A 72,089-nucleotide genomic window follows, 5' to 3' on the forward strand; every position below is an offset into this window, starting at 1 on the left:
TTGCTAATCTAGTCTGGTGTTTGCAAAAGCTAGGGTGGCTCCCTTGAAAAAGTAAACTCTACCCACCTTAGAACTTATGGCCGTGTTTTTGCCTCTCCGGTGCCTGCCTACTTTGTTGAGGAATTTTGGAGGATTCTCTCCTTCTGAGATTTATGTAGCCACAGATTCGCAGGTGGTCCTCTCTTGGCTGATTTCCAGAACAATTGTAAGCAGAAACCTCTGTGCCTGGAATAGACTGAAGGACATCCAACAGATGAGTGCCGAGTTGGAAGCCACGCTAGGTTTCTCGCCCTCATTTCGTTATGTCCCAACGACTGAGAATCCTACCGATTTGATCACAAGGAGGTTAACTTTGAAAAGGTTTAAGGCTTGCCTTCAATTCTGCTGTTTTGGTCTGGATTGGTTAAGTAGCGGGATCAGTCCATGGGCTGCACAGCAGTTGCCATGCCTCAGCCAGCACATCCAAGTGGTGGCCTGTTCTTCTTGGAATGCTGCCATCCTACAGGGAGAGGAACCACCTACCGTTCTTCTCCTCGAAAGATTTTCTTCCTTCACCAAGCTATTGAGAGTGACTTCCTTGGTCCTCAGATTCATCCATCGGCTGTGTCGGTTAGAAGTTGATGCGGAAAGGCTTGCAACCATTCTGCTGATGAAAATGATGCAGCGCCAGACATATGCTGAGGAACTAGCATTCCTGCTGGATTCCTCAGGTAGGACAGTTCCGGGTTTGGTGCGTGACCTCGACCTGTTCATTGATAGTGAGGGTCTTATCAGGTCAGGTGGCAGAATTGCAAGGTCACTCCACTTCGACATGGAAGTTAAACACCCTGTTCTGTTAGCAAAATATCACCCAGTAACTTGGCTAATAATAATGGATGCACATACAAGGTGTCAATACTTGGGGGTTGCATCCACTCTGGCAAAGTTAAGACGGTGTACAGGGATTACTGGGCACTCAATAACTGCACTACTCCAAATAATTACCCTATTCCCTACCTCTAAGACTTTTTAAACTCTCTCCATGGAAAATCGATATTTTCTAAAATCGATCTTGTATGTGCATACAACCAGATTTCTTTAGACTCTGAAGATATCCCCAAAACTGCAATCACAACCCCATTCGGACTTCTCGAGATTTTATGAATGCTTTTTGGATTGAGAAATGCTGGCCAGTCTTTCCAGCGGTTTATAGATGCAGTTATTTGCGAATTGCCATTAGTCTGTGCTTACATCGACGACTTACTAGTAGCGAGTTTATTGAAAAACGAACACATTCAAGACTTTCAACAATTTTTCCACAGACTGTTGGAATACAGTGTCATAATCAACCCCAGCAAATGTGAGTTTGGGGTTCCCTCACTATCCTTCCTTGGTTATGTGATTGATTCGGAGGATATCTATCCCCTGGTGGACAAGGTTCGATTCATTGTTGATTACCCACCCGCCATTTCTCTGCGTAAACTCCAAAAATTTCTTTGGGTTGATCAATTTCTACAGATGTTTCGTGCCTCACCATGCTGAAATCACACAATCTTTAACTGATTTACTCAGAAATAAAAAGGAGAAAGAAAACTCTGGAGCTAAACTTAGGGGAGGGAGACCTCTTCAGTCCTGGACACCAACCTTCTTAGAGCTGGTGACTCAAACAAATCACCGGTTGACAAACCTAAGCTGCTTAAGGAGGAGATAGGCTCTGTCTATCGCCCGGCTTTCATACTTTTTCTTTGTCTATTGGCCAGACGTAGAGGTACTATCACAGGGATTCATCTGAATCACCCAGTGGTCAACCTTGTTTCCTGACTAGGGCAATGAACGCCACTTTTCCCCGCTCTCGCCACATCCCATCCCTCTAAACTGGACACAGTGGGGTGCTTCAGTGCCATATATGTCGGTGCAGTTGGACTGGGCTGGCTTTGCCTAATGGATTGAGTGTACCGGATTGACAGTTCCTGGCTGCTGTTTCCGACTGATAGTACAGGAGCCCTAACTCTTTGGTAGCGCTTAGAGCAGCTGCTCCATCAACAGTTGTATAATATCGGGATGTTTGTAGTGCCATGTCGTGCATGGAAAGGGACCCTGCACTCATCTCCGGTGGGCTTTCCTGAGGCCACAATCCTGTGGGTGAGGACAGCTGATGGTCTACTTGCATTGCATGTCTGGTATTCTGCACAACTACTTGTTCAGCACCCCCTCACCCTAACTGAAACTTTTAAATAAAATGAAATGACAGCTCAAGCAAAAGTTACATTTAAACCAGGACCAAACTCAAAGAAAACCAACCTGCCTCCTCCATTGAGGCTTGCATTTACAAATATCCGCAGGCTTAGAACTAACTTAGATGATGTTGAGTCATTTCTCCTTGTAAACACCCCGGATATCTTAGCATTAAATAAAACTTCCCTCTAACCACTTTAACATGCCTGGTTATCTCCCACTCTACCGTAAGGACTCGGACACACATATGCATGGGCTTGGAGTCTATATTCATAACACCCTCCCCCTGACTAGAGAAATAAAACTAGAATCAGACGACCAGTCCTTTATGTGCTTCAGACTAAATATGCAACACAATATTAGCTACTTGTATTTTCTCTACCGGTCTCCCTCAACCGAAGACTGTACCCTAATAAACAAAGTCTCAGACAGCATAGATATAGCACTCTCCCTCGATACTAGCGCACAAGTACATGTATTTGGTGACTTCAATGTCCACCAAAGTAACTGGCTAGGATTCTCTAATCACACAGACGTAGCTAGTAGCACAACACATAGCTTCTCTATATCCCATTCCCTATCTCAGATGGTTACATTTCCGACACGTTTCCCAGACCAGCAAGATCAACATGCCTCACTTCTAGATCTCTTTCTGACAACGGGAATGCTGATCACGCTGTGATAATGGTAGAAATCAGCCTAAATTCTCGCCCTAAAACTGAAGACCCACTACTCAAAACAACGAGGTATTACAAAAAGGCTGATTGGGAAGCCATCAGGGAACTCATCAGAGATGCCCCATGGCAAAATATCTTTACTCTTCCAGTGGAACAGTGTGCAATTGAGACCACTGAATGGTTCAAAACTGCAATTGAAGCACATGTTCCCGCACGGAAATTTTATAGCAAGCCCCACTCTCCCCAATGGTTTACTTCTGCTTGTGCAGCTGCCATTTGTCAAAGGCAGCATGCATTCCACAGATTCAACCGACATAAGTCCAGCTCAAATAAACAGAAGTATATAGAAGCTAGAAATAATTGTAAGAGAGAGATAGAGACAGCTAAGACAGATTACTCTGAAACCACCAGAAAACGCATCGAAGCACAGAAATTAGGAACCCGGGATTTTTAAAAAATCTACAACAGCGTAGTAAATAATGGACAGTCAACTATTCCCCCACTATCAAACAATCATGAGGCTGCTTGCATGGCAACTGACAAGGCTAATCTGCTTGCCAGTTGGTTTACCTCAAACTCCACACTGAACCCGGTACACCACTCCCTCCCTGATTTTCCTCTGCGAACAGACGCCACACTAGACGATTTGAAAATCACCCCTTCTCAGGTACATGCTATTATAAAAAACCTAGACACCTCAAAAGCATGTGGACCAGATCTCATCCCGGGTATGCTATTAAAAAAATGCTATGCCGAGGTTTCTCCAGTTCTCTCCAAACTTAACAATAAATGCCTTAACGAATCTTGTTTTCCCGCTTGCTGGAAAACCGCTTCTGTGGTACCAGTCTTCAAGAATTCTGGTGAAAGAACTGACCCACTAAATTATCACCCCATTAGCTTCCTCGTGCTTTTCGCCAAAATATTTGAGTCCTTAGTTAATCCCGCCCTAGTCCAGCACCTAACAACTGCTAAACTCCTGACTGACAAACAATATGGATTCAGGCAAGCCCGTTCAACCGCAGATATCTTAACTGTAGTTTCTGAATGTATATACCGTTCATTGGATAAAACAGGGTAGGGTAGAGCGGTAGTCCTTGATATATCTAAGGCTTTTGATAGGGTATGGCACGATGGTCTTCTAAGGAAAATTAGATCATATGGAATCACTGGAAGAATTCATAATGTAATTAAATCCTTCTTAAGTAAGAGAAAAATCCAAGTTGTCCTTGACGGTCGTACATCTAAACAATATGGCATAAATGCGCGAGTACCTCAGGGGTCTATCCTTGAACCTCTATTATTCCTGATATTCATAAATGATCTCCCTGATAAAATTGTTTCGGAGATGGATATATTTGCCGATGACACCACTCTCTATAACAGATATGAGGGGAAAATAAATGAACACATATCCCAGGAAATGGCAGAAACACTAGAGGATGATCTCCAATCTGTAGTGGAATGGGGACAAAAATGGATGGTCACATTCAATGCTGCTAAGACTAAGCTTGTTTCCTTCAATAACTACAAGAAACCTTCTCCACCACCAATAGCAATAGCCGAGAACACATTGCCTGAAAGTACTTCTTTTAAACTCCTCGGCCTAACGTTTACAGGGAATATGAACTGGAATAGATACATTGAGAGCATTGCCAAGGCTACTGCAAGGAAGGTTGGCTCCCTCTACCGTGCTAGAAAACTACTTACGCCTGACAGTATCCTGTACCTCCATAAGGCCACCATTCGCCCATGTATGGAGTACTGTTGTCACATCTGGGCTGGGGCATCTGCTGCTTGTCTCTCGCTCCTGGACAGGGTTCAAAAGAGAGTCGCCAATCTGATAGGTCCTGAACTGTCATCTAGGCTTCAGCCTCTGTCCCATCGATGAGATATTGCATCCCTCTGCCTGTTCTACAAATACTTTAATGGTCAATGTTCTGACGAACTGCAAACACTTGTACCTCCTCGACGTAACTACCCCCGACAAACCCCACAAGCTACTAAGTCTCATCCCTTTACAGTAGAGATCCCTAGGTGCAAGAAAGCCTTTTACTCCAATAGTTTCTTCCTCAGAAATTAGGTCTTTGGAACTCCCTTCCGGGATTCTGCTTTCCCAACTGTACTGATATGCAGAAGTTCAAGTGTAATGTGAACAAACATCTTTCTACTCATCTCCTTTCATAATGACCCTGCTAATTAAGTCCCTGATAGTAGCTCCCTGCTTCAAAGTGGCACTGTGCCTTGTTTGGGGTGAAAATTGAATAAAAAAAAAATAAAAAAAGATTACGTTGAATGAATCTGAATTGCGCTCCTTCACCAAAGTAAAAGATTTGTCAGACATGACAATATTGGTTTTCCCCACCCAGGCGCACCATTAGCCCTGTCAGTAGACACATCTGATATCAGAGCAACAGTTTGTCAATAACATGTGGCAACCACTACCCTTCTTCTCCAGACGACTTCAGAACACTGAGACCAAATACAGCACTTTTGGCAGAGAGCTTCTAGCTGCCTATTGCGTGGTCAAACATTTTCGTTACATCCTAGAAGACTCTGATTTCACTTTTTATATGGACCATAAGCCATTGTCTTACACTTTACTCGCCATGTCTGGCAAACATTCGCCCAGAGAAGCTCGTCATTTGGATCATATATTCACTTCGGATATCTAGCACATCAAAGGCATTGAGAACATAGTCGCTGACACATTATCGTGCCATCATGACACATTGATGCCATTCAAACCACCAATAATATTGATCTACACCAGATCACAGTCAACCAGAGGAATGATTAAGAATTGAATCGCTTACTACATTCCGAAAATATAATGTTCAAGCTAGTTCCTTTACCTTTCTCGAGTGAAGTTATTTGGTCCGATACCTCAACTGGTCACAAGCGCCCATATGTACCCTTCTGTAATGAAAAACTTCAATACAGAGTGAACTTTAAGAAGCTTTATTTTATTTAGAACAGACCCGGGAATGAGACCTGTTACTTCGAGGAAAGGAAGAGAAAAGAAAGAAAAACTCAAGGGAAGTAACTCACTTCCGGAGAGTAGAAAGGAAGTTAAAAGAAGTTAGAGAGTTCTTTTCTGTTAGCATATTCTCTGCCGCTCAGTTAAATTTGGGGCCACATAACTTTCAGGGGCACAAGGCTTCAAGGAATCTCAGGAAAGGGGGGTTCTGTTTAGGCTGAAAAAAAGAGAAAAGAAACAGAAGTTTAAAGCTCATAGTTTTCAGCTAAATATGGAAGACTGCGACGGACTCTGGTAGAACGTCGAAGACCCAGCACCTTGTCTTCCTCTGATGATCTTTTCTGTTGATTATCGGAGAGGGGGGGCACTAGGAACCGAATCCACTAGGATGGAGTTTTCGATCCTGCTAGGCTGAGGATCTGAAAAGTTAGATTCCAGGGGTGCATTCTGCAGCTGTTGATTCTCCATCTCCGGATCTGATTCTGCCTCCAAGCTGCTCAACCTATCACCCAATGGCGATAAGTGGCGTAAGGATACTGTCATCTCTCATCCATTATCAAAACGAACATGAGCATAGTTCGGATTGACTGAGTAGATCTACGGTCTCGACCAGGGGCTCATATTTGCTTCCACGCACATGCCGCTTTAAAAGGACAGACTTAGCGTTTGTAAGCCAGGTGGACATAGAATTTCCAGTGGCCGATTTCCTTTGGAAATTGAAGAGACATTCATGGGGAGTACAATAAGCGGAGGTGGAAAGCAGTGAGCGAATGCTGTGGAGGGCTACATCTAGTACTCTTTCCCAATTTGTAACGTGAAGGTTTCTCGACCGCAGAGCCAGACTTACCGTCAGCCAGATGATACTGTTATATCTTTCCATTTACCTTGTTACCTTGAGGGTTGAAAGCAGTTGTTCGACTAGTAGCAATGCCTTGAGAAAGCAAGAATTCCTTTAGTTCCTCCGACATGAAAGCAGTACCGCGATCAGAATATATAAAAGAAGGAATTCCAAATATGGAGAATAAGTTAGTTAAGTGTTTCCGGACAGTTGCAGCTGAAACATCGGCACAGGGGAAAGCGAAAGGAAAGCGCAAGTATTCATCAATGACAGTCAGTATGTATCTGTTGTGGGAATTTGAAGGTAACGGTCCTTTGAAATCCACACTGATTGCCTTTACGAGAGTCTGAGGAGCCGTCTTGAGAAACCTGGGTTTTATTTTGGAACAGACCCGACAGGCTTTTGTAACTGCTCTCATCTTCCACAGAGTATGGGAGATTTTTGGTTCTGACAAAGTGTACCATCCTAGTAACCCCCGGATGGCATAAATCTGTGTGCAAAGAGTGTAATTTGTCAGCAGAGGTTGTAGAAGAACAAAGTCAAGAAAAAGCGTCTGCAGCGGCATTCTGTTTCCCTGGACGATAAGCGATATTGTAGCTAAAACAGGCAAGCTCTAGCTTCCATCTTGTAATCTTCTCATTTTTTATTTTATTCTTTCCTTTGGGGTCGAACAGAAAAGAGACAGATTTTTGGTCAGTGATCAATTTGAAATGCTTCCCCAGCAGTAAATGTCGCTATTTTCGGATCGCTTCTACAATTGCATAGGCCTCCTTTTCAACCGCAGAATGCTTCTGCTCAGCGGAGATTAAAGTTCTTGAAAAGAAAGCCACTGATCGAGAGTTCTGGGTTAGGGAGGCAGCGATAGCATGCTCTGAAGCATCGGTTTCAACCTCAAGGGGAAGAGAAAAGTCTATGGCTACTAGGGATGATTTTGCAATTTCTTTCTTCAGTTCTCTAAAGGCGTTGGTTTGCTCCTTAGTGAGAGGAAACTTGGTAACTTTGGTAAGGGGGTGCAATTTCTCAGAGAAGTTGGATATCCATTTTGAATAATGAGAAAACGTTCCCATCGCTCGACGAAGAGAAGGAAGGTCTGGAGGAACAGGCAAGTCCATCAAACCTGTGAGCCTGTCAGAGTCTAGTTTTACTGAACCTTTGCTTTGGATCAGTGTACCCAAGCAGGTCTACAGAAGCAAGAGAGTAGTGACACTTGTTTTCGTTCACGGTTAGTCCATACTTCACCACTGCCTTCATAAAGCTTTGTAAATTGGTATCATGCTCAGCCTGATTTTCTCCACAAACTGTAACATTGTCGATGTAGGCGAAGGTTCCTGGGAGGTCCTCTCATTTGATGATATCATCGATGACTCATTGGAAACTGGCTACTCTATTGGTTACTGCGAACAGAATCTGACAAAACTGGTAGAGGGATCCAGAAGCTTCGAAGGCGGTATACTTTCGTTCTTCCAGTTTGATAGCAACTTGATGATAGGCACTGGTTAAATCAAGAGTGCTAAACACTTGGTAAGTGGCAATCTCATTTACCATATCCTCTATTCGAGGAAGAGGATAAGCGTCTAGGAGAGTGAAACGATTTATCGTTTGGGAGTAATCCACAACAAGCCTCTTCTTATGATTCTCAGGAGTCACTACAAGAGTTTGAGCTCACCACAGAGAGTGAGAGGGTTCTATAATACCTTCCTTTAGCATACGAGTTATTTCTGATTTAATAAATTCGGCATCAGGTAGGGTATGCCTCCAGAATTTAACGGCTATTTGGCGACAGTCGGCGGTTAGGTTTGTAAAGAGAGAGGGGTAAGGAACATTTTTAATGGCGGTTAGCCCACAAACAGAGAGAGGGGGGAGGGTCCTCTGAAAGGTATTTCTACTGATGAATGTCGGTTTAAAAATTTATGCCCGAGAATAATGTCACTGCATAAGTCTGCCATAATTGACACTTTGATATTATTGTACACCCTTCCTCTCAGACTGAGAGATACAACACAATATCCAAGAGTAGTAGATGTATGAGAACTACTAGCCATTAAGGTTCTCTCCAAACTTGGCAAGACTGCTAACCCAAGCTTCTTAACTTTATCAGGGTGGATGAAATGGATATATGAGTATACTCATAGGTTCACCTCTGATTTTTCCCCATAAGGACGAACGAGATAGACATTTTAAGGAATTTAAACAAGGAACCAAAGAAGCACGAAGAGACTCACTGTAATTCGTAGCAGCCACCGTTGGAGATCTACAGACACATGCGATATGTCCCTTCTTCTTGCTGTTTTTGCATATCAAGTTTCTGGTGGCACAACTCGCCCTGTTATGCTTTGGTTTTCCACAGAAGAAGCATTTCTGCCCCGGGAGTGCCACTGCTGTGGGTTGCTCCTCATGTTCTTGTCCTCTTAGTTTTTAGCAGCAGATATGGATGCAGTCAAAGAGTCTGACTGGGCGTAAGTAGATAGTTGTTTTTAAATGGACTCCAATGTGAGCGCTTGGTTATACGCCGTGTGTAAGTCGAGTCTCTTGTTTTCCAAAAGTCTTGGTCTTATGTGTGGGATGATGAAATCCCATTTATGAACGCGTCCCTTATGTATTCGTCCCTCACCTGTATGGCCGTTACGGCTTGGAATTCACAGTCCTTGGCAAGTTCTTTCAATGACTAGATACTGGTCCACACTTTCATTTGTCTGTTGACGATGAATAGCCAATAAATGCCGACAGAGGATGATGTTTTTGGGTTGAACAAAAACCTCCTTGAGGGCGTTCATGGCTGTCTGATAGTCGTTGATATCCGAGATATATTGATAAATTGTCGGAGACACCAAGTTGATCAACAGGTTTAATTTTGACTCGTCTGTAAGTGGTGAACCGTTAACCACTTCTAGGAATATCGTGAACGACCACTTCCAGTGTATCCATGTGTCAGCAGCGTCCATTTTTGTGGGATCCAAATCCAGCCGTTCGAGTTTCAGCAACTTCTCCATAGTTTGTGTTTTAGTTGTTCTAAGTAAAATAAATTGTAATGAAAAACTTTGATACGGAGTGAACTTTAAGAAGCTTTATTTTACTTAGAACAGACCCAGGAACGAGATCTGTTACTTGGAGGAAAGGAAGAGAAAAGAAAGAAAAACTAAAGGGAAGTAACTCACTCCCGGAGAGTAGAAACGGAAGTTAAAAGAAGTTAGAGAGTTCTTTTCTGTCAGCACACCTTCAAATATTGGTGAGACGTTTTTTTGACAGATTATCACATCCTGTCATCTGTTGGACCCAGAAGTTGGTGATGTCACGTTTTATATGGATTATCATCAATAGAGATATACATGAATGGACACGGGGTTGTATCCCTTGCCAGAAGTCCATGATTCATCAGCATATCAAGTCCTCCTGCGACATTCTCAACCCCCATAGCTCATTTCAACATGTCCACATAGATATAGTGGGTCTACTTACACTTTCGAAGTGCTAACCTGCATTGACAGATTTTCGAGATGGCCTGAAGCCATTCCCATCAGAGATATCTCTGCTGAAACTGTTGCTAAAGTACTTATTAGACATTGGATATCTCATTATGGCATGCTTAATACCATTACAACTGACAGAGGTAGACAGTTTGATTAATCTTTTTTCTGAACTTTCTCATGTGCTTGGATGTAGACACATACATACTACCTCTTATCACCCTGCAGCGAACGACATGATTGAGTGCTTGCACCAGCAATTAAAAGTCTTAACAGATGGACAGAATGCCTTCCGTTCGTGCTCCTCAATATTAGATCCTCAACAGATGGACAGAATGCCTTCCGACCTCAACAGATAGACAGAATGCCTTCCCTTCATGCTCCTCGGTATTAGATCCAGTTAAAATGGACATCAGCTTGTCTCCCACTAAAATGATTTATGGACCCTCCCTGACCTTGCACAGATGGTTGTACCGATCACCTCTGAGAACATACCAGACTCAATAAGCTACACCTCGTGTGAAGGAATACATGTCAAAACCTCTGAATGTTAAACCAAGAGCACAAAATGTCACTACTCACGTTTCCCAGAATATTAATGTATGGACTCACATATTCATCCGGAATAACAGAGTGCCTGGTAGGTTTCAGACATCTTACTCCGGCTCTTACAAGGTACTGAAGAAATACTCAAAATTCTTTGTGATCTAGATCAATGGCAGATGCGATTAAGTTGGAGTTGATCACCTGAAGAGAGCGATTTTTGATGAATCTCACAACGATGTGATCACACAGAAACCAGTGTATTCTCCGCCTACAGTTTGTGTTAGTGATGCTGAGTCACTCAGCGTGACAATTTCCACCAGATCAGGTAGACACATCAGGCTTCCACACCGATTCATTACCTATACACAATAACATTCTTTTGGCTCCTTATCAACATTCTGTTTAGTAGACGGGAGGGTACTTATAGCGATATGCCAGAGACATTAAAATAAATAAATAAATAATATTTCAGTTATGTGCACATTTGCTGAATCCAGCCATGCAAATTCTGTGAAAATAAAAAGTAAAACTTTGTCTTTTCGTGTGGACATAAGACAGAGCATGCTACGTGACAGGGTATCCACTTTCTGTCCAACCAATGCTCAAAGAAAAACACATTTTTCCAATCTTTTTCTGACAGCTTTGCTGGAGCCACCCAAGAGCGTATAAAAACAGTGTGCAAAGATCAACTCTCTCTTTATGGCCTCTTTTTGCCTCGCTTTCTCTATTTCAGCTAGTTGTCACGCCGCAAACACAAGTGACGCCTCATGGAAGACAGAAATGCATTGCCGCTAATATTAATGTTCTAATCTTACTGGATTAATTCCTAAAAAAATAATCTTTTGTTATCTCAGACAAATTTATGGAGCAAAAATTACCACACCACTGGAACTAACCAGTTTAACAAATGTTTAATTCTTTTTGTAAAAATAAAGATATTTGTTTCTATAAAAAACATGATTGTCTCAGTCGTAGAAGGGTTTCCTTTTTCCTCTTTTGGTACAGTTGTTACTCAAGTTCTATCTGACTCTATTTAAGAAATATATAAAGTCCTCATGACTACACATGATTCTAAAAATCCAAAGACCTATTTTCAAGAACTATGAATATTTTGTAAATAATTTGATGACTTATTTTTCTCTCGCGTGTCAACAAAGCACATGCATATAAAAGACAACAAAAAATGATTTATCTTTATAGTTAAATAAAACCTTATTATAAATGTTAAAGTTCGTTTTACCATTATGCTGATTCTGATACTTTTATTTTTTGTTTATATTGAGATGTGAGCGATTTTTATCTGTGTTCACTCGATGTGTTGCTGACATCGATGAGGATAAACCATTCATTGTTATCACACTGCCCATACTTATACACACACCCCAACCCTAACAACACATTACATATATACACATAAATATATATATACACATGTATACCCACACCCAAGCTCACACATATAGTTAATTTTATTAATTTTCTTTTATTATATTTTTGTTTGTTAGTATCTGTTTTATTCTTTTCCTCTTTATTTAATATATATTTTATTTATTCTATTTTTTACATTCTCCTTTCATCTCTATTTTATATGCATTTTGTTTTGTCATATATTAATCCTTTTTTCTCTGTGTTAAATGTACTAGTTGCGTGAGCACTTTTAAAATTAAGCATATGTAACTGTGCTAATGTTATTAATAATATATTGGTTCTGGTTTGTATGTTGCCTTGTCTTGAATTTATTTTATTTCATTTATTTATTTGCTTATGTATTTAGTCCTATTTATTCATCTATTTTAAATTATTTCTTTTGTTTATCTCATTGTAATTCCTTCTAATTATTTGTTTTATATCATTTTAATTATAAATTCTCTGCATTGTTATAGCCTTCTCATACTCCTCCATATCTATTTACCAGCAAGACTTCAAGCAAACTACCTTTCTCTATTATATACGACTAAATTTGTTTATGAGAAGCTAAATTTCTCACAATGTTTATAGGAATACATCTTTTCCCAAGTGTAGTACAGAAAACTTGATTACATAATTTATAAAAATTATAGATATTCCTAAGTATGAGTTTTCATATGCATCAATAAGCTTGCTTTCTGGGCGCTAGAATATTCACAAAATTCACATGAATATGGCTTTTCTCCAGTATGAGTTCTTATATGTGACTCTAAATTTGATTTTGTAGTAAATGATGAGCTACATAATTCACAAGAATATGGTTTTTCCCCAGTGTGAGTTCTCATATGGATCACTAGAGCTGATTTATCAGAAAAAGCATGTTGGCATATTTTACAAGAATATGGCTTTTCTCCATTATGAATTCTCATATGGCGAACTAAATTTGATTTCATGGCAAATGAAGATTCACAGATTTCGCAAGAATATGGTCTTTCTCCAGTGTGCTTTCTCAAATGAAGAACTAAACTTAATTTCTGAGTACAAGAATATTCACATAATTCACAAGAATATGGTTTTTCCCCAGTATGAGTCCTTATATGTGACTTTAAATTTGATTTCATGGCAAAACAAGAGCCACATATGTCACAAGAATATGGTTTCTCTCCAGTGTGAGTTCGTATATGTGTCTCTAAATTCGATTTCATTGTAAAAGAAGAATGACATGTTTCACAGGAATAGGGTTTTTTACCAGTATGCGTCCTCATATGCTTTGCTAAATTTGATTGATTAGCACAAGAATATTGACATAATTTACAAGAATATGGCTTTTCGCCAGTATGAGTTCTCATATGTATTACTAAATGGGATTTCTTGGAACAAGAATGTTTACATATTTTACAAGAATATGGCTTTTCTCCAGTATCCTTTTCAAAGTTACTCTCAAAATATGTTTCCATGGTAAAAGAGAAAATTTGCTTCATCAAGCGTGAACATTTAGTAATTTTCAGGCATATGGCTTTTCTCTAATGAAATTTTTTGTGTTATTCAAAATTTTAATACTTCATGAGAACAAGATTTATTCAGTGTGTATTCTCACAAGTTCAAATCAATAGTTGTTTTCCAGTAAAAACCAGACTATCCATTTCACAGCAATTTCTTCAATGTGCAATCGCATTTATCATTTAAATTCATGGTAAAAAGTCACAAAAAAGTTATGGTTTGTATTGATTGCATGACTTTCCAAATATATATATATATGGACTGTTAATTAGTATATAATCACTACATAACTAATTATAATGCCGTCAATATTCACATAATTCACAAGGATATTCTTCCATAAAATGAGGTTCTTCTTTTTATGGTAAGAAAAAGAAGCCAAAGCAGAATTATTCTAGAATAGAGATTTTTCCTTTGTGTGTTGGCACTTATTATTCAGCATAAGATGAGCATATATATTAAATAAATACATGATCCTGTCGTAAGGTGTTATCAACCTCATGTCCACAAGAAGAGTAAAAAATTATTCTGCATATGGCTTTTTTGTACATTTTCATCTGTTTGCAGTCACATATTTCATTCCAGTTAATTTCTGAAAAAGAGCCAAACACTTCACTAGGATGTTGTTTCATTTTAACGTGTAATTGCATGTATTTTTAAAGGCCTGATAATATGGTGAATACCTCTGATTTAGTTTTGAGTTTTCGTGTCTTAAGATACCTGTAATTGCTGAATTTTACTTTTTATTTCTTATATATTTTTTTCTCATGGATGATAATTACAATAGTCTCTCAATTGAAGTTGTATTTACTTCCAGATGCATTCAACCAATAATTTTAAATCTAAGAATCTCTGTTTCTTTACTTAGTGAGTCTTTTCATTGATATGGTTTCCTTCATATATCTAACCAAACCTTACTTTACTAAAATAAGCAATCCACTAATATACATGTTATTAGTTTGTTTTTACAAATGATCCAACAAATTTAGATTTGTTTAGCAGAAAGTTCCCACATTCGTAATGTGTAAGATTTCTCTTGTATTTAGAATCGATAAATGCTTTTTATCACAGCAAATGTCAGTTTTGTTTTCTACAAATTTCTTCATACTCTCAAAATGATCCTTTTAAATTTAATGAACAGCTATATCTGTAAATAAAAAAGAAATACAATTCAATTTGTTTTATTTGAATAAAAATAAAACATAATATACAACGTTCAGATTATTATTGATATTCAAGAATTAATTCTCCTTAGCATTATTAGTTTACATTCACAACTTCTTGTACAATTCATATCAATTAGAAAATGTTAGATTGACTTAAATGGCTTTTAATCAATCTTACTGGCCAAATTTGTTGTTCCATGAGGTTGTTTTCATCTTGTTTCATAAGGTTGTTTAACCATATAGTAAGGAGAAAAGTATTTGGGCCCATAAGTGATACTGGAGTTAGAATATAAAAGAGATCCCAAGTGTTATAAGTTATAACGAGTAGGTGTCTTCATAGGTAGTTGATAGTATGGAAGAGATCCACAGTGAGATCAGGAATCTGACAGAAAAACTCAAATAATAGACAGCCTGAGAGACTTAAGAAAACGCTGTCATTCAGAAACAAGATAATTTTCTATCATGCTAATGAAGAATAGTTCTATTGACCTTTGCAGAAGCAAAATAATATGCTGCCAAATGTATTGAAATCTTGTGCTGAGCTTGGACAGAGGATAAATGGTTAATGGCCTTGATATTCCCTAACATATATATCTGCTGGCCATTCTCATTAATGAGTTCACCAATGGACTATGTAAAATAAAGATATGTAGAACGGTATTAGAGGACTGACCATAAACTTTGCTCAGGATTTGCATTGGACAATGTGGTGCTGGAAATTTACCAGGAGGAAAAAGGAGAGATTATGGCCCTAAGAGAAAGTAGAAAAGGTAAGAAGTGACAAAGGCAGCAGCAGTTCTAGCCCCAGGGTTAAAGTGGAATGAAAAGATTGTGAAACAAAGATAGATATTAGTCTTGTAATAGACAGATCATAACCCAATGTGAACACTTTCCCAGGACACTTATAGGCTCTAAGGAGTTGTGTGTTGGTCATGCTGATGTGAAGGGTACAGAGCAACACATAACTTGCATTGCCTTGATCGTATGTCCGAGCTCTGGTCAATGTGATCAGTTCAGACACAAAGATCGGTGGTATTAAATTGCAGAAAATGTCTCAGAATTGGTAGGCTAATCCTTAGCAGGATTCTTGGTCCAAATAATAAGGCACTGGTGACGCCTATGGGTTACTGAGTGTGAACTTCAAAGATGTGTAGTCCAACTGAAAACAATTGTTGAACTGCACAGAGAAAGGCTATTTTTCTGTGAATTAAGGATCATAAGTTATAACTTCTGTTGAATAGCAAACCATGTGAGAAGATGCTGCTCTTGAAAAGGACTCTCAAGATAGGCAAATATCAGATCATTCCCTCTAGAGAAGGACTCTTGATATAAGTCAAAATAGGGGAAAAGGTGTGGTCTCAGAGCAGACTAATGTAGCACAACTCGTGTTCACTGTAGCAGGTTATGGCGCAATTAATACATGATGAGGGAAGCATAACTGAGAAATAAAAGAAAGGAAAAGAACAAAAATGTTCTCACTATTGACAGAAGAGGATAAGCATACCTACAATGTTTCACCACAGAACAACTAGCTTGATCAATTTAGTGTTCCTTATATGGTTAGAGATATATTGATAGTTGCCGGCTTTTACATGATTCAAGTGCTGATAAGATTAGCTGTGTAAGAACTTTGAATTTTGATTGGGTAAAGCAAATAGAGATGGCAAAAGAAGTTCTAAGAAAAACGACCAGTGGTTGATGAGATCTTATGATCCACGATAAAGTAGATGCATACAATATCTCCTGGTTTGTGATGGAGATTGGAGTGCTGTGTTATCCATCCAACAAAGCTATGTGAGGAAGTCTCAGATTGTGCTTAAAAATGAAGCCAAAGGTCCTGGAACAGTGTTACATAATGATCGATCATATGGGGATCGATAAGACATACTAATTAGAATGGATTACTATTGTAATTATTCTTAGGTTGTACAGTGATGTAGTCAGTAATGTGATGACACATGTGATCAGCCAAGAACAGAGCTAAAGACAGTGAATGCTTCCACTGATGGAATCAGATATCCTTGATTATCTATTCCAAAAAGTGAGTATTGATGTTCTGGGACTAGATAGGAAGATTGTTCAACCTTAGAAATATATCTTGAGTTTTTTTAACTGGTTAACAAACTAGATGAAGACTTTAGCCACATCAAAAATGAAGAAAAAACAATGACTCACCTTATATTGAAAAGATTTTCTCATTAACAGCTGGTCACAGACAATGGGCTGGGAAATATGAACTAAATGGTGAGAGATACTAGAAGTGTTGAACTTCTATTTATTATATTTAAAATAATGTAAAGGTGAAATTAGGTGTGTTGGATAAACCGGTCCAAAGAAGCTAGGAAAATTGTGATACTCATTTGCACTGGCAATGGTGAAGTGCATAATGAATGATCCCTCAGAATTCACCAAGCATTTTTTGCTCTCCAACAAACTGTTCAAACCTTAACAAAGATACACGAGAGAGGATAAACAAAAATTATTTTTAAAAAGCAAAATTTGGGCTTAGATGGGATAAAAACAAAAAGGGCATAGAAGATAAAGTATGCAAACGAAAACTACAAAATGGGAGATCCTGTGTACTCTAATCCTTGAGTGGCCTCTTGGCCTTGATAATGTGTTGATACCTATGAAAAAAAAAAAAAAAGAAAAAGTCCAATGTGAACAAGTTCTAATTGAATCGTCCCCCTAAGTAATCCAAGTTACAAAATTCCCACTGTTTACTATGCTAAAATCACAATGACTAATGTATACCTATTAACCCTTATCCTCAAGTGGCCTCTGGGCCTTGATAAGTGGTGGTACCCATGTAAAAAAAAACAAAAAAAAAACTCCCTTTTGAAAAAACATGTTTCATCAAAATTGATCTCCATTTTATCTGATGATATAAAAACCCAGTTTTTCTGATGATATAAAAACCCAGTTTTTCTGATGATATAAAAACCCAGTTTTTCTGATGATATAAAAACCCAGTTAAGTTCCATCAGTGGAAGCATTCACTGTCTTTAGCTCTGTTCTTGGCTGATCACATGTGTCATCACATGACTGACTACATCACTGTACAACCTAAGAATAATTACAAATTATGTCAGGAAATGTCAAAAGGGTGCATGTTAATAACCTAGTTAACCCAGCAAAAGCACTAGGAAGAACCCAACAAGCCAAGTAAAGGTTAAATATCAATAATGGTAATTTTATTGATTTGGAAGAAGTGGAAATGAGTAGTGGATTTGAAGACAAAAACAGGTCTTAACTAACTTTATGATGTTTCCAAACCCGGTGTAGTTAGATATGTATCAATTTGCATATCAATGAGTCAATAGACCTAAAGGGACATTGTAAAGAGGCTTAGTTAACAAGAAAAAGGGGACATAGTTGGCATGAAAGAGGAGACATTGCTGCATGAAAGAGGAGACGTAGTTGGAATGAAAGAGGAGACGTGGTTGGAATGAAAGAGGAAGTGTGGCTGGCATGAAAGAAGTGAGACGTGGATGGCACAAAAAAGGCTAGACATGGTTGGCAGGAAAAAGGCAAAACATGGTTCTAACTGGAAGAAAACCTGGGCTGGATTCTTGGCAACATTCTCCGCTCTAACACGTTCACTCCAATTCTCGAGAACTCAACTCGACTCAACTCCATCCAAACCTCTTCACTACCGGCCTTATATTGTCTCATTCATGCAAATTAAGACGCACTCGAACCTGATGATTTGTCACCTTTCTGTGTCCCATCAGTCGGGTTTCGAGTTTGCACATGCCACCCTTAACAGTCCGCCTCCATGACTGCAGTCACATCAAAATTTTCCCTACTGATCTCATGATCATAAATTGGATAGGGAAGTAGTATCTGTCTTTGTCGGATACTCCTTAGCAAAAAGTGGGGCTACTCAGCTAGCTGGCCCTCCATACTTGGCTAGACACAGCGAACCCTACCTACTCGGCTAGACACAACTAGCCCTACATACTCGGCTAGACACAGCTAGCCCACGATACTCTGCCAGACACAGCTAGCCACATAGAAATTAATTTTTAAATTTCTCATTTAAAAACGACTTTACATACAAGTCGACTGAATCGCATTGTAAGTTCTTTTAACAGCGACGACTTTTTTTTCAAAAACAAAACAAAAATAAAATTCGACTCGAATTGTACTTTCATAAAATGAATCTATCGTTTAAAAAGAACTGTTTTTTTTTCAGCACAACAGGATTTCAGTTTAAATTCTGTATTGAAAAATAATTTTTAAATACATACAAGTCGTCCGAATCAGATTTTAAGTTCTTTTAACAGCGACCACTTTTTTTTTCAAACAATGAAATCTGACTCGAATTGTACTTTTGTCAAATAATTTTCGTTTAAAAACAACTTTTTTCTTTTCAACACAGCAGAATTTCATTTTAAATTCCTCGTTTAAAAACGACGACTTTAATGCATACAAGTCCAAATCGCATTTTTAGTTCTTTAAATAGCGACGACTTTTCCCTCAAAGACAAATCTGACCTGAATTGTACTTTCATTAAAATTGATCTTTCTTTTAAAAACGACACCCTTTTTCCTTGTCAGCAAAACAGGATTTCATTTTAAATTGTGCATTGAAATATGACTTTAATACATACAAGTAGACTGAATCGCATTCCAACACATTCATTTGACAACGATAGTTAAAGAAATCTAACAAATCCCACTGGGAATAACAAACAGACAAAAAAACAAAAAATGTCCGACTCACATCATTATATCTTCAATCTTTGCAGGTTGACACAACTCATTCAATTTTCTCTTTGAGAACGCTTTTCAATTTTCAATGCGACTTTTAATTTTCCAGGTTCGATGGGAATCATCTAAAAATTCCCATTTCATCTCAGTCGCATCAGACCCATATTTAAAGCCGAAATAGCTTCTAACCAAAAGACAAACCTGCACTGGATTCTTGGCAACATTTCTCTGCTCTAACACGTTCACTCCGGTTCTCAAAAACTCAACTCGACTCAACTCCATCCCGACCTCTTCACTGCTGGCCTTATATTGTCTCATTCACGCAAATTAAGACACGATCGAACCTGGTGATTTGTTGCCTTTCTGTGTCCCGTTGGTTGGGTTTCGAGTTCGCACATACCACCCTTAGCAGTCCATAAATTTTGAATAATAAAAACAAAAATTAGAATTAAAATTTTTTACAGGCTAAACTACACTAGTAATGTATATAAAGTAATACGCTTTATTTCAATCTTTAGAATTGAGATTGCAATGCCATATAACAAATTTATTGAAAAAAAATGAATCTTTGATTAAAAAATCTAAAAAATAAATGGGGGGGGTCCAAAATTCGAGCCTTGCTTTTAGTTTGGGAAAAGGTAGGTCAGGTGGTACTCAACCAACGATGTCGCAGCAAATATAGTCTCCTTTATTTTGATCCGTGCGACTTTTCAGTCCCCCCTATTAAAAGTCTAAAAACGCAAGCCTGCCACCAATATTTTTCTTTGCAAGCAAATCAAAAACGAGGTAAAATTCCTTATTTTATGGAATTGCCCCTTTTCTTTATTGAATAATAATTACAGTTATTAATAAAATATAAGAAGATCATTTGAATGAACTAGTTTATTTTAATAATTACATATTTTCAGTTTTTATTTCATTTCAATTCTTTTTTTTTATTTCAATTTCACCCCAAACAAGGCACACTGCCACTTTCATGTAGGGGCTACTATCTGAGAGATAATTGTTGGGATACTATGTAGGGAGTTGAACAGTAAGATGTCTGTTTACGTTATACATGAAATTCTGCATGTCACTACAGTAGGGGAAGCAGGAACCCGGTAGGGAATTACAAAGTTTAGCAGTTCTGAGAAAGAAACTATTAGGATAAAAAGCTTTCTGGCATTTGTGGATCTCTACTGTGTAGGGGTGGGATTTTGCTGCTTGTTGGGTTTGTCCAAGGTATTTACATTGAGGGAGTACAAGGGCTTGTAGTTTGTTGGAGCATCTACCATTAAAATACTTGTAAAACAGGCAGATGGATGCAAAATTTCATCGATGGAAAAGAGGTTGAAGCCTAGCTGACAGTTTTGGACCTATTAGGTTGGCGACTCTCTTTTGAACCCCATCCAGTAGTGAGAGACTAGTAGCAGATTCACCAGCCCAAATGTAACAACAATACTTCATACATGGGCGAATTCTGGCCTTGTAGAGTTACAGGATATTTTCAGACGTAAATAACTTTCTAGCACAGTAAAGAGAGCCCACCTTCCTCACAGCAGCCACAGCAATGCTCTCAATGTATCTATTCTATCAAACGTTCCCTGTGAACATTAAGGTGAAGAGTTTGAACAAAGTACTTTCAGGTAATGTATCATTAGCTATAGCTATTGGTGGTTAAGAAGGTTTCTTGTAATTATTAAAGACAGAAGCTTAGTCTTGGTGGAATTTAATGTTACCATTCATTTTTGTCCCCATTCAAGGATCGACCCTTGAGGTACACTCATTTATATTATATTGTTTTGATGTACGACCATCGAGGACAACCTGAATTCTCTTATTTAAGAAGAAGTTAATTATGTTTAGTATTCATCTAGTAATACTATATGATCTGATTTTCCTATGAAGATCATCATGCCATACCCTGTCAAAAGCCTTAGATATATCTAAGCTTATTGCCCTACCATACCCTGCTTTATCCAGTGCATGGTATATACGTCCAGAGATTACAGTTAGAATATCTGCAGTAGAACGGGCTTGCATAAATCTATATTGCTTGTTGGACAGAACTTTTGCAATTGTAAGGTGGTGGGCTAGAGCTTGGTTAATTATAGACTCAACTATTTATGCAAAAAGAGGAAGGAGGCAAATGGGGTGATAATTTAATGGGTAAGTTCTTTTGCCAGAATTCTTGTAAACTGGTACCACAGAAGCAGTTTTCCAGCAGTCAGGAAAGCAAGATTTGTTAAGGCATTTGTTGATAAGTTTGTAGGGAACTGGAGCAACCTCAGCAGACCATGTTTTTTAATAGTACAGCAGAGATGGGATCAGGTCAACATGCTTTTGAAGTGTCTAGGATTTTTATATCATGCATTTGAGAAGGGGTGATTTTCAGATCGTCTAGTGTGGTTTCTGTCTCCAAGTCAGGGAGGGAGTGATTTGCTGGGTCCAATATAGAGTTTGTAGCAAATCGACTGGCAAGCATGTTAGCCTCCTCGGTTACCATGCAAGCAACCCCATGATTGTAAGAGGATTGTTGATTGCCCATTATTTACTACACTGTTGTAGATTTTCCAGAAATCACGAGTTCCAAATTTCTGTGCTTCAATGCATTTTGTAGTGGTTTCAGTGTATTCTCTTTTAACTGTTGCTATGTCATTCTTACAATTACTTCTAGCTTCTATATACTTTTGTCTGTCTGTACTCGATTTATGTCGGATAAATCTGTGGTATGCATGCTGCCTTTGAGCAATGGCAGCTGTACAAGTAGAAGTGAACTACTGAGGAGTGTGGGGTTTGCTATAGAACTTATGTGTGAGTACATGTGCTTCAATAGCCAGTTTGAAGCATTCAGTGTTCTCATTTGTGCACTGTTCTGCAGGAAGAGAAAAGATATTTTCTCCATGGGGCATCTCTCCTGAGACCCCTGATAGCTTCCTAGTCAGCCTTCTTATAGTACCTTGTCGTTTTGAGCAATAGCTCTCCATCTTTGGGTTGAGAGTTGAGGGTGATTTTCACCATTATCGACATGATCAGCATTCCCAAGTAGGCTATGGGCATTTGTTACACAATCATTGTGAACTGTGGTCAGAAATAGATCCAGAAGTGAGGCTTGTGACCCTGGGAGACAAATCGGGTAACTGTCTGTGATAGGGAATGAGATATAGAGAAGCTATGTGCTATGCTATCAGCTGCATCTGTGTAAGTAGAGAAATCAAGCTAATTACTGTGGTGGAGATTAAAGTCGCCAAATACATGTACTTGCGTGCTTGTATCAAGGGAGAGTGCTGTATCTATGCTGTCAAAGACTTGCTTGATTAAGATACATTCCTGGGTCAAGGGAGACCAGTTTTCAAGAATTCTGGCGAAAGAACTGGCCCATTAAATTATCGCCCCATTAGCTTTCTCCCACTTTTTGCCAAAATATTTGAGTCCTAAATTAATCAAGCTCTAGTCAATCACCTTACAGCTGCTAAACTCCTGACCGACAATCGGTATGGATTTAGGCAAGCCCGTTCCACAGCAGATATCTTAACTGTAATCTCTGAATGTAGTGTTCACAGGACAAAACAGGGGAGGCTAGAAGTGGTAGCCCTCGATATATCTAAGGATTTTTACAGGATGTGGCACGATGGTCTTCTAAGGAAAATTAGATCATATGGTATCACTGGAAGAATACATAAATTAAATCCTTCTTAAATAAGAGAAAAATCCAGGTTGTCCTCAATGGTCGTACATCTAAACAATATAATATAAATGCGAGAGTACCTCAGGGTTCTATCCTCGGACCTTTATTATTCTTGATATTCATAAATGACCTCCCTGATAAAATTGTTTCAGAGATGGGTATATTTGCTGATGACACCACTCTCTATAACAGGCACGAGGGGAAAACAAATGAACTAAGGAAATAGCAGAAACACTAGAGGATGACCTCCAATCTGTAGTCGAATGGGAACAAAAATGGATAGTCACATTCAATGCTGCAAAGACTAAGCTTATTTCCTTCAATAATTACAAGAAACCTTCTCTACCACCAATAGCAATAGCCAAGAACACATTACCCGAAAGTACTTCCTTTAAACTCCTTGGCCTAACGTTTACAGAGAATATGAACTAGAATAGATACATTGAGAGCATTGCCTATACTGTTGTGGAGAAGGTGGGCTCCCTCTATCATGCTAGAAAACTACTTACATTTAAAAATGGACCTGAGGTAATCTCGTCAGCATCAGACAAAGCCAAACTCTTTATCAAGAACTTCGCAGCTAATTCTACCCTTTGCGATCAAGGCTGCCAACCCCCAATATTTCCTCCTGTATCAGAAAACACGCTATGTGATATACGTATATCTGTACGTGATGTTGCCAAGCTAATCAAAAACCTTAATTCCAGTAAAGCAACTGGCCGTGACGGTATTCCAATTATAGTACTCAAAAAACTTCAACCTGAACTAGCGCCCATACTTACAAAACTGTTTAAACGTTGTCTTAAGGAGAATAGTTTCCCATCACCCTGGAAAATTTCATCAGTATGCCCTGTATTTAAGAATTCAGGTGATCGCTCATCACCCTCTCAGTACAGGCCAATAAGTCTCCTGTGCGTCATGAGTAAGTTGCTAGAATCTGTGTTAAATACAGAAGTAATCAACCATCTCAACAAAAATAACCTTCTTAGTGACACTCAATATGGTTTCCGTTCTGCTAGATCTACAGCAGATGTGCTTACAGTTATATCTCATAGGATTAGCAAATCTCTCGACGGAGGCAACCTTTCTAGGGCAATTGCTCTTGACATATCTAAGGCCTTTGATAGAGTATGGCATAAAGGTTTACTTCATAAGATCTCTCGCTATGGTATTGCTGGAAATGTCTTCTCAATTATTAAATCATTTCTTTCTGACAGGTTCATAAGAGTAGTAGTTGAGGGGCAAAAATCAGAAGCCCACAGTATTAATGCCGGTGTCCCTCAGGGGTCCATCCTGGGCCCAACTCTTTTCCTGATCTACATTAATGATCTTCCAAATCACATCCTTACATCATTTGTAGACATCTATGCTGACAACACTACCATTTATGGTAGCACATCTAAGAAAGTAAACGACCAAGTTCTCTCCAATTCTCTCTCCTCTGATCTTGAGCACGTAGTACAATGGGGTAAAGAATGGCTGGTTACTTTTAATGCATCTGAAACCAAGCTTCTCTCTTTACATCATCAACATTCTGATCCACATCTGACATCAATTGAAATGAATGGCTCTCGTTTTCAGGAGGCCTCAAGTTTTGACAAACTTCTTGGCTTGACCATTACTCCTGATCTTAAATGGAACACGTACATCAAATCTGTTGCCAAGGCCGCTGGAAAAATGGTGGGATCTTTCTATCGATCCGGTAGATATCTCACTGCTGATGCTATTCTCTATCTATATAAGAGCCAGGTACGTCCAAGGATGGAATACTGTTGCCACATCTGGGCAGGAGCTGCTAGAAAGGACTTGGCCTGCCTTGATAGAGTTCAAAATAGACTTTGTAGCCTCGTAGGAGATGTCCTTTTCTCTTCCTTGCAACCTTTATCTCACAGAAGAGATGTTGCGAGTTTGTCTCTGATGTATCGTTATTTTCATGGAAAGTGTTCGAATGAGCTTCAATCTATGGTCCCCCCTCGCCAAACTTTCACAAGAAACACTCGTCTAGCTGTAAACACTATCAATTATTCCCCCCACTCTTTATCTGTGCCTAAACCTAAACGTAGATTCCATGAACAAAGCTTTTTTCTTAGAACTGCACGCCTGTGGAATTGTCTTCCGTTTTCCTGCTTTCCGGCTGACTACAATATGGTTGTCTTCAAGTCTAACGTAAATAAGTTCTTGATGAGCCGTTCCATATAAGTTATCAACTTTACCAAATTTTCATTACTAATGATTACTATAATGTCCAATTTCTACTGTACACTCTTTAACCCTTATCCTTGAGTGGCCTCTTGGCCTTGATAATGTGGTGATGCCTATGTAAAAAAAAAAAAAAGTATTGTGTACCTCTATAAGGCTACCATTCGCCCATGTATAGAGTACTGTTGTCACATTTGGGCTGGTGCATCTGCTACTAATCTCTCACTCCTTGACAGGGTTCAAAAGAGAGTCGCCAACTTGATAGGTCCTGAACTGTCATCTTATCGACGAAATGTTGCATCCCTCTGCCTGTTTTACAAGTACTTTATTGGTTAATGCTCTGACGAACTATAAGCCCTTGTACCCCCTTGATGTGAATAAACCCGACAAGCAGTTAAATCCCACCCCTTTATAGTAGAGATCCCTAGGTGTAAGAAAGCATTCTACTACAATAGTTTCTTCCCCCGAACTGCTAGAATTTGGAACTCCCTTCTGGGATTCTGCTTTCCCAACTGTACTGGTATGCAGAAGTTCAAGTGTAATGTGAACAGACATCTTGCTACTCATCTCCCTTCATAATACCCCTGCAACTTATGCCCCGATAATAGTCCCCTACTTCAAAGTGGCATTGTGCCTCGTTTGGGGTGTAAATTGAATTAAAACAAAAAAAGATAAGTAGTTAACGCTATGTTGTAGGTTAAGTCTAAAGCACATCAAGGCCAGGTCGTCTGACTTTTTTGATTCTCTAGTCAAGGGAAAGGTGTTTTTAATATAGACTCAAAGTCCATGCATATGTCTGTCTGAGTCCTTACAGGAAGGTGGGAGAAAACCAGGTATTTTAAAGTGGTTAGAGAAGATGGAGGAGTATAGGTTAGTTTCACTTAGTGCCAAGATATCCGGGGAGTTTGTTAGGAAAATGGTTCAAGATCATTTAAATGTGTTCTAGGCCCACACATATTCATGAATGCAAGCCTCAAAGAAAGAGGCAAATTGATTTTGTTTGAGTTACATCTTTGATTGAACTGTCATTTTATTTGATTTTAAAATTTTAGTTTCGGGTGAGAGGTACTGGACAAAGAGGTTGTGTAGAATACTAAACATGCAACACAAGTAGATTACCAGCCGACTCTTCAACTACATTATTTCTATTCAGTTTATCATTAGTGTGTTGGTTTGTTTCGTTTCAGTTCTATTTCAGTTTATTGTTTAGTGTGCTGGGTTCATATTTTTTTATACTTTCAGTCAGTTTTTGTTTTTACATAAAACTCTATTGGAACTTCCATTTTGCTTCTATCGACATTACATGCTAATATTACCATAAAATGTATTGCTTTCTTAAGCATCATATATGTTATACGAACAAATTTTTACAGCCAAATCTACATGTCTGATTTAATAGTGTATTTAATAGAGGTATTTTTTTTAAATCATAGATTCATATTGGTTTTGTTTTAGCTTTAATGAAGCTAATATTAATCACTATTTCATAGAGAATTTATTCCTATTGAATCGAAATGAAAATAATTTAAAAAAAATATTTTTTTAGTTTGTTGTATTGAATTTCGTGAAATAAAAGGTAAAAACCTTGAATTTCATTTTCCTATTGTTTAATAGGAAAATGGAATTCAAGAAGGTTTTACCTTTTATTCCAGGAAATTCATTATGAAAAACAAAAATGTAAAAAACGGGAGGATTTGTTTTTGTCTTGTGTTCAAAACAAAAAATAAAATCAGTTTGTTAGAATTTCTTTTAAAATCGATACAATTTATGCCTGAGGCATCCACTTTATTAATTAGCTATACTATGATAAACACATTTCAAAAAATTAAATCTAAGTACAGATTGAATCGTTTATTGGTTTTTGTCATGTGATGAAATCCCAAATTCGAGCCTAGCTTTAAGTTTGGAAAAAGATAGGTCATGTGGTACTCATCCAATGATGCTCGGCTAATAATATTGGATTAACCCTTTCAATAGAGATGTATATAGACAAAATGAGCCAATTCGGGAAAACATGACAAGGCGAAAGCATTTGTAAGGTAAAAAAATGTTAAGAACTGAAAGTACACTGTGTATATTTTGTCAAAAACAAATGACAAAGACAAAACAGTCAAAAATCAATTTTTGTTGGAAATGCCCTACATATAAGAAAAGGGGCAATTTCATAAAACAAGGAATTTTACCTCTTTTTTGATTTGTTTGCAAAGAAAAATATTGGTGGCAGGCTTGCATTTTTAGACTTTTAATAGGGGGACTGAAAAGTCGCACGGATCAAAACAAAGGAGACTATATTTGCTGCGACATCGTTGGTTGAGTACCACCTGACCTACCTTTTCCCAAACTGAAAGCATTTTGGACCCCCCATTTATTTTTTAGATTTTTTAATCAAAGATTCATTTTTTTTCAATAAATTTGTTATATGGCATTGCAAAATCAATTCTAATGATCGAAAAATAATAAAGCATATTACTTAATATACATTCCTAGTGTAGTTTAGCCTGTAAAAAATTCTAATTCTAATTGTTTTTTTTGTTTTTTTTTTTGTTTTGTTTTTTTTGCCAATACATCTAAACAGAGGGAAAGAGGACTCGCTAAGAAGGAATTACAAAAATATATAAAATATTTACGATTTTAGCATAGGGATCACTTTCTTATATAAATTTAACCTAAAAAGAGCACCCACTTTCTGGCCAGATTATGGTAAATGGGTCATGCAATTACTAGAGAGTTCCGGTTTGGAGGTGAGGAGGAAGGATTGTTTTTTTTTTACTAATCCATTTAATTTTTTCTGTTAAAAATAAAAGAAGCCTAATTTTTTAGAAAAATAAAAATTTTATAGAGAGATTCTACAGTTTATGGGCCATGCTGAAACAATAACATTTCAATTATGTAGAAACAATTATAGCATTTTTCGAGTATTTTATGAATTAATGATATATTTCCATTAATTCAAATTTTTCCAGGAGCAAGAGCTTTCTTTTTAGTGGTGAAGAAACCTGAATTTTTTAATATTTTTTTTAGAAACCCATAGAAAGTTTTTTACTTACTTTAATCAGGTGGACACTTTTTCTTCTTTATCGGTAGGTGAAGAGAGAGCTTTCTTGTAATTTTGCAGTTTATGGGGCAGACTAAAATAACAAAATTATTTAGAAACCCGTTCTCAACATGGTGGGGGCTTTGTTAACTATTCTGTACTTTCATCTGACAATTTAATAAACAAAATATACTGTAAAAATTGAATTTAACTTGAAAATCCTATCAGAAATAGTATTACATGTAAACTGCAGAAGTACCAAACATATACAAACTTGCAGAAACGCTTCAAACATTTTTAATACACTGAAAACATGGAAAAGTTATCCAATATAGTTTTTTCCTGCTTTATAAATAAATTTAAACAATTATTATATTGTTTTATAAATAAATTAAATCAGTTATTATATTGCTTTATAAATAAATTACAACAATTATTAAATTGCTTTATAAATAAATTTAAACAATTATTATATTGCTTTATAAATAAATTCTAAACAATTATTATATTGTTTTATAAATAGATTGAAACAATTATTATATTGTTTTATAAATAAATTAAATCAGTTATTATATTGCTTTATAAATAAATTACAACAATTATTAAATTGCTTTATAAATAAATTTAAACAATTATTATATTGCTTTATAAATAAATTAAAACAGTTATTATATTGTTTTATAAATAAATTGAAACATCGCTTCATAAATAGAAATCATTATATTGCTTTATAAATAGAAACAATTATTTATTGCTTTATAAATAAATTTAGACAATTATTATATTGCTTTATAAATAAATTAAAACAATTATTATATTGCTTTATAAATTAAAACAATTATTATATTGCTTTATAAATTAAAACAATTATTATATTGCTTTATAAATTAAAACAATTATTATATTGCTTTATAAATTAAAACAATTATTATATTGCTTTATAAATTAAAACAATTATTATATTGCTTTATAAATAGAAACAATTATTATATTGCTTTATAAATAAATTTAGACAATTATTATATTGCTTTATAAATAAATTAAAACAAATATTATATTGCTTTATAAATTAAAACAATTATTATATTGTTTTATAAATAAATTTTAACTATTATTATGTTGTTTAATAAATAAATTTAAACAATTATTATATTGTTTTATAAATAAATTCAAACAATTATTATATTGTTTTATAAATAAATTGAAACAATTATTATATTGTTTTATCAATAAATTTAAACAATTATATCGTTTTATAAATAAATATAAACAATTATTACATTTCTTTATAAATAAATTTAAACAATTATTATATTGCTTTATAAATAAATTTAAACAATTATTATATTGCTTTATAAATAAATTGAAACAATTATTGGATTGCTTTTTAAATAAAAACACATAAATAATTAGGAGATTTTTACTTTTATAAGTAAATTAAAATATGCAAATCATTAAAACATAAATAAATTAAAACATGTAAATAATTAGGGGATTTTCAGTGAAGTCAACAAAATGAAAAAGTTGAATTTACTGCAAAATGTCTAATAATTAAAGGGAGGTGGGGGGACTTTTTAAATGGCAGAGAAATTTGGTTTTTCTATCTTTTTTCGAAATATGTTGAGACTTTTTCAGTCTTAAGTCTTTGTTACTTCTATATCCGGTTAGTGGGGTCATAAAAGGTGTTCCTTCAATTTTCTTATGAGTTTTCTTTGATCATCAAAGGGTCATCATTGAAATCGACGCAACATTAATTGTACATAGGAAGTACAACTGGGACCACATATTGAAACAATTGTAGTTGTTTGGTGGTAGTTAGAGGGTAATCAAACAGAAGTTTGCTATCATCTTAATGGGTTCCACTGGTAGCAAAAGAAATGGAGAGACACTTCTTCCTCTCATACTAAAATATATTAAACCGGGGTCAACAATGTGCAGTGATTATTTTTTGTATTATTTTGACTATCATTCTCATTTTGGTTGTTTTTGTTCCACATTTCGGCTGATGTAACCCTGATCATCCTCAAGTGTATTCACACTGGATGTTATTGGTGAATAGTGAAAAATCTTTGGGTTTTTTTTGCTTTCCAAATGTGTGTAGCCATTAGAAATTTAAGAAAAACACAAATAGCGCTAAGTCTATTTCGTTTTTTTTTTAATTTATTTATTAAATCCGGGTCCATTCGGTAATGGCTATGCTCGTTGTGAAAAAAAAAACAAAACATTTTTTTCCTATTTACCAATAACATCCAGTGTGAATACAACTGAAGATGGCCGGAGGTTACATCGGCTGAAACGTTGTGGAAAAAATAACTAAGATTAGAATAGTCCAAATAATACAAAATACAATTATCAATCTTCATCTCAAAAATAAATATTCACAATATATAGTGACGTTTGGCCGTTTTACAACAAAATTATTTTTAAACTAGGTTTAGATTACGAGTATTTTGTAATTAATCGTTAAAAATAAATTGTAGAAGCTGAAATTCACATACAAATTATTGAAATATTTTGGCATGATTTGAAAGAATGGGTTAAGCAACCTAGTATGAAGTGTGAATATATACAGCAATATCTGGCCATATATTTGTTTATTTCGTAAATTCATGATAAATCACCTCTGTTGTATTAATTTTTTTTCTAGATGTGGCCAAATTGTATCAACACTTGTCCAATTGCTACCGTCATATAATCCCGCAACCAGTTAAAACTGATTCCAATAAACATGACCTCCAGCCTGGATCTGCATGTTCATAAGGAAAGGTTCCAAAGAATACTTGTAATATTATTTCCACAACCCATATCAAACAGATGTATTACTTATAAGAGTCTTTTTTAGTTTATTCTTTTCTTCTTTTCAATTACCGGAACTATACGATTACTTCATAAAAATTTCTGAAGCTCTGTCCATTAGAAACGTAAGTAAAACATAGTTTCGACATGTTTTTTTTACAAAGGAGTAACCACTTACCAAGGCCCAGAGGCCACTCGAGAATAAAGGTTAAAGAGTGTATATAGTAGTCAATGGGACAATATCGTAATAATCGTTAGTAGTGCAAATTTGGAAAATTGGATTACTTAAAGGAAACTGCTCAGCAAGAACTTGTTTCCGTTGGACTTGAAAGCAGGCAAACGGAAGAGAGTTCCACAGGTATGCATTTCGAAGAAAGAAGCTTTGTTCATGGAATCTACTTTTAGATTTCCACACAGATAAAGAGTGGGGGAAATTATTGATAATGCTTTCAGCTAGACGAGTGTTTCTCGTGAATGTTTGGCGAGTGGGGGACCATAGATTGGAGCTTAGACAAGCACTAGAAATGTCAGAAACCGATCTTAAGAATGTGTGAAAAAAAATTCAATAATACGACCTCCTATCTTTACAAGCTTATAACTACTTGAAAAATGTAATGCAAACCCTAATGTTTTTTCAATTAAAGGAGCAAAGACCAAAATTTTAAAAAATAACAGGTTTAATAGCAAATTATGCAATATTTGTTTTTTTTTTTTAAATCGGTTTTTCTTTTAAAAAGATTTGAAAAAAATCAACGAAATTTTACTTACTTCGATTATAAAAAATCGATATAAATTCCAAAATATTACTTACCTATAAAAAATACTACTCTAATGTGTAGTTCCATTCTTCATTGTTAAGAATTTATCCATATTTATATTTTAAATTCCATTTATTTTTTGAATAAAAGACTATTTGAAAAAGCGCCATTATGTAAGCATTTTAATGTTCTTATCGAAAAACCAGAAGTACTGGTTTGTTCTTGTTTAGAACTACAGATGGATAGAAGGCAGTAAAAACCACACGTTCATGTTAGCTATCTAGCCTTGTGCGTGAAGAAATATGTGTTCCCATAGGTAAAAACTACTCAAATTTTACTCATATGTTTTTGCCTTAAAAAAAACAGTCGAGGAATTTTTTTCTTTCCTCAAAGATATACATAAATTTTTGATTTAATATATTTTAATTCTTCTTTATCGAATGAATATTTTTTTTTTAAATATCTAAAAAAAGAAAACATGGAACGAAATAGAAAAAAATTTTCGTCAGCGTCTAACACTTACTGGACAATATAAGCAGAACATAGGCTTCCAATTAAAAAAAAATCGCCATGTTTTTTTTGTTTTTTAAAAAAGGTTTTACACCTTGGACTTTACAGGTAAATTTAAAAAAAAAACTCTTATTTTTTTGTTGTTTTAATTTACAATATATTATTTATTGGTCTTTTGTCTTCAATTTGTGATATATAAAACTTTGGTGAGTAAATTAATTATTAAAATTTTAATAGACATTTCAAAATGGGGGGGATTTAAAATAAAACGTTTGTCTAAAAATATTATATTCGGGTTATTGGAAAGAGCATAAAATTTCACATTGACCCTGAAAATATCGTAAAATTTTAACCAATAGAATAATTTTGATAGATTTTTAAAGTTTAAAAATTGAATTTTCAATTAAAGGAGCAAGGACCAAGGTTTCATTAAAAAACAAAACAAAAAAAAACGTGTTTTTTTTTAAAAGGTTTTAAACTTCGGATTTTACAGGTAAATTTCTAAAAAACAGTACTTTTTTTGTTTTAAATTTGAATATATTATTTATTGACCTTTTCTCTTCAATTTGTGATATATAAGATTTTGGTACATAAATTAATTATTTACTTTTTAATAGACATTTCAAAATGGGAGGCGTGAATTATTCGACCCCCTGTCTTTCCAAGCTTATAACTCCTCGAAAAATGTAATTCAAGCCCTATTTTTTTTTCAATTAAAGGAGCAAGGACCAAGTTTCCATTAAAAAAAAAGAAAAAACAAATAACGTGGTTTAAAAAAAAAGGTTTTAAACTTCAAACTTTACAGTAGGGGTAGGCTATAGAAACAAAATTTTTCAAATAAATGCCAAAAGTGGCTTATTACCTTCATTTATATGTAAATAGATGCGAACAAGTGATTTTGTTCAAAACGGGTCAAAATTGGAGGGTCGCTGGCCTCAAACGTGATTTCACCGCGTCGACGCGTGAAAATGGCCCAAATTTCGCCCCCGAACACACTTAATCACTTATTGAAAGCCACAGGGTGCATTTTTTGACTATAAATGCATTTGTATCATTAAATCTAACATTCCCATTGGCTATCCCACAAGTATAGGGCTTTTTAGGGTATCTCAGAGTCCAAAATGGGTCAAAATTACCCCAAAATTAGCCAAAAATGGTCGGAAATCACGGATTTTCCAAAATGCACCTCCCAAGCCACACAGGGTGCAATTTTTGACCATAAATGGCTCTAAATCATTAAATCTAACATTCTCACTGGCTATCCCACCTATATAGGGCTTTTCAAGGTATCTTAAGGGTCCAAAATGGGTCAAATTTACCCCAAAATTAGCCAAAAATGAACGAAAATCACGGATAATCCCAAAATGCAGGTATTATATCTCATCGGGCTCCTATAAACACTCCTGTATGGCTTTTTACAGTTGGAAGACTGAAATAACCACCCTGTTATCTTATCCATTTGTATTTAGGGTATTTAGAGATCTTTGGGGGATGTAAAAAGGGTCAAAACAATCCAAAAATGACAAAATTACGCTTTACGGTACATAACATATGAATCATTAGTTCATTCATCAATGATACTTTTTAGAAACATCGTAACTTTACTACATCAACTTCTCAGAAAGTAATTAATTGTAAATTGAACATTGAATGTCAATAAAATGCTGTTCAAGAAGAGTCTGAATTCATATTGTTCTCATAGTTACCCCAAAATTGATGAAAATGGCCCTCGATTCGCTATTTCTCGATTTGTAACCAATATATTGAATAAGTTGATAAAAGGTATGAGTAATTAGCAAAGGAATTATTTTGTTATTTCAAGACACAGCTTCACTTCACATTACTTTAAAATCATTCAACAGTAAAATATCAATATAATGCATTAAAGAGCTCGTCAATCACATCATTATTCTCTAGCACAAATACTGGTTTTCGTCTTGTCAAGTTCCATGCACCAATGACATTGCACGACAAAAATTGAATTTTCAATGTCTTTTGCTCTTCAATTCGGGAAGGATACTGCCATGTTTTCTTTCTATTGTCGTTGGGAAGTGGTTTCAAATATTCTACAATGTATTCATCAATCCCAATTTTCTCCCGTGTCATACCAACAAACCACTGTCGGCCTTTCTGCGTATCCCAGATGGCAATTGGTCACTTATATCCTCCACTTCAAATTGATCATCGTCCAAATCCAAACGATTGTGCAGTTCTTGCTCTGCCAGAAACCGTTCATGTTCCATATCGACGTGGAAAGTGTCAATAAGCCATTTGCGAGAGAGAGACTTTTGATCGACAAAGAATCTTCGTTCATGTACATCAAATTCATCAGGATTCACATCTTTTGAAAGTATATTGAGAAGGACATGGTGCTCTCGTTTCCATTTAATCATATTCACACGTCTGGAACCCTTTGCTTTGTAGACATCTTTGTCGTAAATTTTTAGCGATCGATCAAGTTTATGTTTTATCCCAGGTATTGTAACATAACGGACATCACTTCCAAAGGCTTTCTGCCACAATTGTAGTAATTGCAAGGAGAACTGGTGAATATGATTTTTCTGTGTCGTGGTACCATATTTGGCAGCATGATGTTGCACAGCTTGAACACATTCAGCCTCAGTTGGAAGAGAATCAAGCAGAAGATAAGTCCAATCGTCATAATTATAATCTTCATCAATCTGCCCTGCTATACCAGCCATGTTCATTGCATTTTACTAACTGAAAAAGAAAGCAAAGTTCAATCAAATTCACAATTAATGCAATGCAATGTTATCGTGTCCATTTAAAGATGCCATTGCATAGTTACAGAAAGAAAACATTTCCTTATTTGGTAATTTTCCATCTATAACTCAAATTAAGCCCCTTTTTGACAACCTATGTTGATTCTTAGGGACTTTTTGACTCTCTTTGGCTAAATCGGCCATATTTAGCCCCTTTTAAAGGTACTTATACCCCTCATTAACAGTGCAAAAGTTAGGAGAGTGCCTGCTTCAAGCATTTCCCAACAGTTTCTGCCATGTAGAGGTGTCTTTGGGGCCATGTGAGGTGCATTTTGGAAAATCCGTGATTTCCGACCATTTTTGGCTAATTTTGGGGTAATTTTGACCCATTTTGGACTCTGAGATACCCTAAAAAGCCCTATACTTGTGGGATAGCCAATGGGAATGTTAGATTTAATGATACAAATGCATTTATAGTCAAAAAATGCACCCTGTGGCTTTCAATAAGTGATTAAGTGTGTTCGGGGGCGAAATTTGGGCCATTTTCACGCGTCGACGCGGTGAAATCACGTTTGGGGCCAGCGACCCTCCAATTTTGACCCGTTTTGAACAAAATCACTTGTTCGCATCTATTTACATATAAATGAAGGTAATAAGCCACTTTTGGCATTTATTTGAAAAATTTTGTTTCTATAGCCTACCCCTATTTACAGGTAAAATTCTAAAAAACACTACGTTTTTTTGGTTTTAAATTTGAATATACTATTTATTGACCTTTTCTCTTCAATTTGTGAGTAAATTAATTATTTACTTTTCGGTGAGTAAATTAATTATTTACTTTTTAATAGACACTTGAAAATGGGGGGGGGCGTGAATTTAAAAAAAGACGTTTGTCTAAAATATTATATTCAGTTTATTGGAAAGAACATAAAATTTCACATTGACCCTGAAAATATCGTAAAAATAGAATCAATAGAACAATTTTGATAGATTTTTAAAGTTTAAAAATTGAAAAACATTGAGTTCGGAAAATTCATTACTGTTTTAAAAAAAAAAAAATATTTCTATTACTTTTAAAACAACTTTAATAGTTTATTTTGGAAGTATAATCCATAAAGAAAATAAACAACCCACTTTTAACAGAGAAATTACGAGATTTTTATATTTTATTCGAAGTTTCGTGTTAGGGGTATCAAAAATTCCTACAAAAATTCTGATACACCTAGCACTTGCCATAAAAATAACTATAAAGCAGATACAGGCTCGCAAATCTCTTCTGTGAGAAAGAAGTTGCAAGGAAGAGAAAAGGGGATGCCCTACTAGGCTATAAAGTTTATTTTGAATTCTGTCAAGGCAGGATAAAGTCTTTCTATCAGCTTCTGCCTAGATCTGGCAACAATACTCACTCCACCCTTGGATGTATCTGGCTCTTATATAGGTAAAGAATTGCATCAGCAGTGAGATATCTTCTGGATCGATAGAAGGATCCCACCATTTTTCAGCGATCTTGGCAACAGATTTAATGTACGTGTTCCATTTTAGATCAGGAGTAAAGGTCAAGCCCAGAAGCTTGTCAAAACATAGAGCCTCCCCAAGACGAGAGCCATTTATTTCAATTGATGCCAGATGGGGATCAGAGCGTTGATGATGTAAATATAGAAGCTTGGTTTTAGATGCGTTAAAGGTAACGTGATTAAATATTTTGTACTTTTGGATTTTCAAGTTAAATTAAATTTTTTCGGCTTCTTTTGTTTAATTGTTTGATAAAAAGCACAGAATAATAACCACAGTTCTCAGCATGCCGAGAATGAGTTTATAAATAATGTTATTATTTCAACACGGTTCGTAAACTGCAGAATTACCTTAAGAAAAGAAGAAAAAAAAAAAACACTACGCTGGGCGTCTGGGCGATAAAACCTTGCCAAATAAACTTATTTAAGCATTTAAGATTTGTTAAAAAAAAATTTTTAACATTTTTTTTTTAATTTGAAAAAAAAATGTCTTACCTTGCATTCAAAACAATTTATGCATACATCAGAAAAATAATTAGAGGTGATTTCTTTTGCGTCCAAAACAAAAAAAATGGTTGGTTTGTTGTGATTTCTTTTAGTAAATTCGATACAATTTCTGTTTTGTGTGTCCAATTCATTATGATGGTATACAAGAACCAAAATTAAGGGATGCAAAACACGATTTAAACGTGGAATTGTTGTAAGATTAAATTGACTGATAAAGTAAAAATAAATTTGTTTACCGTAACCCGGTGTAATTATTATTTTGTTCCTTGCGTTAAAATATCCGTCCATTAGTTAAACGTGCGAAATTGGTTTCCTATAACTGTAGATTATATTTCTTAATGCTTAAAAACTTAAGCATTTAAGATGAATTCGAATTCAAGACAAGTACGAAGAAAAAAGAAAGCATACAAACTGCATAATCACCGTAATGTCAAAAATAGAAGAAAAAAAAAAAGCAAAAATTAACCATGATAAAAAAAATACCACTATTACAATCAACACAATATTGCCATTAGTGAATTGTTTGGACTGTACAACACCTGTTTTATTGTGGCCAGTTTATAGTTTGGCACTTATTATGATCAAGCTAAGCAGCAAAAGAACAGTGATGAAAGTGTGGTGCCTTTTTTTTTTTTTTTTTTTTTTTTTACACAGTGATCACCACTTATCAAGGCCCGGAAGCCACTCAGGGATAAGGGTTATTGCAAGTACATTACGTTAGTGTGGAGATTTGATGGAGTGTTTACTTAAGGGGGCGGTTCATTAGGAATTTGTTAACATTAGACTTGAAGACATCCAAGTTGTAGTCCGGAGGGAAGCAGGCAGACGGAGCAGAGTTCCACAGGCGTGCAGTTCTAAGAAAGAAGCTTTGTTCATGGAATCCGCGTTTTGATTTAGGCACAGATATAGAGTGTGGGAAATTTTTCACAGTGGATTCAGCTAGACGGGAGTTTTTCGTGAAAAATTGGCGAGGGGGGACCAGGGATTGGAGTTCAGACGAGCACCTGCCATGAAAATAACGATAAAACAAGGATAGGCTCGCAACGTCTCTTCTGTGAGAGAGGGGTTGCAGGGTAGAGAAAAGGGCATCCCCCACTAAGCCATGAAGTCTATTTTGTACTCTGTCAAGGCATGATAGGCTGTTTTTGGCAGCTCCTGTCCAGATATGGCAACAGTATTCCATCCTTGGACGTACTTGGCTTTTATATAGATAGAGAATTGCATCAGTAGTGAGATATCTTCTGGAGCGGTAGAAGGATCCCACCATCTTTCCAGCGACCTTGGCAACAGACTTGATGTACGTGTTCCATTTCAGATCAGGAGTAAAGGTCAAACCCAGAAGCTTGTCAAAACACGGGGCCTCACCCAGACGAGAGCCATCCATCACAATTGATGCCAGATGGGGATCAGAGAGTTGATGATGTAAGGATAGGAGTTTGGTTTTGGATGCATTAAAGGTAACTAGCCACATCTTCCCCCACTGAACCACGCGCTCGAGATCAGAGGAGAGAGAATCAGAGAGAACTTTGTCATTTACAGCCTTTGATGTGTTGCTGTAGATGGTCGTGTCATCAGCATAGATGTCAACGAATGATTTAAGTATGTGTTTAGGGAGGTCATTGATGTAGATCAGGAAGAGAGTTGGGCCCAGGATTGACCCCTGAGGGACCCCAGCATTTATATTGCAGGCCTCCGATTTTTGTCCATCTACCACTACTCTTATGAGCCTATCGGAGAGAAATGATTTAATGATTGAGAAAACATTTCCAGTTATACCGTAGCTGGAAATCTTGTGAAGTAGACCCTTATGCCATACCTTGTCGAAGGCCTTTGATATGTCAAGAGCAATTGCCCTAGAAAGGAAGCCTTTGTCAAGAGATTCACTAATCCTGTGGGATATAACCGTCAGCACATCTGCGGTAGATCTTGCAGCGGAAACCATATTGTGTGTCACTAAGAAGGTTATTCCTGCTGAGGTGGTTGACTATTTCTCTATTTAATATTGATTCCAGCAACTTACTCATAGCACAGAGGAGACTTATTGGTCTGTACTGAGAGGGAGATGACTTATCACCTGAATTCTTAAATACAGGGCAAACTGATGAGGTCTTCCAGGGGGTCGGAAAGCACTTCTCCTTAAGGCAGCGCTTAAATAGTTTCGTAAGTATGGGAGCAAGTTCTGGTTGAAGCTTTTTTAACACTATAATTGGGATGCCATCAGGGCCAGTTGCTTTACTGGAATTTAGGTTTTTTATTAGCTTGGCGACCTCATGCACGGATATTTGTATGTTACCTAGCTTGGTCTGTGTTATAGGAGGAAATATGGGGAGTTGATGGCCTTCGTCGCATAGGGTAGAATTAGCTGCAAAGTTCTTTGCAAATAGTTTGGCCTTGTCTGACGCTGACGAGATGACCTCTGGTCCATTGATAATGGTTGGGATAGAACGCACACTTCTGTTCAGGATCCTATTTGTTATTTGCCAAAACTGGTGAGAACCAAGCCGCTGATCAGCTACCTTGGATTTAACAGACTGGGCATATAGCTCTCTTGTATTTTTTATTACTCTTTTACAGTGGTTGCTGGCAGACCTGAAAGCAGCTTTAGTCTCAGTGCATCTATTACGTTGGTAGCTATGGAAAAAGTGATTTCTGTGCGCGATAGCAGCAGCACATTCTGGGGAGAACCATGGCTGGCTTTTAGGTTTTTGTTGGAATTTTTTAGATGGTATGAATTGGTCAATGCCTACAATTAACCATTCGGTCAGATCTGATACTATAGAGGACACTTCCTTTTTAAACATGGAGTGCAGAGGTAAATCAGATATGAATGTACGGAAGCTATCCCAGTCAGCCATAGAGTATCGGTATACAGTACGGTGGAGGGGTACGTCTGGGGGCTTCTTACATTTCGTTTTTATCTTAACTGATACGACGGAGTGGTCGGAGGATCCTAGAGGAGAATGAACGGTACATGAACATAGCTCAGGGGAAGTTGAGAGAAAAAGGTCTAAGAGGCTTGCATATTGATTGAGTGTATCGGGCACACGGGTGGGTTCGCGAACTATCTGAGTGAGGTCATAAGCAATGGCAAAATCATGACAAAACCTCCCCTCATCATCTGTCTTATTTGAATGGGTCAGCCATTCCACGTTATGGACGTTGAAGTCACCACAGATGTGGATGTTAGCCGAGGGATGTGAAGACAGTATGTGGTCTATTTTCTCAGATATGCTCTTAAAGATAGTAACTCCGCTGTTGTGGGGCCTATAGAGGGCAAATATAAATGCAGTGGTGTTTGCAAGTACAACCCTGAAGCACATATAGGGTAAATTAGGATCTTCTCTAGAGATATCCCTGCCACATGGGAAGCCATCCTTAATGTAGGCACATATTCCATGCCCATGGCGATCTTGGGTGTCAGATTTAGCTGTTAAATTGGAGTATCCATTAATTATGAACTCATCTAGGGAAGTGGTCGGCCCTATTCCAGTTTCACTTAGAAATAATATGTCCGGTTTCGTCTCCTGTAATTGGGTTTCAACCTCTGGAAGGTTGGAACGTAGACCCCTGATATTGGAGAAGGAGACCTGGTAGTAGGGGTCTACACTAGAAGATGGAGTTCTAGGTTTAATCGAGTTTTTATTCTGGAGATATTTCATGTTGAGGTTTTGGTATTTGTGGAATAGGTCGGCATACTTGGTTAGAGCAGTACAGAGAGGGAAAGTAAGAGAGAAAAAGACAGGAAAAATGTTTTATTTGTAGCACACGAAAAGGTAAAGCCGTAACAATTACCCACTAGTATGGCATCGAGAGGCCCCACCAGAGACTACTGCATGGTCCAGATCCACTCACCAAATGGCAATACAGCAGTCCCAGTACTTTGCGCCTGCTGATAGGACAGCCTCCTTAGTGGTTAATCCAAGGTTCGGGTCCCTGACTATCAGGCGGATAACGTCAGCCCAGATAAAACGTTTACCTCCAGCACCCTTACTAGTGACATGACCACAAGGACAGACAGAGACAGAAAAATTTCCGACATCTCAGACTACTGGTCACCAAGTAGTACCGACCTTTAAGCAGCTTTTTCTTCACCCTTTGTCAGAAAAATCACTCATTGAATGAGGACTGAATAACAAAATAGGAGAAGCGAGAGTTACTGGAGCTGCCGATAACACATCCACTGTATTATCTACTCTCCATATACTCCTGTTCAGAAACTGGTAACAAAAATATACAGTTCGGTCGACCATATTTTTCCACAATTGATAACAATTATTAGCTGTAGTTATGTTTAATTTTAATAATTTTAATTTTCGATTTTTGAACGATTAATGAGAAACCACGTAATCGTCTAATGTTAGCCATTATTTCCCTCGTTCCAACGCTTTAAAATATGTTAAAAAGCACTAGGAATGTTCAAATTGTGGTGTAAAATCACCAACATTTTATGCATAGTTAGCAAGGTCATTTTGTTTCTACATGTAATTGTGCATACTTTTTATGGAAATTAAATCAGGGGAAGCAGATATTTTTTGTGTTTTGCAATTGTCTATGTTAATTTTATTAATTAGAGACCTCCATACATTTTTTTAAAAATAGGCGCTGAAATCAAGTTGACCCCCCCACTTTGAAATAAAAATCTTTTAACAATTAAAATAATTTAAAGTTGTAGTTAAATTTGATATTTTAAATTACCAATAGTCACTTTTTATATTATATTAAAATATATAACTTTTTTACATTGGAAAACCTTACTAAAAAAATCTGTTAAGAGAGTGTTGCGGACCAGAGTATAATACCCTAGCTCACCACAAGAAAATAATGAAACGAATGGAATTGAAGGAAACAAAGACTCAATTGATGGATAAGATAAACGTTGTTTATTTATTGTTGAAAGAATGAACGTTTTAGTTATAACATGTGTTCATGTCCGCGCGTGTGTAACCAATGTTCGTTACGGAACTGGTGTTGTAGCAAGAAATGGAAATGTGTGTTTTTCTCAAGTTCGGGTCACTATTATTCGTTCGCGCGTGGGAAGAGAAATGAGAATGATAGTCCAGCGTGTAGACAAAGAAGAGGATTGATAGTTGATGCCAGTTAGCAGTCAGCTACGCGAAGGTGTTCTCAGGGAACAGTAGTAGATAGAGAGAGAAATGGTGAGAATGTATGCATACGGTCTGTTAGCTCGTGTCCCATACATAGTCACAGGGGTGTTGACATGCACGAGCGTGTGCCTCCCGAAAGGGAGGTGGCTGGTTAGCCCAACCTCTCTGGTCAAGAGTTGGTCCTAAAAGAAAGAAGCCGGTTATTGCTCTTTGTTTTATACACGTTTCCAGTGGTCTTTTGCGCATGTGTATATTTCCTTAGAAAGCGGAAGTGACGTCGTCCATGTGTGTGTTCGTGTGCACATGTGTGAGTACATGTGTATACGTTAGTGTGTGTGTATATACACGTGAATGTGAGTGTATGTACGCAAACGTGAATATATGTATGTGTGTGGACGAGGGTGCGTATGTTTGTGTGCGCGTATGTATATGACATAGCTTGAAATATGAATGTGTGTTTTTGTGCGAGACTAGAAAAGGCTCACACAATATTCCCTTTCCTAGGAGAAAAAAAATACATGCAATGTATATATATTTATGTATATATATATATATATTTTTTGTGAGTAATGTTTTCAGCAGTTGATTTTTTTGTCCTGTTTTTTTGCTGTTGGTCTGGTTTGAAAAACGTCAAAAAGAACGGAATGTCAAAAACGGAGTGTGTTCGTAAAAAAAAAAGTATTTACTTATGCGTGGAAAATGCGTTTACTCGTTTTTAGGCTGACATTTGTTTGTTTGTTTTTTTGTTGTGTGCTGACATGTGCAAAGAGATGCTTGGACAGAGAAGTGAATTGTTCGTTTGGAAGGAAAATTTTTGTTACGTGGTGACGTCGTGTGTGTGCCCAGTTGACGGTATCTTCGCAAGTGAGTCTGCGGTAATATGTGCATCGTTTCGACTGGTGCTAGTCGCGCATTCGTTCTTGTTAAACGATGAGTTTGGTTGCCGGCTACAACAAAACTTCCAAGTAATGAGTTTATCAGCGTGCATGGTGCATCTCAACTCGTATTGTTGATTCAACTTCTTCCTATGTGTTGATAGGGATGTCCTGTTTCTTTGTTGTTGCGTCTACTGTGCGGGAGGGAATGTGTATAGGCCTATGTGATTTTACTCCTCGCGTTTGTTGCAGGGTAATGTCAGGAAACAGTGAAAAACGTTTGTCAAGCTCGAATTTTTCTTTAAATTCGCTATGAAGTCGACAGCTCCGTGTTCGTTTTTTGCCGAGTCTTACGAGGGTTTCGTCATTGTTGTTTGTAGTCCTTGTCGGTAGCAGTTTTTTTTGTTGAAAAGTTCGCTTTTTCTTTATCAAATTGTGGTTTGAGTTGTCCCCCTTTGCAAATTGGCTGTTTGGAGAAATGGAAAACTAGATGGCTCTGTGTGGTTTGAGTTGTCCCCCTTTGCAAATTGGCTGTTTGGAGAAATGGAAAACTAGATGGCTCTGGTTGATAGTCAATTTGCATAAGTGGAGAAATGGGCAGCATATAAAGGGTACTTTCTTTTAAGCAGGGTGAACAGCGCAGAGAGTGAAACGACGGTTGGAAGAAGTGACGGTGAATTCTTTTCGTGACGGTGAATTATTTTTGGACGTTGAAGAGCTCGACCATTTGGAAGGAACAGCTGTGTCTTATATATTTTTTTTAAATTTCTTTTTTTCTACTTTACTACAAGCTATTTCGGCGGGAACTATGGAAGCAAAGAGGATCAGCAGTGAAATGCTTAAGACGTTCTCTGGAGAGGGAGATGTTATAACCTGGCTGACCAAGGTTAAACTTGTCGCTAAGTTGTGGGACATCGCGGATGTAGCCAGCTTGATACCGCTGTATCTTGATGGTGATGCTCTGGCCCTATATCTGGAGATGCGGGAGGAGGATCGACTATCTGTTGACGCCATTGAGGAAAAGTTGAAGGAAGCATTTACCGAAGGACTGTTTGTGGCATATGGCAAACTAAGCCATATGGTGTGGACCGGGGAGCCTGTCAATGTTTACGCCAACAATATCAGGAGGTTGACGGGACTAGCAGGATTCAATGGAGGAGGCCGTCGACAGATGGTTAAGATGGCCTTTATCAATGGCTTCCTGGACCATATTTCTATAGTTCTGCAGCAACTGCCCGGTGTAAATACTATGGAAGTGGCGGAGTTGATTACACAGGCTAGGGTGCTGGCGAGGAAAAAAAGAGAGTGAGCAGGGAATCATAGCTGTTGCTCAACGAAGCAAACTGCAGCAGGAAATTGTGAAGGACGAAAAGCAGAGAGGACTGTGGCAGAGACCCAGGTTCTCTGGCAGATGCTACCGATGCCAAGGCCCCCATATGGCGAGGGAGTGCAGGGAGCCAAAGCCAGAAGTCACGTGTTACCGCTGTGGGGAAGTCGGCCACATCAGCAGATTCTGTTCCCAGGGAAATGAACAGTGGGAAGCCACTGCGCCAGTGGCTACCCACTGCGCCAGTGGCTACCCACTTATGTCACCATAAGTAGAGGTGACCCTAAATGGACGAAGTGCAAAAGCCCTTGTCGACACAGGCTGTGCTTCAACAATTGTCACCAAAGACATGGTTGACACATGCAATGGAACCAGCAGCATTACGGCAGTTGAGGCAGAGAGGTGAAGTGCAATGGCACAAGTATCGTTCGGTTGATGGTACGTGGGATGTCACTAACAATCCAGGCGATTGTTATTAACAAAATTGTCACGGGTGTCGATGTGGTGCTAGGGATGGACGCAATTGCTCGACTAAGGGCCATACGGTATATAGGAACTCCGTGAGATTTGGAGGACATCAAGGGGCTGCAGGTGTGCAATTTGAAAAAGGTGTCACAGGAACGGCCGGGTTAGACAAAAGTTGCACGATAGAGGACCAAGATTTCTCTGCACACTTTGATGGTGAGAAATGGACAGTCAAGTGGGCATGGAAGGGAGAACCTCCCCTACTGAACAACAGAGTGGAATGCTACAAGCATACGTTGCGAGGAGGCATAAGAGTTGAATTTGAGAAGGAGGTGGACCGATGGATCTCAGAGGGGATTTTAAGACCATGGACGGAGAAGGTGGAAGGTGTGCTGCCGTTAATGGCGGTTGTTTAGCCCACAAAACAAAAAGTTTGGCCAGTACTGGACTTCAGGGAGCTGAACGTACACGTTGCGTGCCACACGGGAGGCGATGTGATGGACGTGTGCGGAGAGACCATGCGAGAGTGGAGGCAGATTCAGAAGGCTGCGACGATTGTGGATTTAAAATCTGCATACCTACAAATCCGCATTTCACAGGAATTCTGGAAATACCAGCTGGTCAGATACAAGGTCCGAACGTACTGCCTGACTAGGTTGGGTTTTGGCCTGAATTCTGCACCAAAAATCATGGCAGCGATCCTCAAAACGGGGCTAAGCAAGGAGGACGCAGTCAAAAGAGCCACCAGTTCCTATATTGATGATATTTTGGTGGATGAGACGGTAACAACTGCAGAGGACGTAGTAAAACACTTCAACAGCTTTGGGCTAATTGCAAAACGCCCGGAATCGTTGAAGGGAGGAGCTGTGTTAGGGCTCCAACTAAGACAGGACCAGATAGGACGGTTAGTGTTCCAGAGGGGAAATGAGATCCCGGAGGTGTCGGAAAAATTGAGCAGGCGAGAACTCTTCTCAATATGCAGAAGACTGGTGGGCCATTACCCTATTGCAGGATGGCTACGGACTGCATGTAGTTATATCAAAAGGCTAGCTAGTGGAGCGAAGTGGGAGGATGGAGTTGATAAAGAGACTGTGGACATTATGAGAGAGATTATTGAAGAGGTGAAGAGGGAGGATCCAGTGAGAGGTGTTTGGCATGTACCCAACAGTGCAGAAGGTGTTGTGTGGTGTGATGCAAGCTGTATAGCAGTGAGGGTCACCTTGGAGATAGGTGGTGTTACTGCAGAAGATGCTGCTTGGTTGCGGAAGAAGGACGAAGTGGCTCACATAAATGTGGCGGAACTGGATGCGGTTATGAAAGGCATCAACTTAGCCTTGAAATGGGGGCTACAGAATGTTGAGGTGAGGACTGACTCAGCCACTGTGTTCTCTTGGATCCAGTCCGAAGCTACAGGAGAAAGGAGGGTGAACACGAAAGGCGCTGCCGAGATGCTAGTAAAGCGTCGATTGCTGATGTTAAGGGAGCTGATTAGGGAATTTGATCTTCAACTTAGGGTCACTATCGTTCCTTCAGCGAAGAACAGAGCAGATGTGATGACAAGGGTGCGGAAGACCTGGCTAAAGGTGCCGAATGAGGCGGCTGTTGCAATATGTTGTTTGAATGAAAACACTCTGAAGGATTTGCATGACATGCACCATTTTGGAGTGGATAGAACCTTGTTCTTGGCCAGGAAGGTGGACCCCAGAATCACAAAGGAGGCCATTAGGACAGTGGTTGAGATATGCAGCCGGTGTCAATCAATCGACCCTGCACCGAGTAGACACGAAGCTGGTTAGGTTCAGGTGGCAGAGAACTGGAGCAGGTTGGTGGTAGGCGTAACGCACTATCCACAGAGGCTGTATCTATCAATGGTCGACTGTGGACCAGGAAGAGTAGCCATTTGGAGGGAAATCAAGGTGGAAAATGCAGGTGAAATTGCAAAGGTCTTGGAAGAGGTGTTTTTGGAGAGGGGTCCAGTGACGGAAGTGCTAATGGACAATGGAACTGCCTTTCGCTCAGCTGCGATGGAGAAGGTGTTGGATAAGTTGGGAGTGCGGCGCTATTTCACGGCTGCATATAGACCAAGCGGAAACGGAATTGTGGAGCGGCATCACAGGACCATTAAGGCTATAGCTGAAAAGGGCCAGATTTTGCCGCCAGAAGCTGTCTTCTGGTATAATATGGCTCCAAAGTCAGGGCAAAAAGTGGAGTCAGTGCCGCAGAGGGCAGTCTTCAAGTACGAGTGGCGGCATCCCCAAACTGCACAGGTACTCACAGAGGAAGGCGAGAAGCGAACGACTGTGCGAATGGGAGAGGAAGTGTGGATCAAACCGCCTGATGCTCGCTGTACCACACGCTGGAGGAGGGGCATTGTGACAAGTGTCCAGTCCCCGAACAATGTATCTATCGACGGCATCCCTTGACACATCCTTGATGTGCGGCCGGTAGTGGTGTCATCAGAGGAAGACAGCGACATTGAGTCAAGTAGCGACGTTCACGAAGAGGCTCCGCGGAGATCGCAGTGAGAGAGACGGCCGCCATGTTGGTCGAGCGACTACGTGATGGGTTTACATGTGATGATCGTGTAGATCAAGGGGGCGTGTGGTTTGAGTTGTCCCACTTTGCAAATTGGCTGTTTGGAGAAATGGAAAACTAGATGGCTCTGTGTGGTTTGAGTTGTCCCCCTTTGCAAATTGGCTGTTTGGAGAAATGGAAAATTAGATGGCTCTGGTTGATAGTCAATTTGCATAAGTGGAGAAATGGGCAGCATATAAACGGTACTTTTTTTAAGCAGGGGTGAAGAGCGCAGAGAGTGAAACGACGGTTGGAAGAAGTGATGGCGAATTCTTTTTGTTACGGTGAATTATTTTTGGACGTTGAAGAGCTCGACCATTTGGAAGGAACAGCTGTGTCTTATATATATTTTTTTAATTTCTTTTTTTTCTACTTCACTACAGAAAGATAAGAAACCCAAAATCGCAGCAAACCTACTCAGTGGAATTTGTAGTGTTTAGGGATGGATATGATTGCCACCCACTGCTTGGTCTGCGGACGAGCGTACAAATGGGCATTGTGGAGAGAAAGCAGAAGAACTTCCACCGTGTCACAGCAGTCAACATAGAGGAAAGCTGCAAGGAAGTGTTCAATGATCAACTGGGGAAGCTGCCGGGTGTTGCAGTAGTAGTAGTAGCAGTAGTAAAATAATAATCACTTGAGAGTAGTCTGCCCCTTTCTAGGAAATTGTCTCCCTTTGTCTGATATACCGAGTCGCCATCGTGTATATGTATCGTGTGTTATTCTAATCGAATAAAACCTAAATCTTCTAAAAGTATTCTTTATTCTTGTAATTCGCCAGAATTTATTCGACTAAAATTTATTCAAAACTCATTCAAAACTTATTTAAAAAAAATTATTCAAATGGATAAGGTATTGAAACCAGAACGATTCAGCCAGGACGCTAATTCACCAGCACACCATGGTGAATAACTTGTTTCAATTACATCATTCTCAAGCAGTTGTAGAATTTCCTTTTCAATGAATCGAGCATTCTCCGCACGGTAATTTCGGGATTTAGTAGCAATCAGGGGTTAAGTTTTGAAACAATTTTACAGGGGCACAGCTGATCTTTGTTGGGGCGCAGACTTTTAGAATATCCTAAGGTCAACCAAAAGAAATAGTGATACTCTTATGTAGTTTTAAAAAAGGTACTCCGAGTATAATATCCATACAGGAATCAGGAAGCACTGTAAAGTCAATTTATTTATACTCGCAACCATTTAAGGAAATGTTCTCCGTGCAATATTCCGGTAGTTTGAGAGAAACGGCGGATGATGCCATAGAAATTACAGAATTACGTTTTGATGTAGACAGCTTCATTGTTTTAACAATTCGAGCACTAATAAAGTTATCAGAATGCCAGTGTCTATGAGGGCAGTTAATTTTTTTCCTTTTAATTCAACAATTTTAGTAATGGTAGGGGACCTATCACCACCTTTAGCATAGGCTACCATAATAGCAGAAGTAGCACGTGAAGGTGTCGGCATAGTAGAACGGCAAACTTTGAAGAAATGACTGAGTTTACCACAGTTTCGACATACCTTATCACGGGAAGGACATTGACGGCGATCATCCTTAAAGTGACGTTTCCCTCCACAGTTGTAACACTTGTCATGAAAAGAAAGGACAGCAGAAAATTGTTCAGAGTCACACTCCATACGAGAACCAATAGAATCAGAAATTTTAGTAATGGTGGCCTCCTCGGCAGGATCAGTAGACACATTGTTAGTTCTAATAGAAGTAATAGTAGTAGCAGCAGCTGCTCCAATCGGGGAAGCGTATGATTCAGCACGAAAGTGAGCTTGTTCTAAAGCCCTAGAACATTGAGTAGCCTCTTTGAGAGTTAGCGTATCAGTTTCAAGTAGTTTAGCACGTATTACTGAGAACTGGAGACTATGTATAAACGCACCATGGACAGATTCATCCCGCTAAGTAGTAGAAGTAACATCTTTAAAGTGATAGTCAGCGGCAAGTCGATTCAAGACCTAAAGATATTGGTCGACAGACTCGTTTTCTTGTTGCAGAAGTGTGGAAAGCAGATGTTTAGCATGAATGACGTTTGGAGACTTTCAGTAATTCCATAGCGTTTTCTAATCCTGAACAACCCTCGATAACGTCAGCAATGGTGGGACCGATGTTTAAATAAAGAACTTCGAGTTTATCAGGGTTTAACGAAGCAATAGTTGATAAATAGTAATTAAAGTTATGATACCACAATCTCCTAAGCTTGCTAGCCTGAGAGTCTGCTGAGGATACGTCAAATTTGTCCAGACAAATAGTCTTCTCCATGAGAGAAATAAAATTTTGTCCAATAAATTGTAATGTTGTAAGTAAATGAAGACGCAAAACAAAACCTCTTTCCACGGCTTTATTGAACAAAATTCACAACTACTCCAGCAAGAGAGGAAGAACTCAATCTTTTAAAGAAAAAGGAACGCGTGCAAAATCACGTGACAAGAAACTGAATTTGCATATCTATTTTTTTTTTAATGAGAACAAAACAATTTAAATGAAAATATTTTAAACAGTAAGAAAAAAAAACAATTTAAATGAAAATATAACACGGACACTGGAGAACGTTTATGTTAAGCCTACAAACGAAATATTTGCACGTCATCTCCTGTCTAGTCGGCGCCAGAAAGTGTTAACAGGTGTAACCAGAATGACACACTTTATTCGAAGTAGAAACTTGTCATACTCACTTGAAGAAATCCGCGCAGTGACATCTAATTGCCAAACATGCAACATTATCAAACCGAATTTCTACAAACCACCTAACTTACATCTAGTCAAAGCAACTCAGCCATTTGTTCGCCTAAGCATTGACTTCATCTCGGAACAGATATTTACTAACCATTGTAGATGAATTTTCCAGGTTTACCTTTGCTTATGCCTGCCCAAACATGAAAGCCAAAACTATCAACAGCTGCCTATCTAATCTATTCTCTACCTTTAGCATGCCGGCATACATACACAGCGACAAAGGATCTTCATTCCTTTCCCAAGAAACAAGAACTTTCCTACACTATCATGAAGTTGTCACAAGTAGAATAACTCCATATAATCCGGAAGGCAATAGCCAAGTGGAAAGGTACAATGGCATTATCTGGCAGTCAATCATTCTAGCTTTAAAAAACTAAAAGTCTTCCAGAGTCACGCTGGGAAGAAATCCTGGCATGCTAGTCGTTCATTGCTGTGAACATCAACCAACGCTACACTACATGAACGACTATTCAAATTTAACAGACGCTCAATCACTGGGATCACTTTACCTGCTTGGCTAAATCACCCTGGGAAAGTACTGATGAAACGGTATCCTAGGAACAACAAACACGAACCACTGGTCGATAAGGTCGAACTGATAGAAGCAAATCCACAATATGCCCAAATTAGAAAATCGGATGGTAGTGAGGCAACTGTCTCACTTAAGCATCTAGCCTCCAAGGGCAGAGGCCATAATGAATCACCACAAGAGAATAATCCCAGGGATGTACCTACATCAACCCAGCCCGGAGGTCTACCCCTAGAGACAATGATCAGGAAATGCACATTACTGTGGATTTGCCAACACCAGCTCAGCCAGGAAGTCAGTCCTCTAAGAACTGTGAACGGAACGACTCTGTGAAAAAAACACACAACTAGCACACAAATCCTGTGTCGTTCCACTCGAGTCATAACTCCCCCCCCCAGTCGATTAGACCTGTAAAGACACTAATTCATTTGTTTAGTAATTTTAATGACATCACATTGCACCTTACTTCTTTTCGATGTGGCGGTGATTGTGGTAAAATAATAATCACTTGAGAGTAGCCTGCCCCTTTCTAGGAAATTGTCTCCCTTTGTTTGATATACCGAGTCGCCATCTTGTATATGTATCGTGTGTTCTTCTAGTCGAATAAAACCTAAATCTCCTAGAAGTATTCTTTATTCTTGTAATTCGACACAATTATTTTTATTTTTTTTTTTAATCACCATTATTATAATTATTGTTTTTAGCGTTGTCATCGTTTGACAGCCGGATAATTATCAATAAGCTAACATTGTGCCACAGTTAAAATAATTAAAATTTCATTTTTGGCATCGGAGAACAAGTAATACTTTCAGCAAACATTGAATCTTACTGTCTAGACTGTTTCCACTTGCAGAGGTATACGCCCGCACACGTGCAAATATAATTTAAACTGACTTAAATTTCAAATATTAAGTCTGGACGCTTCATTTCTCACTTAACTAACGATAGAAAGTGATCCGTTGGTTTTTCTATTTCTCTATTCTATTTAACTGAAAATCAACCTTGCTATTTTTTGATTACTACACAAATCGAAAGAACAATGTTTATGAATTTGTGCTGGATTGTATTACTCCACTGGATTTTAAATTCTGACTATTGGATTGTTTTTAACGAATTCCCTTTTGCTTTTCAGATTAACATTGAAGAAGTCTTCAAGCATGCTAGAACGTTATTCCTGGTTTGTTTTTGCTCTTTACACATTTCTTACATTTTTTTCACATTTCTTCACACGTTTTTTAAGGGACATGAACATTTTGCAATTTATAAATATCATAAATTGTAGTTTCATTTAACCCCTCAACCAACAATTTCTAGCCCAGTTACAATTATAATTTGCTAATTTCTTTCTGTCCTCTAATGAGAATAGCATTCTTTGAAACTCTGCACTTTGAAAATTGTTTTCGGGAATATTCGTTCGAATAATAAATTTAATTGTAAGTAGACCATTGGAGAGAGTGGGGCTTGCTATAGAATTTCTGGGTGGGAACATGTCCTTCGACACAGAAACACTAAAGGATAACCTCAAATCTGTAGTGGAATATGAACAAAAATGGATAGTCACATTCAAATTTGCCAAGAATAAGCTTGTTTCCTTCAATAATTACAAGAAACCTTCTCTACCAATAATAGCAATGGCCAAGAATACATTACCCGAAAGTACTTGCTTTAAACTCCTTGACCTAACGGTTACAAGTAACATTAACTGGAATAGATACATTGAAGAGCATTGCCAAGGCTGCTGCGAAGAAGGTGGGCTCTTTCTACCATGCTAGAAAACTACTCACGCCTGAAAGTATCCTGTACCTACATAAGGCTACCATTCGCCCATGTATGGAGTACTGTTGTCACATTTGGGCTGGTGTATCTGCTACTTGTCTTTCACTTCTGGACAGGGTTCAAAAGAGAGTCGCCAACCTGATAGGTCCTGAAGTCAATTAGGCTTCAGCCTCTGTCCCATCAATGAAATGGTGCATCCCTCTGACTGTTCTACAAGTACTTTAATGGTGAATGCTCTGACGAACTACAAGCCCTTGTACCTCTTAGACGTAAATACCCCTGACAAACCCGACAAGCAGCAAAATCTCAGTTCTACACAGAAGATGTAAGAAATCTCAGTTCTACACGTAGATGTAAGAAAGCCTTCTCTATTAGTTTCTTCCCCAGAACTGCTAGACTTTGGAACTCTCTTCCAAGTGTCTGCTTTCCCAACTGTACCAGCAGAAGTTCAAGTGTAATCAAATCAGCCATAGAAAGCATCAGGGCGTACAAAGCCACCACAAAAGACAATTCGCAGTACAATGATGCCAACAAAGGGAAACACGAAGAATACCACGGGGTATCTCAAAAAAACAAACCCAGCTGCACGAGATGTGGAAAGATTCACAAAAAAAAAAGAAAGAAGAATGTTATGCCTTCAACAAAACATGCAGGAGATGTAACGGGTTACACCACTTTGAACAGTACTGTTTAACGGACCTACAAGGTCGGAAGAACAAAAAAAATACTCCCAAATCAAAACAGGAGAATAGCTCATACAGAGCCAGGAAACAAACTCGCCCAAATGGATTTAACAAGCAACAAAGCTACAGAAATAAAAAAATAAACTTAGCAACCAAAGAAGGCCACGAATCTGACCAAGACGACGATGACATATACTTATACACAGTAAATGCGGACAATGACAAACGCGAAGAAATTTTTGCCAATATAAACTGCGAAGACGCAGAAAATAAAACACATAAAATATGAATGAAAGTCGACACAAGGGCAAACGGAAATATCCTACCCGTCAGAATATATAATAAAATATACCCATAAAATGGCTACCGGAAACCGGACAAAATAAAAAATGGCCTAAGGGAGATAACCCCTACCTACCTAAAACATGATTTAACTACCCTGTGGGCCGCTAATGGGACAAAAATAACCTACTATGGTTCTATAATACTAAAAATAAGACCCAAGGATTCAGCAACCATCAAAGCTAAATGTTTTTATCTGTGACAGTGACACCACAATACTGGGTCTAAGATCATGCATACGACTTGGCCTAGTAACTGTCAACTGCAGCAAACTAAAGTGCTCACTCTAAAACAAATGCAGAACATCGAAGACCTAGCAAAAGAATACCCGGATAGATTTCAAGGGATAGGGAAATTCCCAGGCCTTCAAAAGATATATGTTGGTGAAGATGCAATGCCAGTGGCCCAACCACCCAGAAAGTTCCCAGTTCACCTCAGGGAAGAACTTAAACAAGAATTAGAAAAAAATGGAAGGCTTGGGGGCAATTGAAAAAGTAAAGGAACCAACGGACTGGGTGAATGCAATTGCATGCAGCCGAAAAAAAATGGTGCCCTGCGTATATGCCTAGACCTAAAACCACTAAACAAATACATCAAAAGAACGCACCACAAAACCCAAACCCTGGAAGAAATCTCCCACAAACTAGCCGGTGCAAAGCATTTTACAAAACTAGATGCTAAACATGGATACTGGGCTACACACCTAGATGAAGAATCGAGTCTGCTGACTTGTTTTAACACTCCGTTTGGCAGATAAATATTTGAGATGTCCGTTTGGTCTCAAGGTATCTCAGGACATATTCCATCAAAAAATGGACCAGATACTGGAAAACTGCAATGGAGCCATCGGAATATCGGACGACGTATGCATATACGTGAAAACAGTGGAACAGTACGACAGAAGACCCAGGAAGACAATGGATACAGCCCGAAGGTACGGCCTCGTCTTCAACAAAGAAAAATGCAAAATAGGCCAAAAACAAATAAAATTCTATGGCCTTATTTGGGACGAAAACAGCTCACACCCAGACCCAGAAAAATGCGACAAAATTAAGGCAAAGCCTCCACCTTCAAATCGCGAAGACCTACAACAATTTCCAGGTATGATACAATACCTAAGTCTGTTCATACCGGAACTCAGCTCTAAAACAGCACCGCTGAGAACGCTACTAAAAAAAGATGCGGAATTTCAGTGGAATGAAACACACAGTAAAACCTTCCAAATGCTAAAAGATCAAATCCACAAAAAACTTTGCTTAGCTTATTTTGACCCTAATGCAGAAACAGTAATAAACCCTTAGAAAATATTCAAAACAATAAAATTTCACAAGCATCCCCCCCCCGACTACAAAGGGTGCTACTAAGGTTGCAACCATACGACGCACAAATCAAATACAAGCCTGGAAAGGAAATATGCATACCGGATTACTTATCAAGAACCCAACCTACTTCAGGCAAGGAAATCGAGCTGGACCTAACAATGTACACCATAAACATGACAGCTCAGAAACAAATAGAATTGCAAGACGCAACCGAGGAAGTCGAAGAACTAAGAGTCCTCAAACAGGTGATATTGAGTGGATGGCCAGATGACATAAAGAATACACCAAAAATAATTAGAAACTACTGGTCACTAAAAGATTGCTTATCGGTAGAGAATGCAATGGTCATAAAGGGGCAGTCCATAGTCATACCGAAAAGTATGCAACATACAATACTACAAAGAATTCACGATGCACACCAAGGCATCGAGAAATGTCAACTGAGGTAAAAACAAAAAACAAAAAAAAACAGTGTATTCTGGAGAGGAATGCACAAGGATATAGAAACACTAGTGAGGACGTGTGTGATCTGCAGAGAGCATCAGAGAAAAAATTCTAAGGAAACAGTGATCATCAAGGAACACGCAGCGCGACCGTTTCAGATCGTTGCAGCTGACATTTTTTAATTTAATGGTCAAGAGTTCCTACTGATTGCCGATCAATATAGCAAAATACCATTCGTTAAAACACTAAAAAGCGTAACTAGCACCAGTTGTATCGAATACTTCAAAGCAATCTTTGCCATCCATGGCATACCTGAAAAGCTATACACGGATAATGCCAGATAATTTGTATCCAACGAATTCCATAACTCTGCCACAGAATTGGAATTCACTCACACCACATCAAGCCCCAGGTACCCACAATCAAATGGATTTATAGAACGCATGGTCCAAACCGTAAAGAGAACATTTACGAAAGCCAAACAATCAAAATTGGATTGTCAAATGGCTTTTCTATGCCTCAGAACAACCCCACTTGACAACCATCTGCCATCCCCGGCAGAAATCCTATACAATAGGAAAGTAAGATCAAGACTCCCAACCCTGTTAAACACGGATACTCCAAAAGATAATGAGATCAGGGAACGATTGTGGGCCAAAAACAAAAAACAACAACGACACTACAACAAGAGTGCAAAAGAGCTCCCGGAATTAATTGTTGGTAATCAAGTGTCTGTCATACAGGAAAACGACACCTGGCAACCGGCGACAGTGGTCGAGAAATGCACCGAACCACGCAGTTACATCGTCAAAATGCACAGTGACGGAAGATTGCTGGGACGCAACAGACGACACCTACAAGAGCTACATAATCCCCGGAGACAAACCATGTGTAACACACCCACGCAACAGAACAGTTAGGATAATATAACACCACCGTCCCAACAGCACCATGCCACATTGGAGGCCAGAGCTCCATCTAACATCAACGATGGATACACCCCATCAGACAACCCAAGTCAACCAATTGAATCGAACCAACAGCCAGAAATAACAACCCAGGACCGACCCAAAAGAACACGGCGAGCCCCCGAGAAATATAAGGACTTTATACTATTCAAATAGACCATAAATTATATATATGGTAATAAATACCTTTTCCCACCGAATGCATCCCTGTCATATCAATCAACAGTAGGTTATTTGATATGACAGGGGTGCATTCGAAATGAATGTGTTCAAAGTACCATGATACTTGACTTTTTCATTTTAAACTAAAATTCAAGCAATTATCATTGCACAAGCAGTAAGACAAGGCAAATAAAATCAACAGTAGGTTTTTTGATATAACGGGCGCATTTTAAATAAATGTTTCAGTTTAGAGCACAATTGAAGCATTATACTTGGCGTTTGTATTTTAAATTTTTATTCAAGCCATTCTATTTAAAAATAATTCTATAAAATAAACAGTAGGTTCTCTAATATGCAATGTAGACTACAGTGTATTTTGATCATTGTGGGAGGGCGTACAAAGTTATGTCCTGGCGCTCCGCGATGGGTCTCCAACTCGAGCAGGTGATCAATCAATTTGAAAATGGCGACTTCTCTGATTTCAATGACAATAAATATATGAGCGTGTGAAATATTCGTTGTTGATCATCATTCAATCCTGGGCAACATCGGGTTTCCCTGCTACTATATACATATATATGTTTCGGTGAAATACTCATTTTCAATTATATTTTCACCTCTTGTGTATTCCAATCATTTTTTAGAAGCTCAACACTTGTTAAATATAACCGCAGATCATCTCCAAATGAATAACAATATAGCTACATTTCAAGTTCCAAGGTTTTATTCAATCTTCAGTATATCCAACTTTCCATACATTCTACAGACCTTTTTTATTATGCAGAAACAATTAGTATTTATATGTCAATGTTGATTTTTTTTCTTGCATATACTCATCAGAAAACTCAGAAATTGTACTGAGAATAAAATCGGCATCACCATACACTGTCGAAAATAAATTCTACATGAAAATTTTAATCGGAAAAGTCTGAGTCGCATGACGATGTTCACTGTACACAGGTCTGGGCGCTTCTTTATTAGAACTGCCCGCCTATGAAACACTGTTCTACTGGCTTGCTTCTTGACTGACTACAATATCGTTGCCTTCAAGTCCAATGTAAACAAGTTCGGAAAAGTCTGATGATGTTGACTCTACACAGGTCTGAACGCTTCTTCCCACTCCCCCCAGTAACCAGCTTTTATGGTGCCCGGGCGGGCACACCTCAAAATCATATGTGAGATGCGATTTTCCGAGAACTGTTCAAGACCATAAGCATTAAAGGACCACGGTCGCCATCTTGGATCTTTTTGTTTTTCCTTCTCAGCCCGCACGATGTTTTTGCGGAAAGCTTTCTCTATTTTCCACACAGAATTAACATTGCTATTGCATATTAATTTGCGTAGTCATCTTAATTTTAAGGGTAAAGTTATTCAAATCTTAGTTTATGTACGGTTAAATATGGATTCCAAATGGTTTTAGTCTACAATAAAATCATTACATAATAATTTTATTCTATTACAAATAATGATTATTGTCTAAAGTATTTTAATTGGGTTTATATCTACCGTGGATTTATTTAAGCAGTGGATAAGAAACTAAATCCTTACTTTTTTAAAACCATACAATATAATCCGAATCATATTGACGATGCTATCATATATATTTTTTCATATATACTTAAATTGTGGTGTATTTTCCTATTATTTACAAAGTATAAATATATATATTTAAAATATAATTATATCAAAATAAAACTACATTGTCCAAAAATATTTTGGATAGCCGCACTTTAATTCGGAAATGAGTGTTTGTTATTGTCGAAGGGACTTAATCCGATTAGAAATTAACTCAATTATTCCCCTTGCACTTTAGAAATAACTGCACTCACAGATTTAAACCATTTTAACTATCATTTTTACCATGTCTATATTTTACGTATGGACATTTCTAATTAAAAAATATTTTTTTACCAGGTTCTCACTCATAATACAATGGCTCCAAATACATTATTACTATATCTACATTTGCTTTTTTTTTTTTTTTTTTATTCAATTTTCACCCCAAACAAGGCACAGTGCCACTTTGAAGCAGGGGGCTACTATCAGGGACTTAATTAGCGGGGTCATTATGAAGGGAGAAGAGTAGAAAGATGTTTGTTAACATTACACTTGAACTTTTGCATATCATTGCAGTTGGGAAAGCAGAATCCCGGAAGGGAGTTCCAAAGACCCGCAGTTCTGGGGAAGAAACTATTGGAGTAAAAGGCTTTCTTGCACCTAAGGATCTCCACTGTAAAGGGATGAGACTTAGTAGCTTGTCGGGTTTGTCGGGGGTAGTTACGTCGGGGAGGTACAAGTGTTTGCAGTTCGTCAGAGCATTGACCATTAAAGTATTTGTAGAACAGGCAGAGGGATGCAACATCTCGTCGATGGGACAGAGGTTGAAGCCTAAATGACAGTTCAGGACCTATCAGGTTGGCGACTCTTTTTTGAACCCTGTCCAGGAGCGAGAGACAAGCAGCAGATGCACCAGCCCAGATGTGACAACAGTACTCCATACATGGGCGAATGGTTGCCTTATAGAGGTATAGGATACTGGCAGGCGTAAGTAGTTTTCTAGCACGGTAGAGGGAGCCAACCTTCCTTGCAGCAGCCTTGGCAATGCTCTCAATGTATCTATTCCAGTTCATATTCCCTGTAAACGTTAGGCCGAGGAGTTTAAAAGAAGCACTTTCAGGCAATGTGCTCTTGGCCATTGCTATTGGTGGTAGAGAAGGTTTCTTGTAGTTATTGAAGGAAACAAGCTTAGTCTTAGCAGCATTGAATGAGACCAACCATTTTTGTCCCCATTCCACTACGGATTGGAGGTCATCCTCTAGTGTTTCTGCCATTTTCTTGGATATGTGTTCATTTGTTTTCCCCTCATATCTGTTATAGAGAGTGGTGTCATCGGCAAATATACCCATCTCCGAAACAATATTATCAGGGAGGTCGTTTATGAATATCAGGAACAATAGAGGTCCAAGGATAGACCCCTGAGGCACTCCCGCATTTATGTCATATTGTTTGGATGTACGTCCGTCGAGGACAACTTTGATTTTTCTATTACTTAAGAAGGATTTAATAACGTTATGAATTCTTCCAGTGATTCCATATGATCTAATTTTCCTTAGAAGAGCATCGTGCCATACCCTATCAAAAGCCTTAGATATATCAAGGGCCACCGCTCTACCCTAAATGTTTTATCCAATGAACGGTATATACGTTCAGAAACTACAGTTAAGATATCTGCTGTTGAACGGGCTTGCCTGAATCCATATTGTTTGTCAGTCAGGAGTTTAGCAGCTGTTAGGTGCTGGACTAGGACTTGATTAACTAAGGACTCAAATATTTTGGCGAAAAGCGGGAGGAGGCTAATGGGGCGATAATTTAGTGGGTCAGTTCTTTCACCAGAATTCTTGAAGACTGGTACCACAGAGGCGGTTTTCCAGCAGTCGGGAAAACAAGATTCGTTAAGGCATTTATTGTAAAGTTTGGACAGAACTGGAGCAACCTCGGCAGAGCATTTTTTTAATAGCACAGCCGGGATGAGATCTGGTCCACATGCTTTTTTAATTCAGTATATATATTAAGCTATTTAATTACCACCTTACTACTTTTTTTATGAATTTCTATGGATGCAGAACAAGATAACCCAACTGCAAATGGACCCTCTAACGAAAATTTTATCAACGAATTTTATTGCACGAGACTAAGAGTTCTAAAAGAAATTTAATAAAAAATAGAGACCAAGGTAAACTGGTATAAAATTTTATCAAAAAGAAAAAAAGAAAAGGAAAGAATGATAGAAAAGGAAATATATAGTTCGACTGGGCTACCAAATTAGCCCCTCTGGCGGTTCTTAAACTCTTTTAACAATTATACTTTTACAAAAAAAAAAAAAAAAAAAAAAAAAAAAAATTCGGCGTAGTTGGAACACGTCAACACTTCTTACCCTTTTTGTGTTATTCAATGCAGAATTAGGATGCATAAATCATTACCAGTTTCCAATTGAGTTTATCTGACTTCTCACCAGTAGAAATAAATCGATGGAGGATCCGCGACCTAAATTTATTTCTTTTACCTTGCTTTTGTTTCACGGCATATCAACCCTTTCTTAGGTTATTTAACATCGAATTAATATTCATCCGGAAATAACGTATACATACTATTTTATCGAATAAAACAGTAATTCCAACTGTTGTCATGAGAAATTGAAAACAGACTTTGTTTTGCTTGTTTCTCGAATTTATACTTTTATCTGATTTCGATTCCGTTCAGGACTTGTTTGGTAAGTTTAATAATCTCGATGGTTAATATTACTTTCTTCTTGTATTTCAAACGCCACAACACCGCTCTGGCGTAATTCAAAGGTCGCAAAACCACTCTGGTTTTTTCAGTTCGTTGTAACACCGCACTGGTGCTTTCAAAGCCTAACACCGCTCTGGTGCCTTTTAGTTCCAACACCACTCTGGTGCTTTTTGTATCCGACCAGTCTTTGGTGTTTTTTTTTTTCTTCCCCAGCTTCTGCTGGTTTCACTCTTTTTAAAATGGCGCGCTCAATGTTTTAGCCAATCGAATCCCACGTGACACAGTAAGAAGTAGTAGCACCAGATACACAGAGAAGGTGAGAAAAGAAGGAGAGAAAGAGAGAAGAAAATACACCAATTAGAGGGGGAAAGGAGGGGATGGAGAGAGTAGAAAAACACTAATAGCAGGGAAAAAGGAAGGGGGGAGTAAATAAAGAAAAAGGAAAATAAAATGTCTACACCCTCCTAATTAAAAAAAAAAGAGAAAAAAGAAAACTCCAAACAATGTAATTAATACCAAATGAAATCAGGATATATGTCTTTAACAGATCTTCGCGCTCGAACAGGTTTCAACTGAGATTTGCTATGAATCTCATCTTCACCTACATTATCGCTAGAATCAAGAGATGGTACTTGGTACGAATGTGAAATAGTGAGCTCCAACGGGTACAGATGTTTGATAGAATGTTCCTGGAATCTATCTCCTTTCTTAACTTGTACAGAACGAACCACTCCATCGCTCCCATAGTTGAGCTTTGCTACCCTTCCTAAGGACCAATAAGGTCTAGGTTTATTTATTTATTTTTTTTATTAATACAACATCATCTATCCTGATTTTATTTTCAAAATTGGACTAATACAAGTCTTGTGACAATTCCCTTAAACTTAATAAGTACTCTTTGTACCATAACAATTTAAACTTTTCCAACAAGGAATCTCTACCCTTTAAACTTTCTATTATATCATTGCGATTAGGAGGACTCGCAGCAAAGGGTTCTTCATCGACATTCAAAAACACTGTATTTCCATGGAAGGGACGAATGAACGCACTAGGGGTGATCACTTCCAAACTGGAATCGTCAGAGCAACGATAGGTTAATGCTCTTTCGTTTATGGATTTCTCTAAGTCAGATAGTACCGTCAATAGTTGGAAATAATCCAACTTATTATGTCCTATGACCTTAAATAAACAATTTTTAACTGTCTTAATCAACCTTTCCCATACCGCTCCAAACCAAGCTAAATACATGGGAATAGTAAGGTGTTTTATATTACAAGTGTCGTTATTTCCCTTAAACTCATTAGACACAAACACTTTCTTAATCAAGTCGCAACCGGCGACAAAGGACAAGGTGTTATCTGAGTAAATGTGTAAGGGTACACCAAACTGATTAAAAAATCTTAAGGCCAACACTACTGAATGGGTAGACATATCAGGTACTAATTCCAGATGAATTGCTTTGATATAAAAACAAGTGAAGATAAAGATATACATTTTCTTAACTTCACTATTGTCTACAACCCACAAATGACAAGTAAAATCTATCCCCGTGTGCAGAAAAGGTATAACAAGATTTACCCTATGTTTAGGTAAATTAGTTACCTTCGGATATGTTCGAACATGTTTTCCCTTACATATACACATCCACACGTACGCGCGCACACACACACACGCATATACACATCCTCATACACACACCCACATGTACGCATGCACATACGCACAGACACGTACATATACTCACGTTCACGTATATGCACATTCACGCACACACAGACACACTAACGTACACACATATACGCTAACATACGCGCACAAGTACGTACACATGTGAAACGTCACTTCCTTTAGAGTGAAAGCCAGACATGCGCAGTCAGAACATTGACCTCAGTATTAAAGTCAACAAAACCTGTCAACTTCCCTTTTTCGTCTGGACCAGCGTTCGAGCTGCTTAGTTGACGAACCGACCACACACTTTAACGTCACTCTCCCTGCTACTGTAATGTGGGGCAAGCACAAGCACACTTAATACGCTTTCCCTCTCCATGAACTGAATTGACTTACTCATCGACACAGACATGTGCGCGACGTTCTACTGAGCTTAACCCTTTCTTTCTACAGACATCTTGCCACTTCACGTTTCCCTATTGTATTCCCTTTCCTTCCACGCGCGTAGCAGTCGATGGCTGAATGAACACGTGTATACTGAAGATTTTCATTTCTCAACAGAAAATAAACGACATGTTTATTTTATTCCAGCATTTGAGTTCTATGTTTTCTTCATTCAATTCGTTTCATTATTTTCTTGTAGCGAGTTAGGGTATTTTATATCCTGGTCCGCAACAGATATCTAAAAGACAAGGTATTATACCCTTTACACAAGGCACAATCAGCCAGGACAGTTTTAATTGTCTGTCTAGCTTTGGGTATCCAAAACCCAGCAGTACCCAACTTACTAAGAGTTGTAGCAATACCTAAGTATTTATAGTTAATATGGCAATCCATAATTATCAAATCCGTAATATGACAAGATTTTGGTAACAAAATAGGGTGTTTCGCATCAATAGAAAAGCAGTCAGAACTATCGATTCGACCACGACACCGTATTAACCCCTTTTCATCTAAACACAAATTGAATTTCGATACCACTGAGGTATCTCTTCTACTTTGGTTTGTTGTAAGAAATTCCTGTCCTTACCGAAGAATTGACTCTCGGCTAAACTAATCAAGTATAACTTAGACTTGCCAATAGCATCAAATGATAGTCTCTCCTTAACTTGGCAATGAACTGAAAAACTACCGTCAATATTCTTATTAATTTATTAAGAGAAGAGAACTTGTCCAAATTTATTATAGGAGTATTTGTTAGTTCTTCTCCACTACTCGTGTGGGTAGTGATTAATTCCTGGCATTTTTCGCTGAGACACTCTAAATTATAATTAGGCCAAAGCAAAACACTTGCATGTAACCAAGGTGAGCCTTTTAACCAGAAATCCCTTTCCTTAATAAATTTAGTCACAGAAATACCCCTTATGACGAAATCTGCAGGATTTTCGGCCGTATTACATATCTAAACTTGATGATATGTCTTTTGTGATGTAGATCATTTACCATTGCATTTATGTCTTTAAGATGATTCCTGATAAACTGACATTTAGTACTAATAGACTGAGACAATAGCCATGACAGTACCACTTGTGCATCGACGATGACTATGATTTCTCTAAACTTAACAGGGAACATTTTAATCAATAATATGACATGTTTAATACCCAAATACACCGATAACAGTTCCAAGGCAGGTAGAGTCCTCTTGACAGCTGGGGTAGCAGTGTCAGAAATTTCGTGAAAATAGTGAATAATTCCACCCCATCTTTCCAAGCTTATAACTCCTCGAAAAATGTAATTCAAGCCCTAATTTTTTTTTTCAATTAAAGGAGTAAGGACCAAGGTTTTATTTAAAAAAACAAAAAAAACAAAACAATGTGCTTTTTTTTTTTTAAAAAGGTTTTAAACTTCGGACTTTACAGGTAAATTTCTAAAAAACTGATTTTTTTTTTGTTTTAAATTTGAATATATTATTTATTGACCTTTTCTCTTCAATTTGTGATATATAAACCTATTAAACATAAATTAATTATTTACTTTTTAATAGACATTTCAAAATGAGAGGCGTAAATTATTCGACCCCCTATCTTTCTAAGCTTATAACTCCTCGAAAAATGTAATTCAAGCCCTAATTTTTTTTTCAATTAAAGGAGCAAGGACCAAGGTTTCATTAAAAATAAAAAAAAAAAGACAAAAAGAAAAAATGTGTTCTTATAAAATAAGGTTTTAAACTTCGGACTTTACAGGTAAATTTCTAAAAAAACTGATTTTTTTTTTGTTTTAAATTTGAATATATTATTTATTGACCTTTTCTCTTCAATTTGTGATATATAAACCTATTAAACATAAATTAATTATTTACTTTTTAAGAGAAAGTTGAAAATGGGGGGGGCGTGAAAATGGGGGGGCGTGAAAATGGGGGGGCGTGAATTTAAAAAAAACGTTTGTCTAAAATATTATATTCGGTTTATTGGAAAGAACATAAAATTTCACATTGACCCTGAAAATATCGTAAAAATAGAATCAATAGAAAAATTTTGATAGATTTTTAAAATTTAAAAATATTGAGTTTAAAAATTGAAAAATATTGAGTTCGGAAAATTCATTACTGTTTTAAAAAAAAATAAAAATATTTTTATTACTTTTAAAACAACTGTAATAGTTTATTTTGGAAGTATAATCCATAAAGAAAATAAATAACCCACTTTTAACAGAGAAATTACGAGATTTTTATATTGTATTCGCAGTTTCGTGTTAGGGGTGTCAAAAATTCCTACAAAAATTCTGATACTGCTACAGCTGGGGCCACTCTGACTTTAGCATATAACAACTTAGCGTCATCATGTTGGTATAAATATTCTACAATACCGTAAGCTACATTAGAAGCATCACAGAATGCCACCAAAATAGCAGAAGAATCAGTATAGACTGTACATCTATCAAAACCAATATCTTCAATACCTATAAGATCTTGATGAAACTTATTCCAGGAAGTCATAATATCACACGGTACCTGCTGGTCCCAGGCGACACCTAATTTCCATAACTGACTCAAAATAATTTTCCCCTTGATAGTGATGGACAACACAAGACCCAGTGGATCAAAGAGGGATGAATTTACTGACAACATGTCTCATTTGGTAGAGACGACATTTTTAACACCACTATTAATCACCCTGATCACATCCAACACAGGGTCTTATAAGTAGCCTAAAACGTTTTCAAAAGGCATACAATGAGTAGAATTATTCTTTTCTAGGTTGATGTGATGTGATACTAATTCGCTATTACTACAATCGGTTTTCAGCTCAAACCCACCCTTTAACATAGTGGTTGTAGCTTCAGCAGAGAGTTGTAACAATTCAGAGGGTGACTGATGTGTCTTAACCAGGTTGTCAACATAAAAAGTTGTTTAACAACATATCTCTACAGGGACCAGAAACATGTCTTTCTACGTGATACTTCACGATATAACTCAAAATAAAAGGACTCGACACGAATCCGAAAATGGGCGATTTGTATCTAAAAGACACGAGCTTATCCTTCAATTTTAGGAAAAAGCAAAATCTATTTTGATCAAATTCACTCTCCTGCTTGATCATCAGAAATGTCTTCCGCATGTCAGCTAGGAAGACAAAACGGTCAGTTGTAAATTTGAACAAGATTTCCAGCATATCAGTATAGAGGTTTATGCCCGAGTAGGCACTGTCATTCAGGGATGGCTGCCCTCCCGTTCTCAGCGAACAGTTGAAGACAGGCCTTATTTTCGTAGTGTTTTGTAGCTCCTTTTTAAATACCGGATGATGCGGTATCCATGTGTACTTGTTAAAGTCCACTGGGGATACACTGATTCTCTCTATTATACCTTCTTTTTCTTGTTTTAAGAATTCTTGGCAATAATCCGTGTACAATCCTCTATCTGATAACTTTTTCACAACCCTATCTAAAACAGCCAAGGACACCTGATAATTAGAAGGAACTAAGCTAAGTTTGTCCAAATTCCAAGGAAAACTAACATAATAACAGTTATTCGAGTATTTGATATAAGAACGCCTTATCGTAATCGCTAGTCACTTCATCGGTTATACCTAAAGGTTCCAAGCTAAACATTTTATCGACGTTTCTTTCAACCGCAGATTCGTCAAAGCAGTACAAAGGGTAAAAATATTCAGATTTCGTATCCATGACAAAGTAGAGGTGCATGATGTCGCAAGAAAATTCTCCTACAATACGATTATAATTCAGCTCGGCCTGTTCCTGCATAGACCGATAAGGTTTAAAGTTATTAATGTCCCCAAACAAGACTATTCCTTGAGACAACTCAAACGCAAATCCGTCTCTAAATTTGATTATCTGTATGGGTCCCATATGTTTTATGATATCAATACCTACCAGACCATGCACAGGAAAAACGTTATCTCTAATATTCGAAAAATCTGTGGCTAACTTTACATTGTGATCCTTTAAGTCAGCGACCACTTTACAAAGTCCTTCAATCTGAAAGGACAGATCCAGACGCTCGCCTATCAAAAAAGGCACAGATCTTGATTTATCCGAAAATTGACGTTTAAAACTATCTCCTTAAAGTTTTTTTGTCTTATTATTTAGGAATGTCTTAACATTGAATTTACGATTTTTCAATGGGAGTAACTGATTAAAAAACTCATGTAACAATTCTCTACACAAGTAAGACTTTTCACTACCTGTATCTAACAGGCAATTAAATGTAACTTTTTTGCCATACAAATTTGCTGAAATGTTAACTACAGGTAACAGAGAAGAACCGTTAGTCGACCAGCTAGCGTTAGAAGAGACGATTGGTTTAATCGATCCAGGACACATAACACTAAGATGCCCAGGCCCATGACCAGCACAACTCATTTCTTTTGTTTTAGAGGAAAGATATTACCCATATGTAGATTACTAGTACATCTAGAACAAATCTTCAAATCTCTACATCTTGTTATCTTGTCGGCATAGGTCGGATATGATTTGCACATATAAACGATATGATTATTAGATCGACAAAAACAACCATATTTAATTTTAAACGCATTAACGTGAAAATTTTCCAAGATAAATGGGCTTTCTATTTTGCAAGGGATGATTAATTTTAGAAAAAGATTTTCTTCCATAATTCACTATCTTACGATTTCTAGAGTCATTCATGAAAAACTCCAAGGTTCTAAGGATATCGGTGCTGTTGTCCAAAATTTGTACAAGGGAGGGATAATTATTATCCAATTTATGAATCAATTCTGATTTAAACGAGGCAGGGAGCTTGTTAAATATTATAAAGATCAACAAGCGATTCCCTCGGGAACCATCCTCTAGGAAATCTATTTTAAAAGAATTTTTCAACTCATGTACTTGAGTTTTCACATCATTCAAGTATTTTTTCACTGCAGAACTGCCGTATAGACAGTCCACGTCTAACCAGAAAGAGAAGATAGACTCTAGTATACAGTTTTCATCTAGAAATTCTTTACATAGTAGATCTATAGCTACAGAATAATTCTCATCCGAAACAGAAAGATGCTTTATCAGTTGGAACACGTAACCTGATAAGTATTTTTTAATACCACCAGCTCCAACACATCGTTTAGAAACATAATTCAAGAACTCCTCATGAAAGTTCAAGGCTATTTTGTTAGATTCCAAGTCCTTATCGTGGAATTTAGGACATTCAATTTTCAGGGTCAAATTAATCCCTTTGTCCATTTTTAAAGACTTAAAACAGGAGTCACCATTTAACTTAATAGGAAAAAGTCCTGCTAATTTCTCTAGAGTCTGTAATTTGAATATTGAGCTCTCTTTGTTGAAAGCTTCCACTATCTCATCCTGGATATTTTCTTCCAGGTAGGCATTGGTCAACTTCTCTTCAAGAAGGTCCACCGATGCCAATTGCTCATTTACTTGGGTCTTATACATATCTGGATTCATCAATTTCCTTTGAATCTTCCAGAGACTCAAATATAAATAATATTTTCTCTCGGGTATACTTCAGTTTCTTTAACAAGAAGTCCACAGAAACAGTTGTCATGTTAACTAAATCTAAGCAGAACAGTGAGAAAACGATGGAATAGCGATCTGCTCAGGAAAAAAGATCAGAAACAAAGACCTCTTTTTTTAAAGACAAACGACTTAAAAGTTTGCCATAATCTGAAACTGAACAAGACAAGATGGCGACTCAATAGGGAAGAATATAGAACCAAAATAGAGGGATAAAACAGCCAGTCAGGTGAACATGCTTTTTATAGAATTTGGATAAAATAATTAGCAATAATTACGTATAGAGAAATATTTAAAGAAACAACTAAACTTTGAGTTTAAGAAGAAAGAAAATGGCTTTACATAAATCTTAGTAAGACCAGTGTAAAAAAACATTCGAGGTAGGAATACTACTAGTAGATAAGACATGTAGCATCGTTCAGGTGACTTGGTTCTTTCAGTTCGTCGCAACACCGCTCTGGTGCTTTCAAAGCCTAACACCACTCTGGTGCTTTTTAGTATCCTGCCAGTCTTTGGTGTTTTTTTTTCTTCCCCTGGTTTCACTCTTTTTAAAATGGCGCGGTCAATGTTTTAGCCAATCGAATCCCGCATGACACGACAAGAAGTAGCAGCACCAGATACACCGATAGAGGGGGAGAAAAGAAGGGGAGAAAGAGAGAAGAAAATACACCAATTAGAGGGGGTAAGGAAGGGGATGGAGAGAGTAGAAAGACATTAATAGCGGGAAAAAAGGAAGGGGAGATAAATAGAGAAAAAGGAAAATAAAATTTTAACACCTCAAGTCAAATCTTATGACACAAAAGAATTATTTTATTAAATGATTTTTTATTTTTAGTTTCTTTTTTTTCCTTCTTTGCTAAAGTTGTATCAAGCACTTACTTGCTTAAGTAAATTACCCAGTGCATTTATTGTAAGGCAGAAAAAAGGATACATTACTGGAATAATCTTTATGTAATCGTAATGTGTGGGGCTGTATGTTTCCTTCTGTGTTATTTATCACACTATATTTTACCATCTGGTCATTTGCATCTGTAACAATGTCTTCAGCGATGTTGTACAGGTTTTCACAGCAAATAATCCTGGAGCAATGCATACTGTAATCCAATTACTCTGTCTCTTTTTGCAGTCCTTCAGGCTGGTTCTGTTTAAAAGCCAATCTTTGTAACATCCCCTATGCTAACATTTAAGGTAGTCCCTGACAAGATATCCATTTATTGCTTTAACAATCTTACTTAAACTTACTTAGTAACATATAATTTGTTGTAAATCAACAGGCATGCCTGTATTTATTAGTTAAATTTCTCTCAAGTGAACAAGCTACATAATGCCTACACTAAGCCATCAGCACCGATTATTTTATTCTAAGTGTTTGCATAGTGATGTTGAAAAAATATTTATTTCATGTGAGTTTTCATGTGTTTATCTAAACTTGATCTTTGAGAAAAAGCATATTCACAAAGTCCACAAGAATATGGCTTTTCTCCAGTATGAATTCTCATATGTGAAGTTAAGGTTGTTTTTATAGCAAAAGTTTTACCACATACTCCACAAGAGTATGGCTTTTCCCCTGTGTGATTTCTCATATGTACGACTAAATTTGATTTTTGGCAACAAGAATATTCACATAATTCACAGGAAAATGGTTTATCACCAGTGTGAAGAATCATATGTTTCCGCAAATAAGATTTAGTAGTAAAACAAGAGCCACATATTTCACAAGAAGATTGCTTTTCTCTCTTTTCTCCGGTGTGAGTTTTGATGTGTCTCCCTAAATTCGATTTATCAGAACAAGAATATTCACATAATTCACAAGAATATGGTTTTTTGCCAGTGTGAGTTCTGATATGTTTCACTAAACCTGATTTTGAAGAACAAGAATATTCACATAATTCACAAGAGAATGGCTTTTCACCAGTATGAGTTCTAACATGTTCTTCTAAGTGTGTTTTATCGGTAAAACAAGAGCCACATACTTCACACGAATGTGCCTTTTTTCCAGTGCGTGATTGCATGGTTCATTAAAGTTTATTTCATAAACAAAGAGCAAAACAATTTACAAAAATCTTTCTTTCCAGTATGTGTTTCTAAATCTTTCATTCTCTTGAAAATAACTTATTCTTGATTTTAGTATTTGCAGAAACCTCCAATTGATGAACTTAGTTTGTCATAGAAATATTGTTTCTTGTCCATTGGCAATAAATTCAGCAACATCTGTGAATAAAAATAAATATAATTAAAATTATTTTATTTAGATATGAAGAGCTTTCATTCAAAACAAGAAGATTTTAATAGAATTAGTAACAATTGAACTATTTTCATTATAAATATAATTCTTCATATTCTTAATTAAATACCCGAGATCAAGAGTGTCAATGTGTTTTGTTGTACTCGATGTTGTTCAGGAGAAATAAATATAAGAATTATGTGTTATATTTAAAAGGAATAACTTCAGTAAATAAATTACATAATTATTTCTCAATACATTAAAACAAATGGAGGGAAATAGGTTGTGTGGAGGGTTGAGGAAAAAGATGGGAAAATAGGGTAAAGAAAGATAAAGGGACAGATAGGGGAGAAAAAGAGAGATAGAGAGGGGGAGAGAGATAGACATTTAAATATAAAGATGTCATGCACACTATTATCTTTTTTTATTTTTTTAGATCCAGTCAACTCCGAGTTCACATTCTAGTTAAAGAATATAAGAGGAACATATGACAATTAAGCGAAAATATCTGTAAATAAAAATAAAATTTCACTTTCATTAGAAGACAACAAGAATTCAAAACGGAATGAACTATGTTTTTCATAGAGACATTAAACAATAAAAATATCAAATTTTAACATCGATTAAAGTTTATATAAATTAAATGCAACAAAAAATGTTATTGTTATTGATAATGTAAAACATGAATTATAAGTATGGTAAAATGTTGAAATATAACACTTTCGAGTTAAAACAAAAAAGTGGAATGAATAAGGTGGTCATGTGAAAAGTTTTCAATTTTAACAATGGCGTTTATCACTTTTACATTCAAACTTTTCATATGTATACAAGTATTCGGCTTACTCATCATTGTCAGTATTATTAGTTTGAATTCAATGTAGAATTCGCTATGGAAAATCATACTAGATGCATTAAAAATAATCCTGAATTTCCATACTTGACATATAGGTCAGTTGATCCAAGCATAATTTATGAGATATTATAGTCCTGTCTAGAATTTCTACATTATACATCTACACAAAGTATTAATCTAAATACATATAACATTCAATACATATAATATTCAATATGATCAGTGAGTGTCTTCTGGATTTTGTAGCAATAGGCTTGCAACTAGGCGATAAATATTTGAATAGTGGTGGAGAAACAAGAGTGGATGCTATTACAGCGCATACACAGAAAAAATCTTTGTGACCCCAAAATGGTATTTCTACCTTTGAGTATAGTTTGAGAAAGTCGTGGCCAAGCAAGATGTCTGAACAAAGAGAAGAAAGGATTGAATGTTTGAAACACGGATAAATAAACCTTTTATATGTTTATGTTGCATAGCAGTTACCTAAATATACTGCTTGATAAGGCTATGGACAATATTGATATCTTCCTGCAAGAAGTTTGTGTTGGCCAGTTGTACTTATGGATGATGTTCGAT

General features: G+C 37.3%; 2 protein-coding genes and 1 long non-coding RNA gene across 3 annotated transcripts in view; all 3 read right to left on the reverse strand.

Annotated features, from left to right (window-relative positions):
- Window positions 1-5,833: 5,833 nt before the first annotated feature.
- On the reverse strand, window positions 5,834-37,441 carry LOC145297846 (uncharacterized). The gene is made up of 2 exons (XM_080144174.1): window positions 37,198-37,441; window positions 5,834-14,770 (listed from the first exon to the last, which is right to left on the reverse strand). The coding sequence occupies exon 2, from the start codon at window positions 9,694-9,696 to the stop codon at window positions 9,343-9,345; it is 354 nt and encodes a 117-aa protein (XP_080000300.1). The 5' UTR covers window positions 9,697-14,770; window positions 37,198-37,441; the 3' UTR covers window positions 5,834-9,342.
- A 27,756-nt stretch (window positions 37,442-65,197) lies between these two features.
- On the reverse strand, window positions 65,198-65,554 carry LOC145297898 (uncharacterized). Its single transcript, XM_080144233.1, has one exon. It carries the CDS (start codon window positions 65,552-65,554, stop codon window positions 65,198-65,200), a length of 357 nt encoding a protein of 118 aa, XP_080000359.1.
- A 3,690-nt stretch (window positions 65,555-69,244) lies between these two features.
- Window positions 69,245-72,089, reverse strand: part of LOC145297847 (uncharacterized) — a 12,930-nt gene continuing 10,085 nt past the window's right edge. Inside the window, exon 2 of the long non-coding RNA XR_013870343.1 lies at window positions 69,245-70,647. This is a non-coding gene — a long non-coding RNA (uncharacterized LOC145297847). The remainder of the gene's footprint in view (window positions 70,648-72,089) is intronic.

This window comes from Euprymna scolopes, chromosome 18 (assembly GCF_053919585.1).
Source record: "Euprymna scolopes isolate OS-2025 chromosome 18, ASM5391958v1, whole genome shotgun sequence".
Lineage (NCBI taxonomy): Eukaryota > Metazoa > Mollusca > Cephalopoda > Sepiida > Sepiolidae > Euprymna > Euprymna scolopes.

Coding starts and splice junctions, on each gene's coding strand:
- LOC145297846 (XM_080144174.1), bottom strand. CDS start 9,696: ATGGAGAAGTTGCTGAAACTCGAACGGCTGGATTTGGATCCCACAAAA.
- LOC145297898 (XM_080144233.1), bottom strand. CDS start 65,554: ATGTTGTCAGTAAATTCATCCCTCTTTGATCCACTGGGTCTTGTGTTG.